The sequence below is a fragment of the Podarcis bocagei genome, assembly GCF_964188305.1.
Source record: "Podarcis bocagei genome assembly, chromosome: 5".
NCBI classification, from domain to species: Eukaryota; Metazoa; Chordata; class Lepidosauria; order Squamata; family Lacertidae; genus Podarcis; species Podarcis bocagei.
The window spans coordinates 1,989,807-2,047,752 of record NC_138129.1 but is presented as its reverse complement, the minus strand read 5'-3'; the positions used below and the strand labels follow the sequence as shown (position 1 = coordinate 2,047,752).

The following is a 57,946-nucleotide window of genomic DNA, read 5'->3' as shown; positions in this document are numbered from 1 at the left end:
TGACAGCCAAGGGTCCTGCACACCCCTGACCTGACTCTCTCCCCTGCTTTGCACAGAGATAAGATTCCCACCTTTGCACCTGTAACGTAATTTATTGGATTCCAGAGGAGCCAGACTTTGCTTTCTCAGAAGCGATAGAATTATTTTTGTTGTTTATTAATTGTTGTTGTTGTTGAGTCGTATAGTCGTGTCCGCCTCTTTGTGACCCCATGGACCAGAACACACGAGGCCCTCCTGTCTTCCACTGCCTCCCACAGTTTGGTCAAACTCATGCTGGTAATTCGAGAACACTGTCCAACCATCTCTTCCTCTGTCGTCCCCTTCTCCTTGTGCCCTCCATCTTTCCCAGAATCAGGGTCTTTTCTAGGGAGTCCTCTCTTCTCATGAGGTGGCCAAAGTAATTACCTTCCATTAACGCTAAGGTCCGTGTGTGTGTGTGTGTGTGTGTGTGTGTGTGTGTGTGTGTGTGTATGTGTAAGAGAGAGAGAGAGACTTCATGGTTGGTCAAGTAATAAAAAAGGTTACTCCAGCTACTTCTGAAGCGAGAGGAAGAACAGTAGGTCCTCTGTGTGGAGAAGATGGAGAAATGCTATTGGGTGACAGGCAGAAAGCGGAACGGCTCAACTTTTACTTTACCTCTGTTTTTACCCAAAAGGAAGGTGATGTTCAACCTGGTGAGAACCAAATAAATGATGTAAGGAGGGAGCTGCAGCCCAGGATAGGAAAAGAGGTGGTGAGGGAACATCTAGCTACTTTAAATGAATTCAAAACTCCAGGGCCTGATGAGCTGCATCCAAGGGTACTAAAGGAGCTTTTGAGTGTAATCTCAGAGCCTTTGTCTATCGTCTCTGAGAATTCTTGGAGAACAGATGAGGTCCCTACAGACTGGAGGCAGGCAAATGTTCTCCCCATCTTCAAAAAGGCAAAAAAAGAAGACTCAGGGAACTACTAACTGGTGAGTTGACATCAATACCATGAAAGGTCCTAGAACAATAACAAAAAAGTCATGAACAGGGACATGGGCGGTGGATACAGATTCAGACTCAAGGAACGAGGCAGTTCCTTACTTGCTTGTGAAACACGGACTACTTATAAATGCCATCTCCAACTCCTTGAAAGATTCCCTCAACAGTGTCTCCAAAAAGTTTTACACATCACTTGGGAAGACAGGCAAACCAATATCAGTGTACTGGAAGAAGCAAAGATCACCAGTGGGGAAGCAATGATTCTTCAACATGAACTTCGTTGGACCGTTCATGTTGTGCGGATGCCTGATGATCATCTTCCAAAGCAACTACTCTATTCCGAACTTAAAAATGGAAAGCGTAATGCCGGTGGTCAACAAAAGAGGTTTAAAAACTATCTCAAGGCAAATCTTAAAAAATGTAGTATAAACACCAACAATTGGGAAACACTGGCCTGCGAGCGCTCCAGTTGGAGAACAGCCTTGACCAATGGTGTCCTGGGCTTTGAAGACACTCAAACTCAGGATGCAAGGGAGAAACGTACTAAGAGGAAGGCACGCTTGGCAAATCCACACCGTGATCAACTCCCACCTGGAAACCAATGTCCCCACTGTGGAAGGGCTTGGGGATCCAGAATTGGCCTCCACAGTCACTTACGGACTCATTGTAAAAATAGCATTTATGGAAGACAATCTTACTCGGCTACGAGTGATCACCAAAGAGAAGAAAAATGAGAGATAAAGAGAATGAAATGGTTCTGGAGAAAGTTTGTAATGTTTTCCAAAAAATGTTTTTCTTTGAGATACAGTATTGCACATGGAACTATTTAGTGAGTTTGTAGAATACTTGAGTACAGTATGAGATATTATTTCACAGGATCATAGAATTGTTGCATTGGAAGGGAACCCAAGCATCAAGCTTCTGCAACCTTGGACCTCCAGATGTTTTTGGCCTACAACTCCCATGATCCCTAGCTAGCAGGACCAGTGGTCAGGGATTATGGGAATTGTAGTCTCAAAACATCTAGAGGACCGAGGTTGAGGAAGCCTGATCTAGCCCAACCCCTTGGAATGCCAGAATCACAGATGACCACCCAACCGTTGAATGCCTCTTACTGGCAGAAATTTCATCTTAATGTTTAAGACAAGACAAGAATCTCCCTTCTCGTCATTACCCTCTGGAGCAGCAGAAAGCAAGCTGGCTCCATTTACTTGCATATATTCTGATCTGTAAATCTTACAGGCATCATTGTGATCCATGCCCCTAATTGCCCATCCGTTCTATGTTTGTTTGTTTTTTGCATCTGCACAAAGCACTCTGGGACTGATAGTACTTGTGAAAGTAGATGCCATAGAAAAAGCACACACACAAAGACCTCTCTGACTCTCCAACGACAAGTCCTAGTTGGATGGCTCAAGCACATTCTCTCTCTGTTCTAGAGAAGCACCAGGACCAGCAACTTGTTGTTCACATGGGGACTTGCTCTGCCTGAGCCGCACTTCTTGCGATTGGCACCAGCAAATCTTACCAGATCTGGACAACAGGGGTGTGTGTGTAGGGCAGAGGTTCGCAGAGAACGTAAGAGCAAAAGGAGAACATCTCCTGGATCAGGCCAATGGCTCCTCCAACCCAGCATCCTCTGCCCACAATGACTAACGGGATGCCTGGGGGAACCAGGACGAGCTGGAAAAGTACTTTCCCCCAAAACCCAGAGTCCTTTCTGTTGGGGATGATTCAGATTGAAGTTCCCAGGTGTCAGAAAAGGTTATCTATGTATGCTACAACTGCAGCCCAGGTTTGGTTAGCCCCAAAAAGGAAAACGAGTAAGGTTCCAACCAAAGTAGAATGGCAACTTAAATTGACAGAATATGCACAACTTACAGACTTAACAATTCTCTTATTCAATATGTTAAGAACATACATTTAAAGAAGATTGGAAAACGTTTATTGAATATATAGGAAATAATAGTGTGCACCTGAAAACATTGACAGCATTAAGATAAATCCAACAGGGTAAATAAGTTTTGATGGATGCAATAATGGAATACTGGATGGTTTAGTTTTGGTAAAATATGCGGGTATTTTTAATAGGCAAAATGAACCATGGAACGAAAAGAAGGGAAGTCATTGATATTTTAAGTATGTTAAAATGGATATTTTAAATTGTAAAACAGAAAATTTAACAACAATTATAAAAAAGAAACATAGAAAGTTGCCTAATACTAAACCAGACCATTGTTCTGCCCAGAGCTGACTCCAGGCTGTCAGAATTTGCAGGAGGGATTCCACCAAAGGACTGTTATGTTGATGATTATTTTATTATTGGACTGTCTATCAGTATGCTTTTTAGTACATTTTTATTATGTTTTTCTCATTGATTTTTTGTAATGGGTTTTTAATACTGAACACTGCCCTGGGGTCTTTTGATAAAGGGTGATATATAAATTGAATAAACCATAAAATAACGACTATGACAACGACAACAACCACATACCTGAACTTTAGGTTTGCACGCTTAAACTGGATTAATTGGCTCTGTGACCTTAGCACAAGGTCTCCACTTTAAAAGAGAATCAGATCTTTACAGTTTGAGAAGTAACAGGGAAAGGCATTGAATAATGATGGATGGGTGAAGGAAAATGGGAGTATGTGCAAACACCCCACAGTCAAATCAGGACATCTCTTCATTGTCTTCTGATTCCGACCAGAGGTGGGTGTCAGCTCAGCCCAGAGGGCGAGGGGCCCCAGAAGGAGCACAAGGGCCCCAGACTTCATGGTGGGTCAGGCTAAGCGGTGAGTCCACTGTCCAGCCAGTCTGCTGCCTTGCATTGTCCAGGATTGCTGAATCACAGCTGGCTCAGGAAGATGGCGAAAGTGCTGGGGAACCTCTCCCCACACCCTGCGGCCCACAAGGTTTTGTAACAAACCATCCCAACAGCTGCAAAGATGTAGATAACATTTCCACAGAAGATGGGTTGCTTGAAATGACACCGCCCTCCCCAAGGAAGAAGGGGCTTCTTGGCTTAGATGGGCAAAGTTGGATGTCCTTCCATTGGGTTCCCAGCTGTAATATCAGCAGAGAGAAAGGGGTGGTGGAGCCCATGGGCGGAGCCAGGATTTATGTTAGGTGTGGGCAGAACCTCAGTTAGTTATTTTGCATTGATTTATATTTATGGGGGGGGGGGAATTCCCAACCTGCCCTCCTTTGGCTACATCCATGGTGGAACTCTGTTGGGAGAGACCCTACTTCTGTCAGGAAAAAGCAGCAATGCGAAAGCCAGCTGCAGGTGTCTGGAATGAAAAACAGGATGTTGATGTTTGGGACTGTACTATTGGAAAAAAGGGGCAGTCTATTCACTGTACTGAGCACTGGATGTTAGCTCAGAGTGTCATCTGACCTGTACTGGAAGTACAGGGGTGGAGTTTCTTACTCTACTGTAGGAGACTGGAGAGTGCAGACACGTTTCTCTGTACTGCTGGAAAGACAGAAATAAAGCAATGTAAATAGATTTCTGTCTGTCTCTTTCCCCCTCCCTGAGGGAAGCAGGGAGGAGGGAGGAGTTGGTGTGTCCCTCTCACGCTGAGTGGGATCGCTGATAGGACCTTGCCTGTATCCTCCCGGGAGACGCAGACGGGAAGGTCAACTAGGATCTCAAGCCGAATGCCTGGAGAATGGCCAGTTACCTCTGACTGCGGCTGAGAATCCGACAACTTCCTCTCCAAAGCCCCTTTTTGGTGTCTTCCTCACTCACTGAAGTGCTCAGCCTATGTCCCTCTGAACTGGCTGGACCAGGGCAAATGGCAGTTGCTTGAAATGACGCCCCCTCCCCAAGGAAAAAGGGGCTTCTTGGCTTAGATTCTGCAAGCCAGGATGCCTTTCCCTGAGGTTCCCAGCTGTACCATCAGCAGAGAGAAAGGGATGGTGGCGCTCTGGTTGGAGAGACCCTCCTTCCTCCACAAACCCCTTTCTGGGTCTCCCTCTCTGGGGTCTGTGAGACTCAGACCTGGCTGGACCAAGGCATGTTGTACTTGCCAGTGGAAGTGGCAATTCCAAAGAATGCCCACCCCCGACCTGGCCCTCTCCAGTGCTTTGCCCAGAGGCAGCCTTTCCACCCTGGCATGTGCACGGGTGCTCCACCCTGCATAATCAAATCATGTGGCACGGGGCATGCACACCATCTGAATGCCAATGCCCATCGACTGCGGGGGGGGGGGCATTCAAATATCTGGCTCCTAGGTCCATCATTAACATGATTTATTTGATCGCAGGGAAGTCAAACTTTGCTTTATCAGAAGAGATAGAATTGTTGTTGTTGTTTATTAATTACATTCTCTTAACCCTAAGGTCCCAGTGTGTTGTTTGTGTTTTGTGTGTGTGTGTGTGTGTGTGTGTGTGTGTGAGAGAGAGAGAGAGAGAGAGAGAGAGAGAGAGAGAGAGAGAGAATGAAATGAATCTGGAGAAATTTCATGCAGCTCTTACCAGTAGAAAGTTTTTCCAGTGTTTAGTTGGAATCCGGTCCTATCTTCTGAAGCAGCAAAATGCAATTTCCTTGCATATATTCTTAGCCTTATATTCTGAGCTTTCACATGATTTGTATGTCTCTCGGGGCATGTTCTTGGGGTTGCTATAGCAGGTTCCCCCCTGGTGGTGGATTGTTGAAAAACAATATGAAGCTGGATGGGGAGCGTGCACTGTGTGCTCCAAATTTGGAACTGATTTTTGTATTGAGTATTTAGTATTTAGGAATGCAGGAGGAAGAGAGCACAAGGGCTGGAGAAATAATAATAAATAACTATTTCATTGTGAGCTCCTTTGGGGATAAGAAAAGTGGCCAATACCTCTTTCGACAGCAGTGGTTCCCAAAGCATACCTGAAGGAGCGTATCCACCTCCATTGTTCAGCCTGGACACTGAGGTCCAGCACCGAGAGCCTCCTGACGGTTCTCTCATTGCGGGAAGCAAAGCTACAGGGAACCAGGCAGAGGGCCTTCTCAGTGGTGGCACCTGCCATGTGGAACACCCTCCCACCAGATGTCAAGGAAATAAACAACTATCTAAAGACATCTGAAGGCAGCCCTGTTTAGGGTAGTTTTAAATGTTTGATGTTTTATTGTGTTTTGAATATTCTGTTGGAGCCGCCAAGAGCAGCTGGGGAAACCCAGCCAGATGGGCAGGGTATAAATTATTATTATTATTATTAGTGCATTTCAGCACCCCCTTGTGGGGAATTAACTGGGGGTGGCAGGGGACGCTGGAGGTGCAAATGACTATCAAACCTTGAAAAGCTGGCATCCTTGGATCAGGTTCATCCATTTGGCTGATTTAATTAACCTATATAGTTTGAACAAAAGCACAATTACATGTGCAACCTGAAAATTGCCACTATCCCTTCCTTTCGTTATTATCTTTTGTCTTCCCATTCTTTTCCCCATTCATAAAATAGCTGACCAATCAGGAGCCGTTATTTGCTCAGCCATCTGGTTACTCACCCAATCAGAAGCACCATAGCTAACCCTAACAGGCTATGCGGGTCCTGCAGGTGTCAGTGAAAAGTGTGAGCAAGCAATCGAAACCGGCTTCAGACTGGTATTTACACTTCCTTTTGTTTTACTTCGGAACAAGAATGCAGGGTATTTAGAGTGACAGGGCATCAGGTTTCTGCACAGACGTCACTCCTGTTCCATGACATGTTTATGACATATGTGTGACGTTTGCAACAAGGTGTTGTGGGTAACTTTGAGAAACCTCTTAAAGCGGGAGCACCCATTGTTCGGGGCGTCTCTCTGCTTCCTTTACATTGTAGTTTGAGGTTTTGGTGCAACAATAAAGATCAGGCCTCCTGGCTGCTGTTTTCTTTCAATACCTTGGCCGAAGCCTTTTCTCTGATGATCCAACTCGAGCCTGCTCTGAATACTCTAAGGGGGAACTGGGGGTGAATTTATGGAACCAAGGGGGCAGTGACCAAAAAAGATTTGAGAACCACAGATTATCCTCTTCCCTTCCAGGCCCCAGGCCCAAATCTCCCCAGCCCAGCAGCTGAGGGGCTTTGAGAGATGCTCTCCCCCCCACTGGGGCAGCAGTGGATGTGGGGCTCCTCTTGAGGCCTCATGTCATGTGATGCAAGAACCAGACTCAGCACATGCCAGAAATCTCAGGTTTTATTAGGGGATAGATGATCCCACAGCAGCCTCCCCAGAGATGGAAGGAGGGGGGCATGGGAACACACTGATGTCTGCTCTGGGGTTGGGGTCTTCTCAGACAAGGTGATCAGGTTGGGGGACTCAGTCCTCCGTAATGGAGTTTCCTGTGGGTGGAAAAGAGAAAGAGTCACAGGGGCAAAGGGAGGCAGCCAAGTAACTGACCATTGGCCCTTAGGGCAGGCAGCAGCTCCGACAGAATCATACAATTGTAGAGATGAAAGGGACCCCCAAGTGTCCTCTAGCCCAACCCCAGCAATGCAAGAACCACATTCCTCACAGACAGACAGCCAAACTCTGCTTATAAACCTCTAAAGAAGGAGATTTCACCACCTCCCAAGGGAGACCATTTCACTGTTGAAAAGCTCTCACTGCCAGAAGTCGGAATCTCCTTTCTTGTAATTTGAAGCCGTTGGTAAACACACCCATGGGTAGGGCAGGATGAGGCCAGCAGGGCAGCCGAGAGAGAACCCTGTGGACCTCCACAGTCTGCCCCCTGCCCTCCACATGCACACTTACAAATATTTAGAGACAGAGATAGATAGAGAGACAGAGAAGCACAGACACACATGGAGACAAGAATCTTACCTGTTTGCCCACAGACCATCATGCACTCCCGTTTGGTGTGAAACCGATTGCCATTCCCCTTGCAGCCCCCATAGACAAATATCTCGCACTTCCTGGTGGCTGAGTTGTAGTAGTAAAATTGTGAAAAAGCCTCACATGGACCAGAGTCCTTTGGCAGCTTGCAGACCTCTGAGGCCACAGAAGGGGGAGAAAGAGGAAGCAGAGAGGTTTTTCTTAGGGCAGGAAGGTGTCAGGAGTTTTTAATTCCAACTTCATGTTCCCTGCATGCATTCCTCCATAAGAAGCCCCCCCCCCCCGCTAGAGGGAAGGAATCACAGACCCTTCTCCTTCCAGGCAGAGAGGAATTGCACCTAGGCTCTTTGGGCCAGCCCAGCTCAGGGACTGAATTTGGGGACCTCCTTGTGGCTGCTGGCTCAAATCTCTGCAGTCCTCTCGCCTCTCAACCCTTTGCCATATGCTCCAACCCCAACCCCTCCTTCCAAGAGCTGCAAAAACATATGATTTTGGGCACAGACTAGGAGTCACAGACTAGGAGTCACCCTATGGCAAAGATTGCTTATCACCAAACATGGAGCTAATACACAAATCCTCCTTATTCTGGGGATTTGCAAGGAGTGTCGTCCTCTCTTAATGAATCCTGAGGGCAACGCGTCAAATACACCGCAGCTGCCAAACCGTCATTTCCACCTCCCAGAGAAGGACTTTGAAATTGGGGTGTCAGAATTTCTAAGGCCACCTTCATTCTTACAAGGCTCCCCACCGTTGGATTTTGAATCGAAAGTTTTGGTGTCCTATTTCAGACACCATCTCTTATCTTGAAATTTCAAATTGCCCCAATCACAAATGTCCATATAAAGATTATGGCACAAAGTAATAATATTAAGAAGAACATAAGGTTCTGGATCAGGCCAATGGCCCATCTGCTCCAGCCCTCTCCCTTCCTGTGGCTTCCAACACCCATATCCAGCTTCTGTCCAGCTAAGAAATCCCAACCGCTCCATCCCCTCAATTATATGAAACATAAAGTCCAGAACAGAGCAGTGTACCCAGTCCTCCCAGAACTCTGGACCCCTTCTGGCCAGCTTCTTGGATGGGGGTGCCCACCTTCCCAGAGGGGAACTACTGCCTTGCCTGGGGGTCAGAGTGTTGAAGTAGGACCTGAGAGAGATGCGGGTTCAAATCCCCACTCAGCCATGAAGCTCACTGGGTGACCTTGGGCCAGTGGCTTCCTCTGAGCTTAGCCTACCTCACAGGGTTATTGTTGGGGTTAAATGGAGAAGGGGAAGTTCAGCACCTTGGAGGACAAGGGGATATATAAACGCAATCAATGAAGCCATGAATATGAATTTCTGGTGGGTCCCAAACTTGGTACCTGGGCTGATTTTCCCGCAGGCTGCCTCACATGCCTCTTTTGTCTCAAAGTTGTTGCTGTTACCCTCACAGCCACCATAGGTGAATAGGACGCACTTCTTCTCCGATGGGTTGTAGTAGTAACGGCGGAAGGCTGCTAAACATCGTCCAGTTTTGGGCGGCAACTGGCACCTGTCACTGCGAACTGTTGGAGGCAGAACGGATGGAGGTCCATGGGGAGACGTTCTCAGTCTCCAGGGCACTTAGGTGCCCAGGGAAGAAATGTAGGGAGGGTGGAAGGGGTCAGGGCCTTTGCCAGTACCTGAGTCCAGGCAGCCCCGGCTGCACATAGTGAAGCAGCACTTCTGGGTGAGGGGGCAGTCTCGGTCGTCTCTGCAGGTGTCATTGCAGGGCACAAAGGTATTCACCAGTTCCCTTTTGGGGCACACGCCAGGGTGCTCTGGAAGAAGGAGATGGAGAGAAGAGGACAGCAGTCAGTAGTGAGATGGAATTTTGTTTTGAATGCCAGGACTCACTCTGGAACGTGTGAGGATATCATCAAGAGGAAACAAACTCCTGAGCATGTGCAGAGTTCATTTCCCCTCCTATGATCCTACCACTGGCAGCTGCCCCCACCACACCGCTTGGCATGAGGGAGAGGAGACTCTTTGAGTGAGCCCTAGCACCTCTTCCTTGGCAGAATCCTCTGCCAGCCACGCTCATGTACACACAACTGCCCTCCCCACCAGGTCCCCATATCTCCCACACCCAAGAGATACCTTCTTCAGCCAGCAGGCAAGTCTTCCCGCACCCATTGCTGCAGCACTTCTTGCGTGGCAAGTTGACTGAGCCACAGTCCTGGTCATTGTTGCAAGTCGCTAAGCAGTTCGCAGCCTGGCCTGGCTGGGGGCTCATCCTGGGGCAGTATCCAGGGTAGACTGGGGATGAAAGGAGAACCTAAGAAGAGCCTCTGCTGGATCAGGCCAGTGCCCATTGGGTCCAGCATCCTGTTCTCACAGTGGCCAGGCAGATGAAGAACACTTACTCCCCTCTGTGTTTGCCATGACTGGTATTCAGAAGCAGGTATGGGCTGTAAGCCAACACTGAGTGCATTCCCAACATATTCTGATATTAGGCATATTTTCTTCAGCTGAAATCTTGTCTAGGACCGACAACTATCTGGATGCACAAATTAAGTCAGAAGATGAACTAATTATTTAATTTGCAAATCATGGAATTGAGTGTTTACTTCAATCTTTACACAACTGAGGTAATTCAGCTTTGAATTTATGCATGTTTTTGGTTCTTTGTCAGTCTTTCTGAACCGCACTGTGATCTTCGGATGAAGGGCTGTATAGACATTTCATAAATGAATAGGTCTGTTTTCATTTTTTTTAAAAAACCCCCACATTAATACTTGCAGGGAAAGGAGCCAGTTCCTCTTTGCCTGGAATGAATGGGGTCCCCCTGATCTGACCTGCTTGCACACCTGAGAGCAGGTGAGTCTCTGGACTGAGGCTGTGCACAGCCTGCCTCCCACCTGTTGGTTGGACCCCCTGGCAGTGCGCCTGGTCAGCTGCCATGTTTGGGCAAGCCACACCATGGCGGGTGGGATTCTGCACTGCAGTGCCTCTTGCCTGACCATGAACTACAGTGTTAAAGCCTACATGGATCCAGGCAGGATATGCACCAAACCCCCTTGTGTGTATGGATGGGTGGTTGAGAGCACATTTGGGGCAGAAGGTGAGGCAGATGGGAGGTTCCCGACTTCATTTCTCCCCCCAGAAAGAGGGGCTGCTGCCCCTCTGCTTACCCTCACGTGGGAGCATGCACTGTTGCCCACAGCCGGTCTGGCAGCAGCGCTCGCTCCCTGGGCAGCTGTTGTCTCTGGAGCAGAACTGGCCACACTGGGTGTCATTGTTTTGGATCAGAGTAGGACAGGTGCCAGGCTTCCCTGTAATGGAGAAAGAGAGAAAGAGGTAGAGAGAGGTAGAGAGAGAGAGAGAGGTAGAGGGGGGGGGGAGAGAGAGAGAGAGAGAGAGAGAGAGAGGTGGATTACCAAGCCCTTCATGAAAGCTTCTGCCGCTTAAAGAAAGAATGTAAGAACAGCTTGCAGGATCAGGCTATTGTCTTCTCTATGCCAGCATCCTGTTCATATCTTCATCATTTCCTGGGAGATGGGTGGGGCTTGCTTCCAGGTACAAGGTGTGTCCTTAAGTCTCTCCTGCAGCTTACCTGAAAGTGGGTCTGGGCTGCAAAGGCAAGTGTTCCTCCTGCCCTGCCTCAGAAGCCCAGCAGGTGGCACCAAATCTGCACCCCTCAAGTCTGCTGCTCCCAAGGGGTGCTCCTCTTGGCCACAGCGGGGAGGGGTGTCAGAAAAGGACTGGCATTTCAGAGGCAATGTATTAATGGACATCCTATGCCTCATCTTAATGTGGATTGGGAACTCCTTGTTCCCTTTTCATTAGTCACCTGCTCTTCACCCTAAGGCCCCAGGAAACATTACAACCTTAAATGAAGAAAAGACAGAAATTAAATACGGTTACAAGCCTAGAAGTTGATGGAAAGAATATATATAAACCTAATGAGATCAGGAATTGCTTTTTGAGCTACTTTAAAACATTATATTCACAAGGGCCGCAGAAGGAAGAAGATATAGACGAGTTTCTCAAGCAATATGGATTACAAAAAAATCTCTTATCAAAGCAAAGTGGATCTAAACCAGAAAATAACAGAACAAGAGATAGAGGGTGCCATCCAAAACATGCAGCTGGGCAAATCTCCAGGACCAGATGGACTGACTTCCAGATACTACAAAGCTTTGAAGGAGTGGTTAGTGCAACCGTTAAAGGAAGTCTGCAATGAGATTTTGGAGGGGAAAAGGGCACCAGAATCGTGGAAAGAAGCGTACATTACACTCATACCAAAGACAGAGACTGAAAAGACTCAACTTAAGAACTACCGCCCTATATCATTACTTAATGTGGATTACAAAATTTTTGCAGACATTTTGGCAAAAAGATTGAAAAGAGTGTTGATGGAGAAGATTCATAAGGACCAAGCAGGCTTTCTCCCCAAAAGGCATTTATCAGATAATGTAAGGAACATAATAGACATTTTGGAACTACTAGAGGTGAATATAAACACTAAAGCAGTTTTGATATTTGTGGACGCGGAGAAAGCCTTTGACAACATCTCTTGGAGCTTTATGAAAAAGAATCTTCATGGGGTGGGGGTAGGCCAAGGTTTTGAGAATGGTATGGGTGCAATATACAGTGGTACCCCGCAAGACGAATGCCTCACAAGACGGAAAACCCGCAAGACGAAAGGGTTTTCTGTTTTGGAGGCGCTTCGCAAGACAAATTTCCCTATGGGCTTGCATCGCAAGACGAAAGCCCATAGGGAAATGCTGGTGGTCGGGAGCAAAGACTTTCGCCCACAGCCGGCCTTCAGAAGAGGACCTCTTCTGAAGGCCGGCGGGGGGCAAAAGTCTTTGCTCCCCCCCGCCTGCCTTCCCCCCCGCCTGCCCCGGGCGATCTTAAAATGCTGGCGGGCGGGAGCGAAGCGTTCGCTGCCGACCCCCAGCATTTTAAAATCTCCCCGTGTCCCGGGGAGGTTTTAAAATGCTGGGGGTCGGGAGCGAAGCGCTGCCGACCCCCAGCATTTTAAAATCTCCCCGTGTCCCGGGAAGGTTTTAAAATGCTGGGGGTCGGGAGCGAAGCGCTGCCGACCCCCAGCATTTTAAAATCTCCCCGTGTCCCGGGAAGGTTTTAAAATGCTGGGGGTCGGGAGCGAAGCGCTGCCGACCCCCAGCATTTTAAAACGCTGTTCCGAAGCGGGGAGGGGGGCGGGAACACCTGCCCCAGCCACCCCACTTCGGAACGCTGTTCCGAAGCGGGGAGGGGGGGCGGGGACACCTGCCCCAGCCGCCCCACTTCGGAACGCTGTTCCGAAGCGGGGAGGGGGGGCGGGGACACCTGCCCCAGCCGCCCCACTTCGGAACGCTGTTCCGAAGTGGGGCGGGGGGCGGGAACACCTTCTGAAGGCGGGCAGGGGGCGAAAGTCTTTGTCCCCCCTGCCTGCCTTCCCAGGGGCTTTTAAATCGCCCCGGACAGCGGAGAAGTCCTCCGCTGTCCGGGGCGATTTTAAAATGCCGCCCGCCAGCATTTTAAGATCGCCCGGACAGTGGAGAAGTCCTTCGCTGTCCCGGGGTTTTTTAAAATGCTGGGGGTGGGAAGAAAAGCCCTTGTCCCCCCCCCAGCCTTCAGAAGAGGTCCGGGGACAGACTGTCCCCGGACCTGGTCTGAAGGCGGTTTCCCTAGGAACGCATTAATTGATTTTCAATGCATTCCTATGGGAAACCGTGCATCGCAAGACGAAAAAACCGCAAGACGAAGAGACTTGCGGAACGAATTAATTTCGTCTTGCAAGGCACCACTGTACTCAGAACCAAAAGCAAAGCTGATTGTAAATAATGTGATAACTGAAGAATTTAAAATAGAAAAAGGGACACGACAGGGGTGCCCAGTCTCCCCATTACTCTTTATATCTGTCTTGGAGGTGTTGCTAAATATGATTAGAGGTGACCAGCTGGTTAAGGGAGTACAGGTCGGAGCCAAACAGTACAAGTTAAGGGCATTTGCAGATGACTTAGTGCTTACCTTACAAGAGCCAGACACTAGTACAAAAAGGGTTCTAGAATTAATTCAAGAATTTGGTCAAGTGGCCGGGTTTAAACTGAACAAACAAAAGACTAAGGTTTTGGAAAAAAAATTATCAGTCATGGAAAGGGAGAAGTTCCAGAATGAAACAGGTTTGACGGTGGTTAAGAAGGTGAAATATTTAGGGGTTCATATGACATCTAAGAATTTGAATTTATTTAAAGACAATTATGAGAAATGTTGGTCAGAAGTTAAAAAGGATCTGGAAACATGGTCAAATTTGAAGCTTTCAGTGTTGGGCCGAATTGCAGCTATAAAGATGAATGTATTGCCTAGAATGCTATTTTTATTTCAAACATTGCAAATTCTTGACAAGATGGACTGTTTCAAGAGGTGGCAGAAAGATATTTCGAAATTTGTCTGGCAGGGCAAAAAGCCCAGAATAAAATTTAAGATATTAACGGATGCAAAGGAAAGAGGGGGATTTGCCCTGCCGGACTTAAAACTGTACTATGAAGCAGCAGCGTTCTGCTGGATGAAAGAGTGGATGCTCCTCGAGAATACAGATATCTTGGACTTAGAAGGGTTTAATAATGCATTTGGATGGCATGCATATTTATGGTATGACAAGGTTAAAGTGCATAAGGCCTTTAAAAATCATATTGTCAGAAAAGCACTATATAATGTTTGGACTAGATATAAGGATTTGTTGGAAAACAAAACTCCTAGATGGTTGTCACCTTTGGAGGCTAAAGCGGTGAAAAAACTCAATATGGAGGCCAAGTGGCCAAAGTATTGGGAAATTTTGGAACAAGAAGGAGATAAACTGAAATTACAAAGTCATGAGAAATTAAAAACAAAAGTACGAGATTGGCTCCATTATTTTCAAATAATGGAGGTATACAAACAAGACAGGAAAATTGGCTTCCAGGTGGAGAAATCAAAATTAGAATCAGAACTGTTAGAACCCAATGTTAAGAATTTGTCAAGGATGTATAACTTGTTGCTGAAGTGGAATACACAAGATGAAACAGTTAAATCAGCTATGATTAAGTGGGCACAGGATATTGGTCACAACATTATGTTTGCTGACTGGGAATGGTTGTGGAACACCGGTATAAAATTTACGGCATGTAATGCCTTAAAGGAAAATATTATGAAAATGATCTACAGGTGGTACATGACCCCAGTCAAGCTTGCAAAAATCTATCATTTGCCTGACAACAAGTGTTGGAAGTGTAAAGAAACTGAAGGTACTTTCTACCACCTTTGGTGGACGTGCCCGAAGATTAAGGCTTTCTGGGAAATGATATATAATGAAATGAAAAAGGTACTAAAATGTACTTTCCCTAAGAAACCAGAGGCCTTTCTCTTGGGCATTGTTAACCAATTGGTGTCAAAGAAAGATAGAACTTTTTTTGTGTACGCTACTACAGCAGCAAGAATACTTATCACAAAGCATTGGAAGACTCAAGATCTACCCACTCTGGAAGAATGGCAGATGAAGGTGATAGACTATATGACATTGGCTGAAATGACCGACAGAATCCGTGAACAGGGGAAAGAGACGGCGGATGAAGATTGGAAGAAATTTAAAACTTATCTCAAGAAATATTACAAAATTAATGAATGCTAAAATGTTGAGGTTTTCAGTAAGAAAAGGAGATTACAGCGACAAAAGATTAAGTAAAAGAAAAGAACAAATAAGGGACAAATTTGATAAAATTAAGTTTAGGATTTGCTGAAACAATTTTGGAAATTGGGATGTAGAAAGGGGAGGTTTGGGGGAGTCAGAGAAGTGAGGTTTATGAAAAAAGGAGATGAAATTATACATGTTTGTTTGTTTCTTTATTTGTTTGTATTGTTTATAAAAACTTTGTAAAACCAATAATTTTTTTTTTAAAAAAGGAAACATTACAACCTTAAAACAAAACTTTAAAAGCAGTTTGAAGCAACTTACAACCACAAAAATAAGGAGATTCTGATTCCCTGTTCTTTGAAAATCTGAACAGGAGAGCTGTATCATTGGCTTAGGGCAGTGGATTTCAAGCAGTGTGTTGTGGGGTGCCTTGAATGATGGGCAACTCTGGCCTCTGTCTCTCCTTCCCTCCCTCTTGCGTCTCTGCCTCCCAAAGGCTTGCACAGCCATTTATTGCAGCAGCCCTGGCTATAAGCTCCACAGGCAAATGGCACCTATGGGGCTGGCGGGGGATGCTGGTTGCCAGGAACTGAGGCGGCCTCAGAGTAAGCAGGTGGGTGAGGGAGCCAACCAGGCAGTCCACCAGCCCTTGCTGTTGGGAATGGACAGACGAGTGGCAGGCTGGCCGGCCAACTGGCCGTCACTGCTTTGGTCTTTCTTGTGCTTGCTGTGGTCAAGACCTGCCTGGGAGATGAGTGCCCACTGCTGCTGTTGCTGCTGCCTGCCAAGGTAAGGTGCTGGACTCACGTTCACCTTCGACCAGTCTCTGTTGGACCACTAAGGCTGGGTATATGCTCTTCCCAGGCTGTTGTGGGGCAGTGTGGGGAGGGAGGCACCTCTCTTTGGGGCAGGAGGGGCAGCTCAGAGACTGGGCAGTGGCAGCGGCTGTCCGGAGGACTCCCAATGAGGGGGGAGAGGAGAGGAGGCTGAAGGAACACTCCACAAGAAAGGGCCAAAGCTAGGCTTTCTGTCACCTGGGTCAAAGTCCCAGTCTGGCTGGCACACACACACACACACACACACACACACACACACACACTCAACCCATTTATTCACAGAAGCCCTGGCAAAGTCTCATTGCTGGGAAGGGGAGCAAATTATATAAGGAACACCTTGGCAAGAGGGGGAATCCAGTGGCACCTTGGCTGGTGGGGGGTGTCCAGTGGCACAGCAGAGTGGCAGAATGCCCCCCCTCTCACTGTATTTCAGCATTCCCAGTGGGGGATGAAACCACACACCTTCTGCATGCAACTCAAGTGCTGTTCCCCTGAGCTTCCCCAGCTTCCTGAAGCCTTTGCATGACTGCACTTCTCTCAACAACAAATGATTGCTAGAGAAATGCTTTTGACACATGCGCCTGTAAGGAGAGAGGAGACAGGATCCCTTACCTGGAAGCCTCTGAGCAGAGGCAGGTGTCAGCTCAGCCCAGAGGGCGAGGAGCCCCACAAGGATCACAAGAGCACCAGACTTCATGGTGGGTGAGGCTAAGTAGAGAGTCCACTGCCCAACCTGGTCTGCTCCCTTATATTGCCCAGGATTGCAGAATCACAGCAAGCTCAGGAAGTGGTGAGCAGGACAGAGAGGAAACTCTTTCCTCCCCGACCAGGTTTTGTAACAAACGGTCCCAACGGCTGAAAGGTTGTGGGCAACCTTTCCACAGAGGTGCCTGAGTGAGGAGGAGAGCTAGAAATGACAAGCCGAGGATCCTACACCCCCCCAAACTTGCTCTCTCCAGTTCTTTGCACAGAGCTAACCTTTCCAGCCTTGCACCTGTAACGTAATTTATTCGAGCCTGACTTTGCCATCACAGAAGAGGTATAATTATAGTTATTGTTTGTTAATGACCTCTTGATTAATTACAGGTTGAAAAATTAAAGTACAGTCTTATAAACAGTCTAAAACAACTTGCAATCATAAAAACAAGGTGGGTCCTAAAAACACACATCTCGTGTCAAAAAGCCAGGTAAAAGAGTTGCTTCTTCAACCAGCTCTGGAAGCTGAGCCATGAAGATGCCATCTGCTATGGAACCAGGTTCAAGCTCCTTGTATTACTGGCAAAGCCCTGAACAACTTGGGTCCAGAAGACCCCGGGGATCACCTGAACCCTGATATTCCAGCTCAATCACTGAGATCATCTGCAGGAGCATCTTTGGTCATTCCTTGGGTTACTGAGGCTTCTTTGACAACAACCAAGTTGTCATTGGCCCACTCCTGTGGAACTCCCTGCCACTGGAGACTCAGCAGGAGCCTTCTGTGGCAACATCTAAACACCTGCTGAAAACTTTTCTATTCTTCCAGGCCTGAACAGGAAATTGAGAATATATCCCCCACAATGGTCTGCTGGTGTTTGTTTCTAATTTGTTTTTTTGCTTTCAACTTTTCAACTTTTAATTATTATATTGCCTGGTTTTATGTCTTTAGAATCATAGAATCATAGAATCATAGAGTTGGAAGAGACCACAAGGGCCATCGAGTCCAACCCCCTGCCAAGCAGGAAACACCATCAGAGCACTCTTTTATATTGATGTAAACCACTGTGAAATGTTTTATCAATCAATCTATCAAACAAACAAACAAACAAATAAACAGTACAGATTCAGATACAAAGAAACAGATCAAAATGCAACAGCATCAATAAAAAGGGACAATCAAGCCAGGTAACTGCCAATCTACGTAGGTGTCCACCTGTCCCAGGAAGCAGACAGTGATCTCTGCTTGTCACAGGGGCATGGACACACCATGTGGGGTCTTCCCTCCTTGCTCAGCTTCCCACCACGTGTCTCACAGGAGCAGAGGGAGGCTGGGTGCTGAGCCAGCCTGTGGTTGGTGGGGACGTCTCTCTCTAGCAAGCAGATCCAAACTTCAACCATGACGTCCCAGGGCCAGATCTGATGCCTGCCTGCCAGGACTCCTTCAGCCAAGAGCAGGGATTGAGCGATGTTTCCTCCCAGGAGAGGGAGGAACAGAAGCTGTTATCTGACCTGCTAGAAAGGAGTGGGAGAAACCTGGCCGAAGGATCCCTCATGAGAACGTCGTGAAAGGAGGATACAATGCCAGCTCAGCTGGTGGATGCTGGAAATCAGGACTCTTTCAGCTACCCATGAGGGGTGTCTCAACTTGGTGCCCACCAGACTCCACCTCCCATCAGCCCCAAGCCAGCACAGCCAGAAGATGCAGAGGCTCATGAGAATTGTGGCCAATTCAGAGGGAGGCTGCCTTAGAGAGTGTTTCCCACGGGGGCTTAGAAAGATGGAGATTGGGACAAGGGAGTCCAAGGAGACACTCACCTAGAGGCATCTGACCAGACACAGGAGCCAGCTCACCCCAGAAGGCAATGAGCACAACCAGGCAGAGGCCGATGGACTTCATGGTGAAGCAGGACTTCTGAGTCTCCTGCCTGCGCCCAAAAGGCTTTATATCCCATGCAGAAGGAACTGACAGCACATTTGGAAATCTCTCAGCTCCACCCAGAACAAACAGAAAGCAGAAAGGAATGGATTGGTTGGGAAAGGCTGGAGTATCTGAGTGACTGGAGAGGAACCTTTCCAAGCCAGCACCCCATTCGTAGGCAGGCGATGACTCTGTCCTGGGTGTGGCCCTTCTGTTATCAAAATGCAAAGGATCACAGAAATGAGGAGCTGCCTCCAGGCGCTTCCAAGAACCAGGGGAAGTGCAGCCAAAACCCAGGAGACCCGATGCCAGCCTTGAGTCTGGGTGGCCCTGTGCTTGGGGCATTCAGAAAGAGGGCATCAGCCGTGCCAAAGGGGAAAGGGCCCCTTGGCTGACGGAGGCAGGTGTATTCCCCTCTCCAGAGTGGATGTCATTGCCCACCTGGGCTGCTTTCATGAGAAGAAGAGGTTCCAGGTGAGGTGGGAACAGAGCAAAGTTACTGCTGGGGCTGACAAGCCTCGCACCCCAAAGAACATAAGTAGTCCGATGGATCAGGCCAATGGCGCATCTAATGAAGCATAAGGTAAAGGTAAAGGGGCCCCTGACCATTAGGTCCAGTCGTGGCCGACTCGGGGTTGCAGCACTCATCTCGCTTTATTGGCTGTGGGAGTCAGCGTACAGCTTCCGGGTCATGTGGCCAGCATGACCAAGCCGCTTCTGGTGAACCACTAGAACCTTCCCCAGAGAATCCAGGAATCCATCAGATTTCATAAGTCTCTGGAACACTGAATGGGTCTCCCACCCCTTCGGGGGGGGGGATCATGACCGTGAGACCAAACTTCATCAGGAAATGATCAGACCACAACAATGGGGCTAGTATGACACATGAACCCCAGTTTTCAGACCACCTTTTTCACACTCTCAGGCAAAAAACAAATCAAGATGCCCCACTTTGTGTTTTGGGTCTGTGACATCTGGAAACAGCCCTGTGTGGAGCTGGACTTCACAGAGCGTCCTCCACTAAAGGAACATTGAAGTCCTGCACAATCAACACCATGTGCCAGGCTGCCTTTACCAGGTTGGTCAACTCCAGCCCTCATCAGTCTCTTTGGCCAAACACTGGGTCAGGCCTTTAAAGATCATCCCAACTTGGAAAGGCTTCCTGGAGAGCAAAATAGTAAATCTGTGGACCTGTGATGGCCTGGGAATCTGATTCAGAAGCTGAACCTGAGGAGTCCCAGCCTGCACAGGAGCCCCCGCCTCCAGGGCCGGCTGAGCGGGGGCAGGGGCTTGAATCTGAAGGGCTTGCACCTGTGCCGGTTCCTCAGGAGCAGACACCAGATGTATCCACTCTGGCTCCGGAGGTGACTGAGGACCCATTGCCTGCAGGTGCGCCTCTCCCAGCCCTGTCAGGGGAAGGTGAAGCTGCCTCTGGGTCCGGTCACCCTCCAGCCTCTCCTGAGCTGCAGAGGCTCAGGGCAGAGAGGTGGAGGGAACTAAGTTCTCTCAGGAGGAGTGCTTGCCTCCAGGCCAGGAGAGGTGAGTCACCTGAGGATCGGGGCCGCCCTATGCCTCGGGGCAGTTAAAAGCCGGCCAGCCCCAGTCCCAAGTTGTGGGAGCAACATTGTTGGTTGCTAGTTCCTGCCTGAACCCTGTCCTGCTGTTCTGCCAGAGCTCCTGACCCGCCCTGGCTCCCTGCTTGCAAGCCTGTTCCTGACTTCACCTGACTCCCTGCCCTGCACTCAGCTTCAGCTACTATGGACTGCCTCCACATTGCACCTTTGACCACGGACCGGAATTGGACCTTGCCTCTCGGGTAACCCATGGGACCAGCACAGTAGAGTTGGAAGGGACCCCCAAGGGGCATCTAGTCCAACTGTCTCCAATGCAGAAATCAGAACTAACAAATCCCTGAAAGATGTCTTCTGCTAAAAAGCCTCCAATTTTGAAGATAAATTTTGGAAGAGTTCACTGCACAATTTAGTGGAAGAGTTCCCTACAAAAGCAAGCCCAGCTGTGGGATTGTAAAGCCACTGGTGGAGGAGAAGGCAGAGGCTTGAGAAAAGACTTTGAGTGGAAAGTGTCCTTTCCCCAACTTGGCCACCCCTTGAGGAGCTCACCAAAGCTGCCATACCAGAGATTGGGTGTGAAGGGGGTAAAAGGTAAAGGGGAAGGGGAAGCTGCCCCTGGGTCCAGTGACCCTCCAGCCTCTCCTGAGCTGCAGAGGCTCAGGGCAGAGAGGCGGAGGGAACTGGGTTCTCTCAGGAGGAGTGCTCGCCTTAAGGCCAGGAGAGGCGGGTCACCTGTGGGCCGGGACCGCCCCTGGCCTCAGAGGAGATAAAGGCCAGTCAGCCCAGTCCTGTTTCTACCAGCACCCAGACCTGTTCTTCCGGAGTTCCCGACCATGCCCGGCTTCTTGCTTTGGACCCCGCTTCGCCCTTGGTGGACAGTCTCCAGACCCTCGACCCAGGACAGGACTCTGACCACGCCTCTCTGTAACCCCCCCCCCGGTCCAGCACAGGACCAATAGACCTAACTCTCTCCTTCTTCAGTGCTCCAGCCTAACTTGGTGCTTTATTGGACACCCAGGTGGACAGAGCTGAGTGAGAGCAATCCCCTTCCCAGCTCATCTACCCAGGTCTTCGTAACGCATGCCAAGTCAGGGCCCTCATCTACAACAATAGAATTACACAACTGTAGACCGTTGGGATCCCTTCCAACTCTATGATCCTATGGTTCTACTTCAGAGATTCCTTTTTTTAAAAAAGTAATATTTATTAACATATCATAAACAAACAAAAACTTCAAAGTTTAAACATAAAATACAAAAACCAAAAAAACTACAAAAATGAGAAAATACAAAACAAAACACATAGAGGTACACAATAGAGAACAATTAACAGAATAAAGAAAAAAGAAGAAAAAACACCAAAAAACAAAACAGAAAAAAGATCAGTATTTTCATATCTTATACTTCATTCACTAGTTTCTTGACCTCCTCACACCTCCCTTTTTGTATTCCAGTTCAGATATTTAGTTCAGCAAATCCTTACCCTCTATCATTTATCCTTACTCAACAAAGATTCCTGAGTAAGTCGAGCAGTCAAGGAGTAAGAGGAGAGGTCCTCTTGTGGATCTTGAAAGGGTTAAGTTGTAGGAAGCTAAATAAATGGGCAGTTTTCCGAATGGGGAGGCATGCATAGATGGGTCAGCAATCTTTCTGTGAAAGGGAAAGTGTTCTGTCGAACTGGGAGAAGGAGGAGAAAGTGCTCACCTAGAGGGTGGCTGGAGGCAGGTGTCAGTTGACCCCAAAGAGCAAGGAGCCCCACGAGGAGAAGGCCACTCCACCACATGGTGAGCAAGCTAAGTCTACTGGCCAGCCCATGACTCACTTATATCTCAGAAAACAGGTTCTCTGGGGAATTCCCAAAGAAGGAGGTGAAGGAAGAAGAAACAGAGGTCAGGACAGGAAGTGGGACAGAGAGGACATTCTTTTCTTTCTAAGAAGGTTTTGCAACAAACGATCACAAAGCAGCTAAAGCAACCTGAACTATTTAGTATCCTCAGCAATCTTGGCCACCTCACTGCTCATCCCATCTTTGGATTGTTTGTGAAAAAGTTGAAAAGCACAAGTCTCAATACCGGTTCTCGGGGAACTCTGCTTTCTATTACTCTCCCCCTAGAGAGCTGTCTGGAGAGCAGTTCCTCCTCTGCTCCCCCTACTTCCCCAGGTTTCCTTATGATACACCTGTGAGCCTGCATGAGCCCCTCCCACCCAGATCCCCAGACGGGGTCACACCTTCCTCAGCCTCCAGCCTTACCCGGGGGAATAATGGTCCCTAAGGTTCATTCATGGCACCTCAAGGATGGAGGCAGCAAGTCTGGCTCAAACAGAGGACGTGGCAGCTCTTTTCACCTGGTTCTACCTGTGCTCAGGTGCTCAGGTGTGCCAGGAAGCTCTGTAGTTAGAGCCCTCCTGGCGCTTTTCCATTCTTATCTTGTGAAACAAAGAAGCATTTCCCAAAACTCTTTGGACAGTGCACTTCTGCTGATGCAGCTTAGAATAGCATTAGCCTTTTCCCCTTCCTGCATCACAGTGTTGACTCATGTTAAGTTTGTGAGCTATTAAGACCCCTAGAACTGTTCCACGTGGTCAATGGAAACAAAAGCCAAAGAGAGATCTAGAAGCAGGAGCAAAGCAGCATTTCTGCATTACAGGGGGTTGGAATAGATGACCCTCAGGGTCCTTTCCAACCCTACTTTTTATGATTCCCCCTGTCCTGCTCTCTGCAGAGGTCATCCATCAGGCCTGAACCCAGGTTGGAATGGGTCCAACTCTTCAGCATCATTCAAGAATGCTTGCAGCTCCCACTAGCACAGCCTTCTCTGGGAACTTCTCCATGAAGGACTTGCACCCTGAACTTTAAGAAGGCCAATTTCCAAAAAAACTAAAGGAGCTACTGGGTGAGACCCCATGGTCAGAAATATTCAGTGAGAAGGGAGTCCAAGAAGGATGGGAGTTTCTAAAAGGAGAAATATTGAAGGCCCCAACGCAGACAATACTAACAAGAAAGGAAAGTGGGGGGCATCTAAGGAAACTGGTGTGGCTGCATAAGGAGCTTGCAGATGAGCTAAGAAGGGCATGTATGAGAAATGGAAGAAAGGGGAAATCACAAAGGAGGAGTAGACACAAGTATCCAACAGTTGTAGGTTGAAGGTCAGGTGGGCTAAAATTCAGAATAAGCTCAGGCTCAGTGGTTAAAAATAATAAAAAAAGGTTTCTTCGACTACGTCTGAAGTAATAAATATTTTTTATTTATTTTCCAGTATCGTTCCAATAGCAGCCTCATTATAACAATGCCAATTTTATCCAATTAATACAATTATTAAAACCAATTGTGTGTATATGTATGTGTGTATATATATATATATATATATATATATATATATATATATATACCGTATATATATACCGTGTGTGTGTGTGTGTGTGTGTGTGTGTGTGTGTGTGTGTGTATATATAATTTAGTTAAACTGGCCTCCTCACATGCTACTTTTGATGGGTTCCTATTTGTTTTTTATTTTATTTTCTGGGTTCCAAAATCTTAATAATTTTAATTACACTCCCTTCAAGATAGCAATCCCTTGTATAACAGCTACAATCTTATGGTTTCAATTCATGTTAATACGTTAAGCAACATAAAGTTTCAAGTGAGGTACTCAGTCTGTAATCATTGTTCTTTCCTGCGTGTGGTAACCCCCCCCCCCGATATTGTCCCAACCATATACAGTATGGTGTTGTGTCCTTCATTCCTCTGACTTCATGGTCCCAATCCATGGGGGTGGATGACTAAAGCGACAGAAGCAGCTGGCTCTGGGGCATTCCTGCCACAATTCATAATAATTTCAAGGGGTTGGACAAGATAACACTTTGGATCCCTTCCAACTCTGCAAGTCTATGATTCTGTGAAACGAATGTGCTTTGTTTTCCCAAGGAGGAGGAAGACCATTGATGGGAAGAGCGTTCTTCTGAGAGAAGGCACCTCCCCAGCTGGCAAGACCCATTTCAGGAAATGGCTCCCCAGGCAGAACAAGGCAGGCAGGCCTGGGATCTGCTGACTGGTGGAATGAAGTCTGCTCCCACCAAATCCTTCCTCCACCCCATCTGGCCTGCTCAGCATTCCAGGATTCCCAAGTGCAGAACGGAGGACCACAAGGGCAGGCAGTGTAGGGTGGAATGACTGGCCACTGGATCTTCTCTCCAACCCAAGTGCAGCTCCTGGGCAGTGCTGGGGGCTGCCTCAGGTTGGGTCTTGTAGAAACTCTGGCAGCTCCAAGGCAGCCACTTGCTCCAGCAGCCAAACGGAGCATTCTTGAGTCTCTGCCCCCCAGCAGATTCTTCCGAGTTCTGCCCCCTTGAACAGTCCAACCCTCTCACCTGAAGGTGGGCCCTCCATGCCTTCCCACCTGCTGCCCCCTCTGGGCATTTGGCCAGTGAGAAGCACTTGGTTCCCAGGTTCAGTGGAAGGACCCTCCTGGCTCTGGCTGTGTAATGTGAATTTCACAGTGTTATTATTTTCTTTATGGTGTTGGTTCAAACCACTACTCTGAATGCTCCTTTTCACAGGGTAAACTCACTGGGGATGAGTTTATGGAACCAAGGGGGCAGTGGCCCCAAAACGCTGGGGAGCCACTGAACTCAACAAATACCCTCTTCCCTTCCAGGACCAAATCTCACCAGCCCAGCAGCTGAGAGGCTTTGAGAGATGCCTTCCCCCCACTGGGGCAGCAGCGGATGTGGGGCTGCCCTTGAGGCCTCATGTCATGCAATGCAAGAACCAGACCCAGCACATGCCAGAACGCTCAGGTTTTATTGGGGGTTAGATGATCCCACAGCAGCCTCCCCAGAGATAGAAGGAGGGGGGCATGGGAACACACTGATGTCTGCTCTGGGGTTGGGGTCTTCTCAGACAAGGTGATCAGGTTGAGGGACTCAGTCCTCCTTAGTGGGGTTTTCTGGGGGAAGAAAAGAAAAAGAGTCAGCCAAGTAATTGGGCATGTGCCCCTTAGGGCAGGCAGCAGCAATGATAGAATAATAGAATTGTAGAGTTGAAATGGACCCCCAAGGGTCATCTAGTCCAACCCCCTGCAAGAAGGAATCTCATTTAAAGCATCCATGACAGATGGTCATCCAACCTCTGCTTATAAACCTCCAAGGAAGGAAGGTTCGCCATCTTCCACTGTTGAATGACTCTGACTTTCAGAAGGTTCTTCCTGATGTTTAGTTGTAATTTCCTTTCCTGTAAGTTGCAGACATTGGTTGGAGTCCTACCATAGCTGTCAACTTTTCCCTTTTCTTGCAAGGAATCCTATTTGGAATAAGGGAATTTCCCTTAACAAAGGGAAACGTTGACAGCTATGAGTCCCACCCTCAAGAGCAGGAGAAAACAGGCTTGCTCCATGCCCCATGTGACAACCCTTTAGGTTTTTTAAGATGTCTGTCATATTTCCTCTCAGTCTCCCCTTTCCCAGGCTAAACATTCCCAACTCCCCCAACTGTTTCTCATGAGGCTTGGTTTGCAGACCCTCGATCATCTTGGCCGCCTTCCTCTGCACACCTTCCAGCTTGTCACTATCCTTCTGAAACTGAGGTGCCCAGAACTCGACACACAACTCCAGGTGAGCCTAGAGCAATACTATGACTTCCCTTGATCTGGACAATAGACTTCTGGTGAGGCAGCCTAGGATTGCATGAGCTTTCTTTGCTGTTGCATCATTTTTTTGACTCATGCGGAGCTTGTGGTCTATTAGGGCCCCTGTTTCCTTTTCACATGTACTGCGGTCAAGCCAGATGTCCCCCATCCTATGTGCTTCAGATCTGGCTCCTCTTGAAGCTCCTCAAGCCCCTTCCTCCATTGTGATAAGGGGGAGATCCACCATCCTTAAGTTCGTCCGTGCATAGGACAGGATGGTGCCAGCAGCCCAGCTGAGATAGACGCCTGTGGAGCCCCACAGTCTGCTCCCTGCCCACCACACACACACACACACACAGAGAGAGAGAAAGAGAGAGAGAATGAATCTTACCTAAGTTCCCGCAAACCATCATGCACTCCAGCATGGTACGAAACCGATTGCCATTCCCCCCGCAGAGCCCATAGACGAATATCTCGCACTTCCTGGTGGTTGAGTTGTAGTAGTAAAATTGTGAAAAAGCCTCACATGGACCAGGGTCCTTTGGCAGCTTGCAGACCTCTGAGGCCACAGAAGGGGGAGAAAGAGGAATCAGAGAGGTTTTTCTTAGGGCAGGAAGGTGTCAAGAGTTTTTAATTCCAACTTCATGTTCCCTGCATGCATTCCTCCATAGGAATAATGCAAAGCCCCTCCATAAAGGGGGAAGGAGTCGGGGGCCACCAGGTGGCGCATTGGAAGATGGCCGACAATAACATCTCTCTGACCCATACAAGGTAATTAAGGGGCTGCTATGGGAAGTATGCAGCCTTCCCACCCCCCTAGGAGGTGGGGGGCACTGCCTTGCCAGCAATGTTCACAATGCACCCCCTGATCCGAGAGATGGGGGTGCCAAACACTTGGCACGAGCCCTCGGTGAAGTTGGATCTTCCTGACGCCAATTCCAATTAGCGCGTGCTGGTTGCTTCAGCTCGGAATTATAATTGGAAATATACGATTGGAAATGAAGCTTAAGCACATACATCAAGTAAAGCTCGACAGATAAGACTGCTGATTAATGGATCTCTGTGACCGGGAGTGACGGATGGATAAGTAAATCTTCTGATGAATCACCACTAGGAGACTGTATGTTTGGAACGAGGGGGGGGGGGGTGGAGGAAAAAAAATCTTTTTTTTCTTTGCACAATGTGATATTAATAACCCTTCACCCCAGAAAGAAATAAGATTGTCGCATTTTTATTAATCATAAGCAGGATTTTAAGAACTGTGTGGGATGGATTACAACAGGAGAGAAGATTGGTGAACGGTGAGAAAGAGGAAAATTTTTATGACACAGTTAAAAAATGGCGTCTCGCCAAGACAGGCTTGCCGGAGAAAGAAGAACAGGGGGAGGAGAATCAGGATCGTTCGAAAGAGAAGGAATGTTGTGTTGGTATTAAAGGGTTAAGAAGCTCTAATCAAGACGCTCTAATCACTGAGCAGCTGGAGGTAGTTAGGCTTCCAGGAATGTGAGTTTGTAGAAATAGTCAACTCACTCGTGTGTTTGCCCCCCTTCCCCCTTTCTTTTCTTTTGGGGCGTGTTTGCTGAAATGTGTGATTCTTCACCAGTTTTTTGTTTTGTGTAAATAAACCTTTTATTTGAGTTCCAAACCGCTTGCTCCAAGATTCCTTTATTGAGAAGATGCTGACTCTCCAGCCCTTCTTGAGCCGCTGTGCGAAATGCTCTGCTGTAATGGAACGTTGACGCATCAGAAGCGCACTGGACATTTGATAAGCATTAAACTAATTAAAGTTTAATGGGACAGGTTATGGTTGTTTGTACATCAAGAAGGAGATAAGGAGTGCAGTTAAGAGTGATTTATGCAAGGACTGGAGCGAAGACAGAAGTGGTTGCCGACAACGAAAGCCTTCAAAGCAGCTTGAGTCCTGCAACGTGCCTAGGAAAAGTTTTAAAGAGGCACTGCGCAGTTTGTACTTGCTGGAAGACGCCTTATTCCTCGAGGAGCCACCTCAGCAGCTGGGAGACAGTCTACAGGTCTGTGAGTATCGTTCCTAAGCCCCAGGGAGGATGGCAGAGTCCCAGGAAAGTTTTACTGTCCCCTTTACGTGACTCAATGGGAAAAATTGGCAAGATTGGAAGGCTAGAGTAAGGGTTTGGTTGCAAGCAAAAGAGTTGCGGAGTTGTACTGAAGCACCGCCTTTACAGGCAGCTGCAGACGCGTCTGCAGAAGACAAAGCAGCAGCGGCAGCTTCACAGAAACGCGACAGGAAAGCCCAAGGTCTACTAGTTTTGGCAGTGGGACCAGAGCAAATGCCTTATGTTTCTGAGTTAAAGAACACGCATGAGGTCTGGACGGTTCTGCAGCGGTTAAATTCCAGAAACACTGCGGGGGCCAAGATCCATGCTACAAGATGTTTGTTTGATTTACGTCTCCAACCGGGAGCGTGTGTGAAAGAACATATTGCCAAAATGGTGTCTGCCTTTAATCAACTAAGACAGCTGGGCATTCCTTTCTCTATGGAGCAGCAGTCATACATTTTGTTGTCTTCTCTTGATAAAAGCTATGAGACTCTAGCTTTAACTTTGGAAGCTATGCCTTCAACTGAATTAACCCTTGAATACATTTCTTCTCGACTTGCTGATGAACAGGATAAAAGGCAAAGAGAAAGAGGTTTGTCTTCAAAGGGGAGTTATGCTGTGCCTAAGAGTGGGGATGCTGAGTTTGAGAACACAGTAAATGCTTTCGCAGCTAGGCACTGTTTTCGCTGTGGTTCCTCTTCCCATTTAATCAGGAATTGTACACGTGAACCTGGTCAAGATAGCACCAAGGCCGTTGCCCCTAGTTACCAGACAAGGAGTTCCAGGGGACGTCGAAGAAGAGGAGGAGGTCGTGGCTACTCCCACAGCACACAGCACATGGCTTCAGCAATGGCGTTGATGCAAGGGCGTGGCCAAGGCAGCAATCTACGCTGGTTGATCAACAGTGGTGCATCTCATCACCTGGTGGCACCATCTAGTGTCCATTTGCAGAATTGCAGACATTTGCAAACCCTTAAAGTTGTGACAATGGCAGGTTTAACTAAACGTTCCTTAGAGACTGTAGGCACAGTGTTTTTGAAGTGTTTGCAAACAGAAATTGATGCCTATGTGCTAAAGGGAATGAAGGGGTGTATTTTGTCTGTGTCAGAACTTGATAGAAATGGGTTTAAAACTGTGTTTGAAAATGGGGTTTGCACTATTTCAAAGAATAACGTATCTCTTTTGCAGGTGGAATGCAGAGATGGGTTATATTATTTTGAGACAAGTCCAGATGAAGTTGAACAGGTTCATGCTGGTTGTGTGAACTCGCCTACCCATAATTCTTGTGTTCATTTATGGCATCGCCGTTTGGGACATATTAATTTTCAGTATGTTAAAAGACAACCTGAATTATCAGAAGGGTGCAAATTGAACAAATGTACTAAGTATTTGGATTGTACTGCATGCAAAAGGGCGAAGGTTCATAGATGCAGCTATCCCAGTTCAAATAGGAAATCTGACAAAGTATTCCAACTTGTGCATATGGACCTATGTGGCCCAATGCCTGTTGCTAGCATGGTAGGTTCGAGGTATGCACTGTGTCTCTCAGATGACAAAACAAAGGTTACATGGTTTTTTCCTCTCAAAACAAAAGCAGATACTGCAGAAACAGTTAAAAATTGGGTTCATGCAGTAGAACTTGAATTCGGTACTAGAGTACTTGCTTTTCAAACAGACAGAGGGTCAGAATTTACCGGGTCTGTGTTGCAGAATTTCTTTAAGAAAAAGGGAATTAAGCATCGTCTGTCTACACCTTATTCCCCCCAAGAGGGAGGCGTGGCCGAACGTAAAAACAGGGTTCTGCAAGAGTTGACAAACTCTATGTTGTTTGATGCTAAACTTCCTCAAAGTTACTGGGCGGAAGCCTGGCAGACGGCTACTCATGTTCTGAACCGAGTATATAATTCGGTAATTGATACTACGCCATATTTTGCTTTATATGGGAAGAAGCCCAAAGTTAATTACTTTCGGGTGTTTGGATCTCAAGCCTATGTACTTATCCCAAAAGCGTTAAGGAAAAAGGGAAGTCCAAGGGCTAGGAAACTCATCTTTTGTGGGTACGAACCACATGCCAAATCTTGGAGGTTCGTGAACCCAGATGGGGATACTACAAGAGTGGTCCTCAGTAGGAGCGCTGAATTTTGTGAGCAATCTGGATGGACTCACTTACATGCTAACCCTGACATTTTGAGAGATGATTTAGGCATTTATGCTGAGAAAGAAAGTCCAGAGGGTGATGAGCCAGAAGGGGATAGTGCACATGGTTCAGATGCAGATTCTGGCCAGGCACAAGGTTCTTCTCCTAAGGTAGAAAAGCCAGAATCTAAAAGTGTTCCAACATCGCCAGTCATTAGGCCTAGCAGACAGCAAAAGCGAAGCAGGTCGCCTGCAACACCTAGCCCAAGGGAGGTATCTAAACGGAGGTCTTTATCCCTAGAGGCACGTCCAGACATAAAGTCTGAGACAGATTCTGACAGCCAACGGTCAGAGGGGGCACAAGAGGAGCAATTGCGCAGGTCAAAACGTGCCACAAAGGGCAAGCCGCCAGAGCGGTTTAAGGTGACAAGTGTATACGTAAATATGGCACAGTGTGAGCCAGATAGCTATGTAGAGGTACAACAGCTTCCAAGCTCAGAAGCCGCAAAGTGGCAGGAAGCAATGGAAAAAGAGATGGCTTCAATGAAGTCTCTCGGTGTGTTTACAAGTACAGAGCTTCCAAAAGGCCAACAAGCTGTAGGTTGTCGATGGGTATATCGTTTAAAGCCCACAACTACTGAGGAGTTGCAATATAAAGCCCGACTAGTTGCAAAAGGGTTTTCACAGCGCAAAGGAGTTCACTATTCTCAAATTTATGCCCCTACTTCAAGATCGGAGTCATTAAGAATGCTTTTAGCCTCTTCAGCTAAGAAGGGAAATAAGCTGTTTCATTTTGATGTCAATGTGGCTTATTTAAATGCAGACTTACAGGAGGAAGTCTATATGACGCCACCACCAGGTTTTGAAGGAGACAAGCCAAACCAGGTCTGGCGCTTACACAAATCCATTTATGGGTTGAAACAGTCCACCCGTAATTGGAATTCCTGCTTAAACGATGCTCTAGAGAGCATGGGGTTCAGAAAGAGCGCAGCAGATGCGTGTCTTTATCTAAAAGGCTCGGGATGTGAACAAGAAGCAGTCTTGATATTTGTTGACGATTTATTATACAGTGGAAAGGACGATAAACTTGCACAACAATTTGCCACAAAGCTTGGAGAAAGGTTTCAGATAAAATCACTAGGCAATGTATCTGTTTATCTAGGAATTAAAATTCAGCAAGATGAAGATGGGAACTATTGGCTCAGCCAAGAAGCTAAGATCCAGCAGTTGCTGGAAAGGTTTAAAATGGACAACTGTGCTGGTGTTAAAACCCCAATGGAGTTAAGTTACACAAAGGATGCTCAAACTGAGCAACAGGCAGAGTTCTGTAATCCCGGGGTTTATCAGTCAGCGATAGGCAGTCTACTCCACATTGCACAGTGGACTCGGCCCGATATAACATATGCTGTCAACATGCTGTGTAGACAAGCTGAAAAACCATCAATGCATGCTTGGCAAGGAGTAAAAAGAGTTTTAAGGTATCTCCAAACTACCAAAAGGTTTCGCTTAAAACTATCAGCAGAGGGCAGCACACAACTTGAATGTTGGGCTGACAGCAGTTGGGCTGATGCTGGACCAGATAGAAAATCAGTGTCAGGAATGGCGATAAAATTTGGAAATGCACTAATTGGTTGGAGATCAAGAAAACAATCACTTATAGCTTTAAGTTCAACTGAATCTGAGTTCAATGCATTATCAGATGTATGTAGGGAACTGGAATTTTATAAGCAACTGGTACAAGAATTGTTTGGAGAATGTTCCCTACCTATCAGAGTGTGGGAAGACAATCAACCTTGTACTAAACTAGCTAAATCAGGTCAATTCAAGGCACACACAAAACATTTGGATATCCGTTATCAAAATGTATGCCAAAGTGTAAAACAAGGTTTAATTGAACTAAAGTATTGTCCAAGCCAAGAAAATCTCGCAGACGGTTTTACAAAAGCTTTGAGTCCGCAATCTCATAAATGTTTCTGTTCAGGTTTAAATTTGAATTAAGGTTGGTACAGCTCAGTGTTACGAGCGAGAGGGGGTGTTGGTATTAAAGGGTTAAGAAGCTCTAATCAAGACGCTCTAATCACTGAGCAGCTGGAGGTAGTTAGGCTTCCAGGAATGTGAGTTTGTAGAAATAGTCAACTCACTCGTGTGTTTGCCCTTCTTCCCCCTTTCTTTTCTTTTGGGGCGTGTTTGCTGAAATGTGTGATTCTTCACCAGGGTTTTTTGTTTTGTGTAAATAAACCTTTTATTTGAGTTCCAAACCGCTTGCTCCAAGATTCCTTTATTGAAAAGATGCTGACTCTCCAGCCCTTCTTGAGCCGCTGTGCGAAAAGCTCTGCTGTAATGGAACGTTGACGCATCGGAAGCGCACTGGACATTTGATAAGCATTAAACTAATTAAAGTTTAATGGGACATGTTGGAATGCAAGTTTGACCTGACAGAGCCCCCTGATTTATTTGATTTATTTGGCTAGCCTGAGAAAAAATAAAGGACAGACTGAAGATTACGTAATTTTGTTTATGGAAGCATTGAACAGAGGCTGTCCCTGAGCGATATGATCTTTGAAGAGTATAAAACCCACACAGAGACCCCAGTTTTCAACCTGCTTGTGAAAATCATCAGGGATCGCAAGGAAAGGAATATATGATAACAACAAGAAGAGAAAGAAAGTAATAAAGGACTATCCGGATCGAACTGGATAGAACTGTCTAATTAAAGCAGTAAAATAAGTGATGCCTGGAGTTATCCGGAATTTTGGACTCGTGTGGAGCTTGATGTATGGGTACCCTCAACAAAATTTAAAATTTGGCTGTATAATTTGGAACTAATGTGATTTGAATAATGTGATGTGATTGGCCTGTTAATAAAAATTATTTTTTTTTAAAAAAACAACAACATAAAGGGGGAAGGAGTCATGGAGCCTTCTCTTTCCAGGCAGAGAGGAATTGTGCCTTGGGCTATCTGGGCGAGTCCAGCTCAGGGACTGAATTTGAGGGACCTGCTTGTGGCAGCTGGTTCAGATCTCTGGAGCCCTCTTGCCTCTCAACCCTTTGCCAAAGCTCCCGCCCAAAGCTCTCCTTCCGAGGTCTGCAAAAACACACCAATCCCGAAAAACCTCAATTTCAAAACATGACGAAGCTCATGGGGTGACTTGGGCTAGTGGCTTCCTCTCTTAGCCTCCCTCACAGTGTTGGTGTTGTTGTGGGGATTAAAGGAGGAAGGGAGAGAACGACGCATGCAGCCATGAGCTCCATGGAAATGAAGGTGGGCGATAAACACCATAAACAAAGCCAATAAAATGAATTTCTGGTGGGTCCCACTCTCAGTACCTGGGCTGATTTTTCCGCAGGCTTCCTCGCAGGCCTCCTTTGTCTCAAATATGTTGCGGTTGCCCGAGCAGCCACCGTAGATGAACTGGTTGCACTTCTTCTGTGACGGGTTGTAGTAGTAACGTATCAAGTGTGCGCTGCATATTCCATCTTCAGGCAGCAACTGGCACTTGTCACTGCGAACTGTTGGAGGCAAAATGAATGGAGGTCCATGAGGGGAGCTTCTCAGGCTCCAGGGCACCTAAGTTGGCACTGCGGCTGCTGCCTCCACCAGTTGCCCAGAGAAGAGAGGGTGGGGGGAGAAGGGGTCAGGGCCTTTGCCAGTACCTGAGTCCATGCAGCCCCGGCTGCACCCCGTGAAGCAGCACTTCTGGGTGAGAGGGCAGTCTCGGTCGTCTCTGCAGGTGTCATTGCAGGGGGCAAAGGTGCGCACCAGTTCCACTTTTGGGCACACACCAGGGTGCTCTGGAAAAAAAGAGATGGGGAGTATCGGGGTGGGACTAATAATAATAATAATAATAATAATAATAATAATAATAATAATAATAATAATAATAATAATAATTTATTTATACCCCGCCCATCTGGCTGAGTTTCCCCAGCCACTCTGGGCGACTCCCAATTGAGTGTTAAAAACAATACAGCATTACATTGAGAGTAAGAATTTGCTGAAAAAAAGTCTGAAATTAGAATGCAGTAAGGGGAGGTATGGGGGAGTCTGGGAAATAAGTTATACGAAAATAAGGATTTGAAATTATACATGTTTTTGTTTAGTTTTGTGTTTGTTTGTGTTGCTGTGTTTGTTAAAATTTTTTGTGAAATCTGAATAAAAATTTTATTTAAAAAAACCAAAAAAAACCAATACAGCATTAAATATTAAAAACTTCCCTAAACAGGGCTGCCTTCAGATGTCTTTTAAAGATAAGATAGCTGCTTATTTCCTTCACATCTGAAGGGAGGGTGTTCCACAGGGCAGGCGCCACCACCGAGAAGGCCCTCTGCCTGGTTCCCTGTAACCTGGCTTCTCACAGGGAGGGAACCGCAAGAAGGCCCTCAGCGCTGGACCTCAGTGTCCGGGCTGGCTGACGGGGGTGGAGACGCTCCTTCAGGTATGCAGGACCGAGGCCATTTAGGTCTTTAAAGGTCAGGACCAACACCTTTAATTGTACTCGGAAACGTACTGGGAGCCAATGTAGGTCTTTCAAGACTGGTGTTATGTGGTCTCGGCAGCTGCTCCCAGTCACCAGTCTAGGTGCCGCATTCTGGATTAGTTGTAGTTTCTGGGTCACCTTCAAAGGTAGCCCCACGTAGAGCGCGTTGCAGTAGTCCAAGCGGGAGCTAACTAGATGACCCTTTGTAGCCCTTCCTACTTGACAGAGGCATGTGTCCAGCTTTACCTCTGGACAGGAAAGCCCATGGGTGGCCCTACTAAGTCCCTCCATGCTGGGCTGTGCAACACAACCCCCCTTAAGTCCAGGTTCTCTGACGTTCCCTGCTCACCCACCCACTCCATAAAAACACAAGAAGAGCCTTCTGGATCAGGCCAATGGCCCATTTTCTCCAGGGGCCAACTGGAAGCTTCAATGGGAAGCCCACAAGAAGGACCCAAGCACGAGCCCTCTGCCCTCCTGGGGTTTCCAGCAGCTGGCCTTCAGAAGCATCGCTGCCTCCAACCGTGGAGGCAAACAGAGCCATCCTGCCAAAAGTCACTGAGAACCCTCTCCTCCTCCATGAATCTGCCTTTTAAAGCCATCTAGTGTGGAATCTAGACACGTATAAGAAAGGTTGTGAAAGTGCTTTTTGAAAAACAGTTTTGAAAAATATATGGAATTTGCCATAGCTCACCATCACCACCTAGTGTTACATTTGTATAATGCACTTTACAACACACTGAAAATGTTTTATTTGCGGCTGTAGAGCTGAGTCCCAGGTTGGTGGCCGCCATCGCCTCCTGTGGGAGTGAGTTCCATAGCTCAACTATGTGCTGCTGCGTGAAGAGGACCTTTCTCCTAATGAACTCCTGTGTTTACAGCTTCATATGCATATCTCTGGATATTTCTGAAATGCGCTAGGTGGCCCATGCCACCAAGAAAAGCCCTGGAATTGTGTTTGGTATGCCAGGACTCACTCCTGAAACACCATATAGCTTGGCATTAGGGAGTGGAGACTGCGTGAGCGGCAGCCAAGTGGGCTTGAGCTCCAACATCTCTTCCTGGGCAGAATTTAATACTGGTTCTCCCACCCAGAAGCCCTCAACTGCTCCCCCCACAATCAGGTCCCCATCTCTTTCCCCACCCATGAAATACCTTCTTCAGCCACCTGGCAAGTCTGTCCACACCCGTTGCTGCAGCACTTCTGGATTGGCAAGTAGAGTCCTGAGCCACAGTCCTGGTCGTTGTTGCAAGTCGTTGAGCAGTTCGCAGCCTGGTCTGGCTGGGGGCTCAACCTGGGGCAGGAGCCGGGCTGGTCTGGGGATGAAACTAGAATGTAAGAAGCTAAGAAGGGCCTGCTGGATCAGGCCAATGGCCCACCTAGTCCAGCATCCTCTTCTCGCAGTGGCCAACCAGGTCACCCAAAGGGGATGCCTGCCGGAGTTTTCCACCCAAATAGACACCAAACCCCCTTGTGTGTATGGATGGTGGTCAAGAGCACATCTGGGTCAGAAGGTGAGGCAGATGGGAGGTTCCTGACTTCATTTCTCTCCCCCCCCCCAAAAGATGGGCTGCTGCTTACCCTCAAGTGGGAGCATGCACTGATGCCCACAGGCAGTCTGGCAGCAGCGCTCGCTCCCTGGGCAGCTGTCATCTGTGGAGCAGAACTGGCCGCACTGGGTGTCATTGTTTTGGATCAGAGTAGGACAGGTGCCAGGCTTCCCTGTGATGGAGAAAGAGAGAGAGAGAGAGAGAGAGAGAGAGAGAGAGAGAGAGAGAGAGAGAGAGAGAGAGAAATAGATTACTAAGCCATTACTAAAATGGATTGTTGTTGTTGTTTAGTCGTTTCCGACTCTTCGTGACCAGAGCACGCTAGGCCCTCCTGTCTTCCACTGCCTCCCACAGTTTGGTCAAACTCATGCTGGTAGCTTCGAGAACACTGTCCCACCATCTCGTCCTCTGTCATCCCCTTCTCCTTGTGCCCTCAATCCTTCCCAACATCAGGGTCTTTTCTCTTCTCATGAGGCGGCCAAAGTATTGGAGCCTCAGCTTCAGGATCTGTCCTTCCAGTGAGCACTCAGGGCTGATTTCCTTAAGAATGGATAGGTTTGATCTTCTTGCAGTCCATGGGACTCTCAAGAGTCTCCTCCAGCACCAGAATTCAAAATCACTAATGGGTGGACTAAAATGAATTACTAACCATTGATAATCTTAAAATTCAGGTGGGTCTGCAAAGCATACGCCTGAAGCATCGAAAGCCAGGGGAAAGAGATGCTTCTTTGACCTCCTTCCGAAGCTGCACCATGGAGGTGTCATCTGCTACTGAGTCAGGTTTCAGGTCCTGGCATTGATTTACAAAGCCCTGAACAACTTGGGTCCAGGAGAGCCCGGGGATCACCTGAACCCTGATATTCCAGCTCAATCACTGAGATCATCAGGAGGAGCATCCTTGATCATTCCATGCTGAGGCTTCTTTGACAACAACCAAGTTGTCATTGGCCCACTCCTTCGGAACTCCCTGCCACTGGAGACTTCTGTGCCAACATCTAAACACCTGCTGAAAACTTTTCTATTCATAGAATCATAGAATAGAATCATAGAGTTGGAAGAGACCACAAGGGCCATCGAGTCCAACCCCCTGCCAAGCAGGAAACACCATCAGAGCACTCCTGACATACTGTATTGTTGTCAAGCCTCTGCTTAAAGACCTCCAAAGTAGGAGACTCCACCACACTCCTTGGCAGCAAATTCCACTGTCGAACAGCTCTTACTGTCAGGAAGTTCTTCCTAATGTTTAGGTGGAATCTTCTTTCTTGTAGTTTGGATCCATTGCTCCGTGTCCACTTCTCTGGAGCAGCAGAAAACAACCTTTCTCCCTCCTCTATGTGACATCCTTTTATATATTTGAACATGGCTATCATATCACCCCTTAACCTCCTCTTCTCCAGGCTAAACATGCCCAGCTCCCTTAGCCGTTCCTCATAAGGCATCGTTTCCAGGCCTTTGACCATTTTGGTTGCCCTCCTCTGGACACGTTCCAGTTTGCCAGTGTCCTTCTTGAACTGTGGTGCCCAGAACTGGACACAGTACTCCAGGTGTGGTCTGACCAGAGCAGAGTACAGTGGCACTATTACTTCCCTTGATCTAGATGCTATACTCCTATTGATGCAGCCCAGAATTGCATTGGCTTTTTTAGCTGCCGCGTCACATTGCTGGCTCATGTCAAGTTTGTGGTCAACCAAGACTCCTAGATCCTTTTCACATGTACTGCTCTCAAGCCAGGTGTCCCCCATCTTGTATTTGTGCCTCTCATTTTTTTTGCCCAAGTGCAATACTTTACATTTCTCCCTGTTAAAATTCATTTTGTTTGTTTTTGCCCAGTTCTCTAATCTGTCAAGGTCGATTCTTCCAGGCCTGTACAGGAAATTGAGAATATATCCCCCACAATGGTCTGCTGGTGTTTGTTTCTAATTTGGTTTTTGTTTTTAATTTTAATTTTTTATGATACGATACGATAATCTTTATTGTCATTGTCCCATACAAATCAACAAAATTGAAAAAAAATCTACACTAGACATTCAAAAACCAACAAGCTTGCTATCCCAGCCTGGTTAACCCTCTAAGAACTCTGATACCCCATAATTAAATACAATATACTCCCTCAGAGACTACCTTACACTTCGTTTAAAACCAGAATCGCATTTGGACAGAAACTGTTTCTCAGGCGGCTAGTCCTAGTCTTTCTAACCCTGGACCTTCTTCCAGAAGGCAGAAGCTGAAAGGGATCATTTCCGGGGTGCGCACTATCCTGTGCTATCTCTGCAGCTTTCTTATGGCACCTGACAGCATAGATTTGATCCAAGGTGGAAAGAGTGCGCCCAATTATTCTCTCCGCAGTCTTTACAACCCTGGACAGCATTGTTTTTCCCCTGGCCGTGCAGCTCCCAAACCACACACAGAGACCATAAGCTAGTACGCTCTCCACAGTGCAATGGTAAAATGCCATCAACAGGTCCTTTGAGAGATTGTTTTTTCAGAGGATAATTATTTTATTGCCTGGTTTTATGTCTTTATATTGCTGTAAACCACTGTGAAATGTTTTATTCAACAAACAAGCAGTACAAATTCAGATTCAAAGAAATAGGTCAAAATGCAGCGGCATCAGTGAAAAGGGACAACCGAAGCCAGGTAGCCGAATCAATAAATCCTGCCAATCTACGTAGGTGTCCCCCTGTCCCAGGAAGCAGAAAGGGAGCCCAGCTTGCCACAGGGGCATGGACGCACCGTGTGGGGTCTTCCCTTCTTCTCTCAGCTTCCCACCACGTGTGTCACAGGAGGGAGGCTGGGTGCTGAGTCAGCCTGTGGTTGGTGGGGATGCCTCTCTCTAGCAAGCAGATCCAAACTGATGTGTCAGGCATGGAGGAAAGACCCAGGGCCAGATCCTACGCCTGCCTGCCAGGACTCCTTCAGCCAAGAGCAGGGAGTGAGCGATGGCTCCTCCCAGGAGAGGGAGGAACAGAAGATGTTATCTGACCTGGCAGAGACAACTAGCTCAGGTGGAAGAGCGTGAGACTCTTGACTTCAGGGTCATGGGTTTGAGCCCCACGTTGGGCAAAATATTCCTGCATTGCAGGGGGCCCTCGTGGTCTCTCCCAACTCTCCCATTCTGTGTTCCTAGGATCCTACGAAGGCTCATGCTAGCTTCAACGTTAGGAGAGAGGCAGCGGGAAAACAGCAATAAAATAAAAGCAGAGCAGGAGGAGGAGTGAGTCAAACAACAAGAAGGTTTCTGTGAACACATCATAGACAGCAGGGCTCTTAAATAGAGGAAGTGTCAGATCATTGCTACACCTTGCCCAATATTGTCGGCAGTGGCTGGCAGTAGACTTCAGGGGAGGTATTCTGCCCACTGAGGTTCAGCCCCATCCCAAAGGGGGAGAGAGGGAAAGACCAGGCGGAAACTATTAGCTTCTGATCACAGAATTATCAGAGGGTAGAGTTGGAAGGGATGAAGAGGGTCATCTGGTCCAAGGCAGGAGTCATGTCTAAACAGGACACCACAACTTTAATGCAGTTTGAAAAACCCAAACCATGTACAAAGGGGGTGTGTGAATAAACACATCATAACCATATGTAAAAGCAGCACAGCTGCAAGGTGACCTGTAATATCTATGTCTGACCAATAGCACTATTCTGAAATGGTTTGGGTGAATTATTGTTATCAGGGCTTCTTTTCAGCCAGAACTCAGTGAGTTCCTCTCAGGTAGGTGCCATTGCCATTCTTAGAGAATGAGGGAGGTGTTCATGGTGAGTTCTGACACCTCTTTTTCTAGAAAAACAGCAATTCTTCTTCTTCTTCTTCTTTGCAAACCACCCTATACCTCAAGTCTCAGGGCAGTTCACAGGATAAAGTCACAATATAAAAACACAAAATGCACATTAATCCAACAACCCCCCAATAAACACCAACCCAATAAACCACCCCCAAGGCGTTTTAAAAGGGCATTGGGAGGACAATCGGCTAAAGGCCTGGTTAGTGAGGAATGTTTTTACCTGGTGCCTAATGGTTTATAATGAAGGTACCAGGCAAATCTCCCTGGGGAAAGCATTCCACAAACAGGGAGCCACTGCAGAAAAGGCCTGCTCTTGCGAACATAAAGTTCTTTTTTAAATTCTGAAAACATAAGATCATCGGCCCATAAGATCATTTCACCCACCTCAAGTCTGATCCGTCTTGCCCCTGACACCAGGATCTATAGGGAAGGGGAAGCTATGGAACAGGAGACGGTGGTTTCCTGGCAATGAGGACTCTTTCAACTACCCATTCAGGGTTTCGTACAGGAGCCCCAAGCCAGCACAGCCAGAAGATGCAGAGGCTCATGAGAATTGTGGCCAATTCAGAGGGAGGCTGCCTTAGAGAGTGTTTCCCACGGGGGCTTAGAAAGATGGAGATTGGGACAAGGGAGTCCAAGGAGACACTCACCTAGAGGCATCTGACCAGACACAGGTCCCAGCTCACCCCAGAAAGCAAGGAGTGCAACCAGGCAGAGGCCAATGGACTTCATGGCGAAGCAGGTCTGAGTCCCCTGCCTGCACCCAAAAGGCTTTATATCCCATGCAGAAGGAACTGACAGCACATTTGGAAATCTCTCAGCTCCACCCAGAACAAACAGAAAGCAGAAAGGAATGGATTGGTTGGGAAAGGCTGGAGTATCTGAGTGACTGGAGAGGAACCTTTCCAAGCCAGCACCCCATTCGTAGGCAGGCGATGACTCTGTCCTAGGCGTGGCCCTTCTGTTATCAAAATACAAAAGATAGCAGAAATGAGGAGCTGCCTCCAGGTGCTTCCAAGCACCAAGGGAGACCTTGAGTCTGGGTGGCCCTGTGTTTGGGGCATTCAGAAAGAGGGCATCAGCCGTGCCAAAGGGGAAAGGGCCCCTTGGCTGCAGGAGGCAGGTGTATTCCCCTCTCCAGAGTGGTTGTCATTGCCCACCTGGGCTGTTTTCATGAGAAGAAGAGGTTCCAGGTGAGGTGGGAACAGAGCTGAACTGGGAGAAGGAGAAAGTGCTTACCTGGATACTGGCTGGAGGCAGGTGTCAGTTGACCCCAGAGAGCAAGAAGCCCCACAAGGAGGAGAAGGCCACCCCACGACAGGATGAACAAGTTACGGTAAGTCTACTGCCCAGCCCACGACTCACTTATATCTCAGAAAACAGGTTCAATGGGGGATTCCCGAAGAAGGTGGTGAAGGAATAAGGGACAGAGGTCTGGACAGCATCAATAAAAAGGGACAAACCAAGCAAGTTAACTGCCAATCTACGTAGGTGTCCACCTGTCCCAGGAAGCAGACAGTGATCTCTGCTTGCCACAGGGGCATGGACACACCATGTGGGGTCTTCCCTTCTTCTCTCAGCTTCCCACCACGTGTGTCACAGGAGCAGAGGGAGACTGAGTGTTGAGTCAGCCTGTGGTTGGTGGGGACGCCTCTCTCTAGCATGCACATCCAAACTGACCTGTCACGCATGGAGGAAATTCCCAGGGCCAGATCCTACGCCTGCCTGCCAGGACTCCTTCAGCCAAGAACAGGGAGTGAGCGATGGCTCCTCCCAGGAGAGGGAGGAACAGAAGATGTTATCTGACCTGGCAGAGGCAATAAAATGAAAGCAGAGCAGGAGGAGGAGTGAGTCAAGCAACAAGAAGGTTTCTGTGAACACATCATAGACCGCAAGGCTCTTAAATATAGGAAGTGTCAGATCATTGCTACACCTTGCCCAATATTGTCGGCACTGGCTGGCAGTAGACTTCAGGGGAGGTATTTTGCCCACTGAGCTTCAGTCCCATCCCAAAGGGGAGAGAGGGAAAGACCAGGCAGAAACATTAGCTTCTGATCACAGAATTATCAGAGGGTAGACTGCAAGAAGATCAAACCTCTCCATTCTGAAGGAAATCAGCCGAGTGCTCACTGGAAGGACAGATCCTGAAGCTGAGGCGCCAATACTTTGGCCACCTCATGAGAAGAGAAGACTCCCTGGAAAAGACCCTGATGTTGGGAAAGATGGAGGGCACAAGGAGAAGGGGACGACAGAGGATGAGATGGTGGGACAGTGCTCTCGAAGCTACCAGCATGAGTTTGACCAAACTGCAGGAGGCAGTGGAAGACAGAAGTGCCTGGCGTGCTCTGGTCCAGGGGGTCACCAAGAGTAGGACACGACTAAACGACTAAACAACAACAAGAGTTGGAAGGGACGCAAAGGGTCATCTGGTCCAATGCAGGAGTCATGGCTTAACAGGACCACAACATTAATATAGTTTGAAAAACCCAAGCAGTGTACAAAGGGGAGGGAATGAATAAACACATCGTAACAATATGTAAAAGCAGCATAAAAATACAACCACACAGCTACAATGTGACCCGTAATATCTATGTCTGACCAGTAGCACTATTCGGAAATGGTTTGGGTGAATTATTGTTATCAGGGCTTCTTTTCAGACAGAACTCAGTGAGTTCCTCTCAGGTAGGTGCCATTGCCATTCTTAGAGAATGAGGGAGGTGTTCATGGTGAGTTCTGACACCTCTTCTTCTAGAAAAATAGCTCTTCTTCTTCTTCTTCTTCTTCTCCTCCTCCTCCTCCTCCTCCTCCTCCTCCTCCTCCTCCTCCTCCTCCTCCTCCTCCTCCTCCTTCTTCTTCTTCTTCTTCTTCTTCTTCTTCTTCTTCTTTGCAAACCACCCTGTACCTCAAGTCTCAGGACAGTTCACAGGATAAAGTCACAATATAAAAACACAAAATGAGCTTCCAGGTGAGGTGGGAACAGAGCTGAACAGTGTCTGGGGCTGACAAGCCTCACACCCCTAAGAACATAAGAAGAGTCGAGGGGCCACTAGGGGCGCATCAGAAGATGGCTGACAATAACATCTCTCCGTCCCACACGAGGTAATTAGGAGGCTGTGATGGGAGTAAATAGCCTCCCTACCCCCCCCCGGATTGTGGGGGGGGGGGCTGCCCTTGCCTGCTGTGCCCTATACCACCCCCGAATTTGTGGGGATGGGGGCACTAGGCAGAATGCCCTCCTGTGGGATCTCGGTGTTCCTGGACGCTGTCTCTGATCCGCGCCACTAGCTGCAAGAACTTCAAAAGAAACAATTAGGAGGAAGCGAATGCACATATTTCAAGGAAGGAGAGGGAGTAAAGACTGCTAACAGAAGAGATCTCTGATAAACAAGACGAGTCGGAGGAACTAGAATTAACCAGATGAAGATACACCAAGACTTGGTATGGCAAAAGGACTGGATGGGGGAGGGAAAAAAAAAACTTTCCTTTCTTTCCTCTATGTGATTAAACAAGAACCCCCCCCCTCACAAGTCAGAAATGTCATTTGAAGGACTTAAGCTGTGGATTTATGTCTGTGTGGAGATAAACTTTCTAACCAAAGCATGCTTTAAGAAGAGCGTGGAATGTATAAGGGCTTTGGAATGATGCAGTTAAAAATACCGTCGCCATATTGGGAAGTTCTGTCGGAGGACTTAAGTCTGGGAGGAGAAATAGAGAAATAGAGCTGTTTTTATATTGTGGGTGAAACTCCTCAGAGGGACTTAAGAACGACAGTTCTGTGATTAATGATGGAAAGAGCGATATTATCTATGAATGCGATGATATATGGAAACCATCTCGATTTGAGGATTGGACGAACGGAAAAATTCACACAGGATTATTATTGGTGTTTATCGGCTTAAGGAGATTATCAGAAGAGATCATAAAGAAAAAAGAGAAAATATACGAACAAGAGGAGATGTGGAAACAGCAAGATAAGACTGGATAGAATTATGAACTTTGTTTGGACTGATTTGGACATTAACGCAGTAGCAAGAAGATGATCAGAATCCCCCTTCGGATCTTGAAATATGGGTCCCCTCAACAAAATTTAAAATTCGACTTTGTAATTCGGAATTTATGTGATGTGATTTGATTTGATTGGTTGGTTAATAAAAATTATTTTTTTTTAAAAAAAGAACATAAGAAGAGTCTGCTGGATCAGGCCAATGCATACCCTCCAACATTCCTCAGGTGAAAATAGGGACGTTTCTCACTCCACCACAACTGACCCTCCTTGATCCCTCATCCCCTCACAAAATACTTCCTATCAGAAGAAGGGCGAGGGCCGCCATTGCCAGTCTAGCTTGGTGATTTACTGGATACTCACTTATAGCAGCTTCAAGGCAGCCACTTGCTCCAGCAGCCAAACTGAGCCTTCTTGAGTCTCTGCCCTCAGGCAACTTTGCCCAAGGTCTGAAGGTGGACCCTCCATGGCCTCCCACCTGCTGCCTCCTCTGGGCTCTTGGACCATGGACTTGGTTCCTCAGGTACAGCAGAAAGCACCTTTCCAGGCTAATAATAATAATAATAATAATAATAATAATAATAATAATAATAATAAAATATGTCTTCTAAATAATAATAGTCATGATGATGATGGAATCTAGATAGATTGCCTCTTGCACTGGAGGTCTCACCAAGGTCAAGGCTGCCTTGATTTCTAATCGGCAGTGTATGTGTGTGCAGAAAAAGATAAAAAATCAAAGTCCGCTTTGGAAAGCAACTCCCCTGGAGGAAGGGTATTTCCCAAGGTGACCGCAGAGCAAACCAAACTGAGTAAACGGCAGGAGGAGAAAGGGTGACGCCAAGGAGGTGGGTTTGATTCCTATAGGTGCCAGCTGCGAAAGGTGGAAGGGACTCCCCAGAGGTCATCTAGCTCATCCCTCTGCAAGGCAGGAATCATAGCTATTAAATCCTAGAATAACTGACAGGGAAAGGACCCTGAGGGTCATCTAGTTCATAGGGTGTTGCTTAGGGAATGCTATTCAGCCCCGTGGAACCTTCAGTGTGGGGTTCCGCAGGGCTCAATCCTGTCCCCCACATTAATAATAATAACAACAACAACAACAACAACAACAACAACAACAACAACAACAACATAGATGCTTAACATCTATGTGAAACCTCTAAGTGGGATTATCTGGAGGTTTGGAGTCTGCTGTGAGCAATATGCTGATGACACTCAGCTCTGTTTCTCCTTTACATCTGCAGGTGAGGCAGTGGAAGTTCTGGATCAGTGTCTTGCCTCAATAATGGAGCCAACAAACTGAAGCTCAACCCAGATAAGACAGAGGCCCTGTTAGTGAGTGGTTCCCTAGAACAGATGACTGGGAGGTTGCGTGCTCTTGGTGGGGTTACGCTTCCCCTGAAGGAGCAGGTTCATAGCCTGGGGGTCCTCCTGGATCCTTTGCTGTCGCTCGAGGCTCAGGTGGCCTCAGTGGCCAGGAGTGCCTTCTATCAGCTTTGGCTGGTGGCCCAGCTACGCCCCTATCTGGACAGAGACAGTCTAACTCCTGTTGTCTATGCTCTGGTAACCTCAAGGTTAGATAACTGCAATGCGTTCTACGTAGGGCTGCCTCTGAAGACAGGTTTGGAAACTTCAGCTAGTGCAGAATTCAGCGGCCAGGTTGCTCACCAGGGCAAGACAGTTGAGCCTATTACACCGATCCTGGTCCCACTGCTCTGGCTGCCAATTAGTTTTCAGGCCCAATTAAAAGTCCAATTTTGACCTATAAAGCTTTAAACAGCTTAAGGACTGCCTATTTCCATATGAACCTACCTTAGATCATCTTCCGAGGCCCTTCTTGTGTGCCTCCTCCTTCAGCGGTCCAGAGGGTGGCAACACGAGAACGGGCCTTTTCTTTCCTTTTTGTGTATAATTTTTATTAAATTTTCTGTTTTACAATTTAGAATATTCATTTAAATAACCTGAAAATGTCAATGACTTCCCTTGCTCTCTTTCCATGGTTCATTTAGCATATCAGAAATTCCTTCATATTTTACATAAACTAAACCATTCAGTAATCCATTATTACATCCATCAAAACTTGTTTACACTGTTGAATTTATCTTAATGCTGCCAACGTTTTCAAGTGTGCACAAGGCAAGAATCACAGTTATAAGAACATGGGGTGGTACAATAGGATGGGATGCCACGGGTCATGTAGCCCAAACCGCAGCAAGGCAAGAGTCTCCAATAAAAGGATGGTCTCCCCGACCCCCTAGCGGGGGGGGGGGGGAGGAACCCCAAAGGGGTACAGCAGCTGACTCCATTCCGCAAAAGGGAGAAAGAAAATCCTCCTTTACTTGGCCCATAGCTAAACCCTGGAATTCACAGCTGCAGGAGGTAGTTTTGGCCACCAACTTGGACGGCTTTAAAGGAGAGGTCGATAAATTAACGGAGGAGAAGAGAGGTGAGGACGACTCTCAGCCATTATAGCTCTGTTTCTGGAATATCCCATTGGAGGTTTCCAAGCAGAGGTTAGGTGGCCATCTGTCCTGGAGGCTCAGGTGGAGATACCTGTATCGCAGGCGGTTGGGCTGGACAGTGGCGTAGCGTGGGTTGTCAGCACCCGGGGCAAGGCAAGTAATTTGCGCCCCCTAACCCGTGGATTTGCGCCCCCTAACCCTAACCCCCAGATGTTGCGCCCGGTGCGGCCGGCTCCCCCCTGCACCCCCCACGCTACGCCACTGGGGCTGGATGGCCCTCGGGTCCCTTTGCCCCTTCCCCACCACTCTCGGCTCCCAGAATGAGGCCACCCACTCTCGTCTCCACTGCCCAAGCCCTCAAGCACTTTCGCAGCTGCTTGGCCGGCGACAGCAGGAGGGGCGAGGGGCGCCACTCTCGAATTCGAATCCTTTTCGGGCTCTGCAAAGCCCTTCCTGCTCATCCGAAGGCTGCTCTTGAGTTCGAATCCTGCTTCCAATGCGCAAAGAGCCTCCCGCTCTCACGTTGCCCGGTGTAAAGCGCTTCCTTGCCTCCGAATCCTGCAGCCCTTAGAAAGGCCGCCGCGCGCCCCTCCCGCGAAGATGGAGAGCCACTCCTCTCCTATCCGACGGAACTCACCGCCACCTCTCCAGGATGGCGAAGAGCAGGAAGACCACCAGCAACGGCAGGAAGAAGACCAATAGGCTGAGCGTCTCGGCGGCCAGCAGCCCCAGCAGGACCAACCGGTAGAGCCAGCGGCTGCGCCGCTCCAGCCGCTCCAGCCCCTGCACCATCCCGAGCGGGTAGCGCAGGCAGGGCAGGGCGCCGTGCTCCGGGCGGCTGGCGCGGAAGCGCATCTGGAAGCGGTGCTCCAGGCGGCCCCAGGCGCCGGGCCGGCGTTCGGGCAAGGGCTCGTATTCCGCGCGCCCGGCCGCCGATTCTTGCGGCGACTCGAGCAAGAGCATCTCTTCCTGCAGCTTCCGGATCTCCCACTCCATCACCGGCGTCTTCTGGCGGCACAGCGGGCAGCGCGCGCGGCCGATTTCGGCGGCGCCCGACGCCTCCAGGACAGCGCCCAGGCAGCGCGCGCACAGCTCGTGGCCGCAGTTCAGGCGCGACGGGCGGTGGACGTCGCCGTCGTAAAACTCTGTGCAAATCGGGCACTCCGCATCCTCCTCTCCGTCGGGGGACGCGCGGGGCTGCGCCGAAAGAGGGTCGTTCTCGCCCGTTCCCGCCGCGCCCTTCGCATCCTCCGGTCCACCGGGCGCAGGGAGAATGCAGTCGAACTCCCCTTCAGACACAGACGCCGCCCGCTCGGGCTCAAGCGCGTCCCCGAGGAGCCCTGGGGACTTTCTGAACGCGCCATCCTCCTCGTCGCCACTCGTCGCCGCGTCTTCCGGCACCACCCGGTCTCCTTGCCCTGTTGTCGAGGCGACAGAGGCTTCATCTTCCCCCAGCGCTCCCTCCTGGGCCTGGCAAAGGGTACCGGTGCCCCGCGGGCCGCCCTCTCCTTCCTCCGGCGCAGCGAACCCCTCCGAACCGCTGGGGCTGGTGCTCGAAATCTCCGCGGGCGAACCAGGCCTGGGGCCCGCGACTCCGCCGCTCCAGGCCAGGCTTCGCTCCGTTTGGCGGCGTCGAGGCTCCGGGTTCGAGGTCAGAGAGCTGCGCCAGGCGGCCCCTGGCGATCCTCGGGGGCCGGTTCGGGGGTCCGCGCACCCCACCGGTGGGTGCGGCTGAGCGTCTCGGAGTTCGCCGGCGTCTTTTTGCCCGTAGAGCGGTGAGCGCTTTCGGCTGCCAAATAATACGAGGACAGATTCTCGACGGACCGGTTTGGCGACTCGCAAGGCGGCTGTTTCCGTATCTGGAGACAGGCGCGACCTGCTCCACAGAAGAGGCCTTCCAGGTGGGCGGCTGCTCAACCGAAGCCACCCACGAATCTTTCGACTGAACGACCTGGCGCCCTTGAGCTGTTGGCTTGTTTCTGATAGAAGGAAGAAGAGGTCGATCCGAGGACGGAGTCCCGAGGATGAAAATGTGGTTCTCTCTGCCCCCCAAGCCACTTCATGGTTCGAGGAGAAATGTCCTAAATCGTAGAAGGGGAGCAGAGGAGAGTGGGAAAGGATCCTTCAGATATAAAAGCATAGAGTGGTACAATAGAATGGGATCCCGAAAGTCATCGAGCCAAAACCCCCAGTGGGGCAAGAATCAGAGAGATAAAAACACAGAAGGGGAGAGTTGGAAGGGGCTCCCAAGGGTCATCTAGTCCAACCTGCTGTAAAGCAGGAATCAGAGCTATAACCTCCTAGAAGGGAAGCCTAATGGTCATCTAGTCCAACCCCCCTGCCCATAGGAGTTCCTCGGTTGGCTCAAACCACCAACCTTCTGCTGAACAGCCAGACACCCTTAGTCATTGTGGCACTTTCAGGCAAGGTGAAATAATAATAATGTTGTTATTGTTTTGTTGTTTAGTTGTTCAGTCGTGTCCGACTCTTCGTGACCCCCTGGACCAGAGCACGCCAGGCACTCCTGTCTTCCACTGCCTCCAGCAGTTTGGTCAAACTCATGCTGGTAGCTTCAAGAATACTGTCCCACCATCTCGTCCTCTGTCGTCCCCTTCTCCTTGTGCCCTCCATCTTTCCCAACATCAGGGTCTTTTCCAGGGAGTCTTCTCTTCTCATGAGGTGGCCAAAGTATTGGAGTCTCAGCTTCAGGATCTGTCCTTCCAGTGAGCACTCAGGGCTGATTTCCTTAAGAATGGAGAGGTTTGATCTTCTTGCAGTCCATGGGACTCTCAAGAGTCTCCTCCAGCACCAGAATTCAAAAGCATCAATTCTTCGGCAATCATCCTTTATTATGGTCCAGCTCTCACTTCCATACATCATTACTGGGATTAGCTTGAACCATATGGACCTTTGTTGGCAAGGTGAAAGAAGCAGGCATCCTTTAATTTTGTGACTGCTGTCACTATCTTAGAATTACAATTCTATTATTCTGGGGTCACTAGGATGTAAGTTTGAATTGTTTATTGCACAGATGGATCCCTTTACAGACTTAACACTTGATGATCTTATTGGGAATTTAATATAATGTGTAGAGAGCGAATAGCAATCTCCAGTAAGGAGTTCAAGACATTGTAACTCAAGCTATGTGTCCCAATTGAAAGAAGGTGGGGCAAGGCTCAACCCAGAAAAGTCATTTGCTTTAATTGCAACAAGGAAGGACATGGGGCAGTTTTGTAGAGCCCCCAAAGCAGGGAAATCTTCTGAGAGTAAACAACCAAACCAGAACACATGAATCTCACTGCAACCAGTAGTGATGAGAAATCAGACAGGTGGTTGATAAATTTGGGGTGGCCACTTCACCGTTCATAAGCAATATAGAGTTAGGGTTGAACGCTAGATTGCTTATGAACGGGGGGGGGGGGGCGGAGCACATGTCCCAAAAGCGATCCTTGGGGGAATCCACTTTCTTCACCCCTCCATTGTGGGAACTGTCCATTTATTCCTACTCTCTGTGGAGATACATTTCCACACCTACTAACACTACATGTGACCTTCCACACAGGGTTGTTGTGAAGATCCATGGGGAGAATGATGAACATGAACAAAGAGATGAACTGAAGCCACTTCCTCTTCACTTTGTTCAGCCTCCAACTGGATTCAGTCACCCAAAAAATATTCTTAACCCTGCTTAAGTACTTACAGTCACTCTAAGCACTGAAAGCACTTGCCGTCACATTTCGTATCTAAGGAATAGGCATTGCACAGAGCCATCTAGTGGATGCCTCTGAAAATTCACAGCATTCCTTCTGCAGAATCAAATTGAACTTACTCTGCATAACTGTGGCAGCAGCTGGCTTCCGTGAGCTTTATTGGGGCAGAAAATTTCAACTGCTTCTCAGAACTTTGCCTAATTAGACCCAGCACTAACATATCCCCCAATTGTACTTGTGGATGACTCTGGAAGGTGGTTTTGAGGGGGTGGGGGAGATATTCAGTGAATTGATTAAACAATTACAGGTATGACTTTTCCTACAAGGGCAGAACCTCTCCACCAGCTTTAACTATCTCTCTCTCATCTACAGCAGAACCCAGGTGGAGACCCAGGATCATTGTCCCATCCTGCATGGTGTCTAATGCTCTAGAGGTTAAGGCACATCTTCAAATCACAATGCCATAAACACAAAATCAAAGAGGGTCTTCTCTTCTCTCATTCCAATAAAGAATAGTCATCCCATCCCACTTAGTCTCCTTCTTGAGGGTTTTCCCCTTCTCTTCTGAAACCAGCTCCTGCCTTTTGCCATATTGCTGCTCCCAAGTGGAGAGGGAAGGGGCTGAGAGCGGGGGCCACTTTCAAGAGGAAATTACTCAATGAAGTCAGGGTGTCCTTTTGGCATCCTGCAGTTAAGGCTGCAATCGTGCACACATATGATTCATCAAACATCATCATCATCATTTATTATCTATACCCTGCCCATCTATCCCCAGCTACTCTGAGTGGCTCCCAACTAAATATTAAAAGCACGATAAAACATCAAACATTAAAAACATCCCTAAACACCGGAGGTTTGATCAAACCTTCCACATCCCTCAAAGTGGCTTCTGAAAATCATGGTAACACCCATTGCCACTGAAAATGGCAATTAATCAGGTTGCATGCCACCCCAACCTCCACACAGTGCAAGAATCCAGGGCTACCAGTCACTTACCCAGGCATTGGTTTCCTTGGATTCAGGGACAGTGGAAATTATGGTGTCTTTATGATATATTTATTTACACATATACACAACTTAGCAACTCTGCAAGTCTATGATTCTGTGAAATGAATGTGTCTTGTTCTTACATGGAGGAGGAAGGGCATAGGTGGGAAGAGCATTCTTCTGAGAAAAGCCACCTGCCAGGAACCTCCACTTCCCAGCTGGCAAGACCCATTTCGGGGAACGGCTCCCCAGGCAGAACAAGACAGGCAGGCCTGGGATCTGCTGACTGGTGGAATGAAGTCTGCTTCCACCAAATCCTTCTGCCACCCCGTCTGGCCTTCTCAGCTTTCCAGGACTCCCAGGGGGAGGCAACATAAGGCTGGGATGGCAGGCCACTGGATCTCTCCCCATTCCCAAATGATTCTCCAAGCCAATGCTGGGGGCTGCCTCAGGTCAGTGTTGAGATTTCCATTCCACCTTAAGGAGCAGACGTGTGGAACTGTTGGGTGTCACATGTCTGTTTACATTCCAGCACAGCCTGCTGGGAACTTCCATTGTGTGTATAGCTTTTGCTTTTCCCTGTCTCTCTGAGAAGATGAAAAGAGAAAGACGACATGTTTCTTTGTCCGTAGTTGTAGTATGCTTTCACAAGCCTCATGCCTATTTTGTGTGTACAGTTCACTCTGCTGATAGTGTGCCCTGGCTCTGAAGCCCAGGTCGCCGATTTACGTCGGAGCAGAGGCCGATGGGTCTTCACAGCGGGATGGCTGGAAGGAGACAGCCAAGCTGGGGCTAGCCAGCTGGACTTGCAGCCCTCTGCATGTCTACAGTCAGGTCTTGTAGAAACACGGACAGCTCCAACTCAGCAGCTTGTTCCAGTGAGCCAAACTGAGCCTTCTGAAGTCTCTGCCCCCAGGCAACTCCTTCTAAGCTCTGCTGCCTTGAAAGGGCCAACCCTCTCGCCTGAAGGTGGACCCTCCATGGCCTCCGACCCATTGCAACCCCCTGTGCTGGTTGCTGGGTGATTTGGGAGCCATCCAAAGTGGGCTTTGCGCAAGCTGCACCCTATTTCTCAAGGCCGCCCATACCTGTATCACATCACGTCCAGGGAAAGGGGCGTATGGCTTGCCCCAAATGACCTTGAGGGCCAAACATGGAAGGCTGGTGGGGCAAGATTGGCAGGTGGGTTGAAGGTTCCTCAGCCCTGCTCCATTGGGACAATAAAGTTGGGGACAACACTGGAGAAGGAAGCAGGGAACACAGACACACAGCGTCTAGCATACAAATGAGTCAATGCCTTTATTGTGCAAAAGAGAAAAGAGGATGCCGGATGGAGCAAACTTTGCTCAACCACCAGAAACCTGACAAGCTGGTGCCTTGATTGCCATATTTGGAGAGGTCAGCAGGTCTTCAGATGATACAGTCTAAGCTCCACTCAATGTTTCTGGGCATCCGGTCCAGGCACGGTCTGCTGCTGCAGAAGAAGAGAAGAGTTTGGATTTGATATGCCGCTTTATCACTCCCCTTAAGGAGTCTCAAAGCGGCCAACATTCTCCTTTCCCTTCCTCCCCCACAACAAACACTCTGTGAGGTGAGTGGGGCTGAGAGACTTCAGAGAAGTGTGACTGGCCCAAGGTCACCCAGCAGCTGCATGTGGAGAAGCGGAGGCGCGAACCCGGTTTCCCAGATTACGTGACTACCGCTCTTAACCACTACACCACACTGGCTGAAGGGAAGAAGACCAAGAAGACCAAGAAGACAATGGACAGCTGCAGCTTCCACACACAAGCTCAGTATTAAAGTCCTTTGAGCCTTTGCAAGTGCTCTCCACTGCACATGATGAGTGGGCAGGGAGAATCATCCCCTCGTCTTCTCTAAGGTGGCCACTAGCAGAGTCAGCCACTTAGGGTGTGTGGATTCCGGTGGCAGATGCACCAGCCCTGGCAGGCAGAAAAGCCAGAGGAGCAGGGCAGCTGCTGCAGTCTGCTGTGTACCCTTGTGGGCTGCTCATTTACCAACTCTCATCATGCCTGCATCAAGCTTGCAACTCCACCTTCCTGTGGCCACACTGCAGTGTGGCAACATTTCACTATGTCATATATTAGATAGATATTGAGGGCCATCTACAACACCTTCAAATATATACATTAAACAGAAGAAATTCGGGAAAGAAGGAAAGGCCAACACATATTCTGAGCTCTCAGTCAGGCTGGGGATCCTTTCCAGATGTATGTGTTTGAAAGGGTATGTGAAAGGTCATGCATTTAAGTTCTGGGTAGCAAAGCATAGACAGATTTACAGAGGAAAGGCTACCGGATATTTTGAGCTCTGAGACTCCAAAAGCTTCCACAAACCCCAGCCATTTTGGCTCCTGCATTAAAGAAAAAGTCTGTGGCACTGCACCCCACCCTCCACCAAATTCAAAATCATCTCACCTTAGACAGGATTACTGCAATCTCGTGGGCATCCACCGCAGCACTTCTGAACACCGGGGCAGGACCAGTCATCTTTACACCGTGCAATGCAGATTCCCACACCTGTATTCAGGGGGCATCGTCCAGGCTTCTCTGCAAAAGAACAAAACTCCTGGTGACCCTTGGGCTCCCTTCCAACCTGACAGTTCTAGGGTTCTGTGGCTGAGAGATGCCTTCTGGCCAGAGAGACCTTCCCTGTGCAATTGCGAAGTTCTCTCGTGTCTGGAACCCAGAGGAACCCAGCAATCCTCAAGTGGGCACTGTCATCTTCAGAGGTCTGCCTGGAACTCTCCAAAAAACAAGACACCCCAATGATACAACCACCCGCTTCTCCTTTGCTTTTATCTAGAGAAGGAGAAAGGAAGGCATTTGTCGATGGGTAGACAATGCTGGAGATCTTGCTAGAAGCCGATGTTCATGCCAGCACCTTGGAGGAAGAACTGCCTTGGGAGGAAGAGAAGAAAGTTCTTACCTGGCTTCTGGCTGGAGGCAGGTGTCAGTTGACCCCAGAGAGCAAGGAGCCCCACAAGGAGGAGAAGGCCACCACAACGCATGATGGACAGGCTTTGTCTGCTGCCCAGACCACCAGCTGACTTCTTGATCTCAGGAAGCAGGTTATATAGGGAACTCCTGAAGCAGAAGGGACAGAGGAGGGGACTGTAAGTGGGACGGGGGGGACATTCTTTTCTTTCCAACAAGCTTTTGCAACAAACCGTTGTAAAGAAGCTAAAGCCGTTTTGTGACCCGCAGCCAGTATTGGACTCTAGGAAGTGCAGCAGGAAGTGCAAATTGTCCTTTGTCATCTCCCTGGTAAAAATCCCCCATAATTGAGATTCTTTGGCCTTAGGAAATATCTGTTCTCCCAGGCCTTCTAAGACCTTTGTGGTACAGGTGGCAGTTAGACCTGTCTATGCATTTAATTACTAGCTTCCTTTTTCATTTTCAGTTCTGTGCTGTGTATTACGCTTTCCTGTGCTAGTTTTCTTGAACTGTTATTTTATTGATTGATTGATTGATTGATTTTCAAATATTACATTACAATACAGATGTACCAAAGCCAAACCATTTCTTCCCCATCCCCCCATACATTTACATTTATATTTCCTCAATCCATCATATTATTCTTTTCTCCTTCCTCCCACTTCCCTCCGCCCCCACTCGATTTCCTCCACATTATACAATTTACAATTTTAGAATAATCCTTGAATTCTACAATCCTCTCAAATCATCTATATATTCTTATTATCTTTCCTTACTAATTTTTCTTCCATCCAGTACATCACATTTTAATCTAGGCATATTAGCGTATCTTTTTTTTGAGCAATATTTTGCCATATATTCATTAAAACATTTCCACTCCTTTTTAAATTTTTGACTTGACTGATTTCTTATTATAGCAGTTAATTTTGCCAAATTAAATATTCATTTAGTTTACAAATCCATTCCTCCTTTGTGGGTATAGTTTGTGACTTCCACCTAGCAGCAATCACTATTCTAGCAGCTGTACTTGCATATAGAAAAATCCCCGCCCCGCCCCCCGGTGGTATCTCTTCATCTATCAATCCAAGGAGATATGTCTCTGGTTTCTTTGTTATTGATATTTTCAACATCTTCTTTAGTTCTTCATGTACTACTACCCAAAATTTCTTAATTCCCTCACCCCTCCACCACATATGTATTGTTGTTCCTATTTCTCCACCACATCTTCAACAGCGGTTAGATTTCAATTTATATATCCTTGCCAACTTAACTAGCGTTAAGTACCACTTATAGAACATCTTTACAAAATTTTCTTTAATTGTATATGAGGCAGTAAATCGTATATCCTATCGCCAGAGGTTATCCCGTTGCTCTAGATAGATAGTATGTCCGAGATCCTGAGACCTTGAACTGTTATTTAAGAACGTTTTAAAAACAGGCTTTGCCTGCTGTGCAGACCACAGGCTCACTTATATCACAGAAAACAGGTTCTACGGGGAATTCCTTGAGCAGGAGGTGAAGGAAGGAGGGACAGAGGTAAGGGCAGCAGGTGGGACAGAGTGGACGTTCTTTTCTTTTAACCAGGTTTAACAACTAATGATCAAGGAATAAGCCATAGCACTTCTTGTGACCTTGCTGCAGGGATTTCCGGTCCCTAGGAAGGAAGTGAAAATTTCCCCTTGTCATCTCCCTGGTAAAACAACAACAGCCCATCACTGAGACCCTTGGGTCTTAGGACATTTATCTTCTCCCAGACCTTTTAAGATCTTTGTGGTACGCGTGGAGATTAGACCTGTCTATGCATTTTATTACTAGCTTTCTGAAATATACTCGGAGTCCTGTAGTGATTTCACGCTTTTTATTGCAGCTTGTAAAACAGTGATTAACCCCCCCCCCAAACCTCAGGCTTTTATATACATTATTTACACAATGAGTCCCGTCTGATTGGCTGATTCTGCTTCCCTCCTGGAGCCTGATTGGTCTTTTCCTGCAGGCCAATCAGTTGTTGCATTCTAGGATCCTACCTGCCTATTGTTCTAGGATCCAAGCTTAGTACGTAACACTTTCCTTTTTCATTTTCAGTTCTGTGCTGCATATTATGTTTTACTGTGATGAGGGGAGGGAGACTTTCTGCTTCTCCATCCTGCCTTGCTCCACCCTCAGCCCAAGGAGTCTTTCATGGAATCATAGAATTGTAGAGTTAGAAGGGAGCCAGGGGTCCTCTAGTCCACCCCTTCTTGCAACGCAGGAATCTTAGCTAAGCCATCCATGACTTTCCCCGACCCTGACTTTAGGAACAGCAGAAGCGGCTGGGAAGAGAGAAGAGGCGTTCAGGTATTTTGCCTTCCCGCTATATCAATAATTTTATAAGTCTTGTGTCTTTGCTTGCCAATTTATTTTGTATCTGAAGAAGTGTGCATGCACACGAAAGCTCATACCAAGAACTAACTTAGTTAGTCTTTAAGGTGCTACTGGAAGGAATTTTTTTATTTTGACTATGGCAGACCAACACGGCTACCTATCTGTAATTTATTTTGTGTTATTTTATGCACTGTGACATGCTGTTGTTATTACTGATTATAGTTTAGAAATTATTGGCTGTAATTGTTAAGAGTGAATTCCTGCTTAATTATTATTTGCTGGTATTTAGTTTTATCGCGTATCATTACGTTTTAATTGATTATTGAATGTTATTTTATTTAATATAAGTGGTTTATTTTAAAGTTATGTTTTTATTATGACATTTTTGTATTGGATCAGGTTGTTATAAGGTGTGTAATCATTGTTGTTTCTTCAGCTTGTAAACCCCCTTTTGCAGTGTACAGTGATATAGAAAGGCAGTATTCAAATTCATAGAACCATAGAATTTTAGACTGGGAAGGGATCTAAGGGTTATCTAGTCCAACCCCCTGCAATGCAAGAATCTCAACTAAAGCATCCATGACAGATGACCATCAAACTTCTATTTTAAAAAACCCACCTCCCAAAGGAGACTGTTCCACTGTCAAACAAACCTAACTGTCAGAAAGTTCTTCCTCACGTTTAGTCAGAATCTCCTTTCTTGTAACTTGAAGCCATGGGTTCAAGTCCTACCCTCCAGAGCAGGAGAAAACAAGCTTGCTCTGTCTTCCATGTGATATTTGAAGATGGCTATTATATCTTCTCTCATTCTCCCCTTTTCCAGGCTAAATACACCTAGCTTCCTCAACCATTCCTCATAAGGCTTCATTTCCAGACCCTTGATCATCTTGGTTGCCCTACTCTGCACATGTTACAACTTGTCTGTATCCTTCTTAAATTGTGGTGCCCAGACTTGGACACAGTATTCCAGGTGTGGTCTGACCAAGGCAAAATAGAGTGGGACTATGACTTCCTTTGATCTGGACACCAGATTTCTGTTGATGAAGCACAGAATAGCATTAGTTGTTAGACCCCTAGATCCTTTTCACATGTACTGCTAGTAAGCCAGTTGTCCCCCATCTTATATTTGGGAACCTGGTTCTTCCTGCCTAAGTGCGAAAGCTGACATTGTTCTCTATTGAAATTCAAATTAAAAGTGAAATGAAATGAAACATTTAAGCACATTTTTCTATTGTTGTGACCCACCCTTCATCATAAGGTCCCTGGTAGGGTAACAACAACAACTACTACTACAAGTACAACAACAGCAGCAGCCCTTTCTTCATTTACCTGTTTACTCTCACTTTAAGCTAGCAGATTATGGATCTCTCTGCAATTTTGGCAAAAGCTGCTAATACTTGA

The 57,946-nt window shown here is 47.7% G+C and overlaps 3 protein-coding genes and 1 long non-coding RNA gene across 7 annotated transcripts; 1 reads left to right on the top strand and 3 right to left on the bottom strand.

The window, feature by feature from the left end:
• Positions 1 to 7,105: 7,105 nt before the first annotated feature.
• Positions 7,106 to 41,237, bottom strand: LOC308588153 (uncharacterized protein). 3 transcript variants are annotated; one of them, XM_081196483.1, is made up of 8 exons: positions 41,098 to 41,237; positions 18,748 to 19,163; positions 10,914 to 11,054; positions 9,880 to 10,038; positions 9,423 to 9,560; positions 9,123 to 9,305; positions 7,751 to 7,918; positions 7,106 to 7,269 (listed from the first exon to the last, which is right to left on the bottom strand). In XM_081196483.1, the coding sequence occupies exons 1-8, from the start codon at positions 41,127 to 41,129 to the stop codon at positions 7,247 to 7,249; spliced, it is 1,260 nt and encodes a 419-aa protein (XP_081052609.1). In that variant the 5' UTR covers positions 41,130 to 41,237; the 3' UTR covers positions 7,106 to 7,246. The 3 variants fall into 3 exon arrangements, with proteins under 3 accessions (XP_081052609.1, XP_081052608.1, XP_081052610.1); XM_081196482.1 differs by lacking the exon at positions 41,098 to 41,237 and having other exon boundaries at positions 18,748 to 19,376; XM_081196484.1 differs by lacking the exons at positions 18,748 to 19,163; positions 41,098 to 41,237 and adding an exon at positions 16,849 to 17,233.
• On the bottom strand, positions 25,203 to 46,670 carry LOC308588235 (BPTI/Kunitz domain-containing protein-like). 2 transcript variants are annotated; one of them, XM_081196665.1, is made up of 7 exons: positions 46,440 to 46,670; positions 36,315 to 36,455; positions 35,888 to 36,049; positions 33,909 to 34,046; positions 33,582 to 33,764; positions 26,435 to 26,602; positions 25,203 to 25,366 (listed from the first exon to the last, which is right to left on the bottom strand). In XM_081196665.1, the coding sequence occupies exons 2-7, from the start codon at positions 36,328 to 36,330 to the stop codon at positions 25,344 to 25,346; spliced, it is 690 nt and encodes a 229-aa protein (XP_081052791.1). In that variant the 5' UTR covers positions 36,331 to 36,455; positions 46,440 to 46,670; the 3' UTR covers positions 25,203 to 25,343. The 2 variants fall into 2 exon arrangements, with proteins under 2 accessions (XP_081052791.1, XP_081052790.1); XM_081196664.1 differs by lacking the exon at positions 46,440 to 46,670 and adding an exon at positions 40,716 to 41,026.
• Positions 41,142 to 52,176, top strand: LOC308588410. Its single transcript, XR_014008725.1, has 3 exons — positions 41,142 to 41,263; positions 43,036 to 44,515; positions 52,162 to 52,176. It is a non-coding gene; the product is annotated as an uncharacterized lncRNA (long non-coding RNA).
• Positions 46,804 to 48,942, bottom strand: LOC308587339 (ring finger protein-like; the record flags this gene model as incomplete). The annotated part of the gene is made up of 2 exons (XM_081194892.1): positions 46,804 to 48,655; positions 48,911 to 48,942. 2 exons carry the CDS (start codon positions 48,940 to 48,942, stop codon positions 47,167 to 47,169), a joined length of 1,521 nt encoding a protein of 506 aa, XP_081051018.1. The 3' UTR covers positions 46,804 to 47,166.
• Positions 52,177 to 57,946: the final 5,770 nt, after the last annotated feature.

Excerpts from the sequence above, each read along its gene's own strand:
- LOC308588235 (XM_081196664.1), bottom strand. The coding sequence starts at position 40,797 with ATGAAGTCCATTGGCCTCTGCCTGGTTGCACTCCTTGCTTTCTGGGGT. Across the intron at positions 34,047-35,887 it reads TTGCCAGGTGGCTGAAGAAG|AGCACCCTGGTGTGTGCCCA; the intron begins GTATTTCATGGG and ends CTTTTTTTCCAG. Across the intron at positions 25,367-26,434 it reads GATGGTTTGCGGGAACTTAG|AAAACCCCACTAAGGAGGAC; the intron begins GTAAGATTCATT and ends TTCTTCCCCCAG.
- LOC308588153 (XM_081196483.1), bottom strand. The coding sequence starts at position 41,129 with ATGCCCCAAACACAGGGCCACCCAGACTCAAG. Across the intron at positions 19,164-41,097 it reads CAGGGCCACCCAGACTCAAG|GCTGGCATCGGGTCTCCTGG; the intron begins GTCTCCCTTGGT and ends CCCAGACTCAAG. Across the intron at positions 7,919-9,122 it reads CTGCGGGAAAATCAGCCCAG|AGGTCTGCAAGCTGCCAAAG; the intron begins GTACCAAGTTTG and ends CTGTGGCCTCAG.